Below are 72,089 nucleotides of genomic sequence, written 5' to 3' on the forward strand. Positions count from 1 at the left end.
CTTAATTAAGGAAAATATGAATGGATAAGAAAACTTAAATGATTTATAGCCTAGCAGCATAAATTATTGCAGTAGGAGAGAGTTTTATTTACATACAGAACAAAAAAGTGAAATGTCTTAATTGAAGAAATAGGAATTAAGAAATACTAGGTATCTGGGTGGAACTGGGATGTATAGGAAGAAAATGGTTACATTCAAGAGAAAAGTCTTTCATGCAGATCTTAGGCTAGTTCACATTTTGCATCATTCTCATTTGTCAACTGCAATTACTGTATCACATTAAAGACAGGAAAGTGGGAAGGATCTAAGCTCAGTGCTAGAGAACCTGCTTGCATAAAGTCCCTGATTCAATCCCCAGCATTTTTTATATGACTAGGAAACAGGAGCCATTTCATGCAGCAGTTAGGGAGAGGCAATAGTGAAGCACTGGGGGAAAAAATCTGGTTCATGGCTCTCCCATAGCTTTTGATCAGCTACTGCTTCAATCACTGTCTGTATCTGGAATGACAAGATGCAACCTTCTTTTCAGTCCCCCAAATGTTTTGGACTGACCATGCTGAAGAAAATGCTGTTGTGACATTCTGGAATACTACTGACAAGAGTCCATTCACAGATTAATTATGTAATATTTTAATTTGTACTTCCTTTAATTTTCATGAAATACTAAGAGCTGAAGTGATTTATCGTTTGGTAATCCTACTCTTCATTGGCTTAATTTTCAAAATCCAAGAATGAAGAAAATACGTTATGAAAACTCATCAAGTACCTTGAAGTCAGCATAAATTAAATAAAAACAAGCATGGCAGTGTGGAATAAATGTACAATCTGCTGTCCCAGTTCATTCAATGAATGATAGCTGAACAAAATTAATTCATTACATTTGTGTCATCATAACATAAAAGAACTAGAATGGGAAAGATTCTATTTGCAGGTACAAACTGCAGAAAGCTTCAGGTTCCTTTATTTTCCTTCTCACTTCCTCAACCATAGCTAAGAGGAATACATCAGAAGCTTCTACTTACATTGTGGGTGAATTATAATTCACTATCATATCAAAATCTTTAACTATGGTTAATTATGGTTAGATTTGTTGTTGTTTATTCGTTCAGTCACTTCTGACTCTTTGTGACTTCATGGACCAGCCCACGCCAGAGCTTCCTGTTGGTTGTTGCCACCCCCAGCTCCCCCAGGGATGAGTCCGTCACCTCTAGAATATCATCCATCCACCTTGCCCTTAGTCGGCCCCTCTTCCTTTTGCCCTCCACTCTCCCTAGCACCAGCATCTTCTCCAGGGTGTCCTGTCTTCTCATTATGTGGCCAAAGTATTTCACTTTGGGCTCTAATATAATCCCCTCAAGTGAGCAGTCTGGCTTTCTTTCCTGGAGGATGGACTGGTTTGATCTTCTTGCAGTCCAAAGCACTCTCAGAATTTTCCTCCAACACCACAGTTCCAAAGCATCTATCTTCCTTCACTCAGCCTTCCTTATGGTCCAGCTCTCGCAGCCATGTGTTACTACTGGGAATACCATTGCTTTAACTATGCGGACCTTTGTTGTCAGTGTGAGGTCTCTGCTCTTGACTATTTTATCGAGATTTGTCATTGCTCTTCTCCCAAGGATTAAACGTCTTCTGATTTCCTGACTGCAGTCAGCATCTGCAGTAATCTTTGCACCTAGAAATACAAAGTCTTTCACTGCCTGTACGTTTTCTCCCTCTATTTGCCAGTTATCAATCAAGCTGGTTGCCATAATCTTGGTTTTTTTGAGGTTTAGCTGCAAGCCAGCTTTTGCACTTTCTTCTTTCACCTTCATCATAAGGCTCCTCAGTTCCTCTTCACTTTCAGCCATCGAAGTGGTATCATCTGCATATCTGAGATTGTTAATGTTTCTTCCAGCAATTTCAACTCCGGCCTTGGATTCCTCAAGCCCAGCATGTTGCATGATGTGTTCTGCGTAAAAGTTGAATAGGTAGGGTGAGAGTATACAGCCCTGCCGTACTCCTTTCCCAATCCTAAAGCAGTCTGTTGTTCCGTGGTCTGTTCTTACTGTTGCTACTTGGTCGTTATATAGATTCCTCAGGAGGCATACAAGTAACCCCATACCACTAAGAACTTGCCACAATTCGTTATGGTCCACACAGTCAAAGGCTTTAGAATAGTCAACAAAACAGAAATAGATGTTTTTCTGAAACTCCCTGGTTTTTTCCATTATCCAGCGGATATTGGCAATTTGGTCCCTAGTTCCTCTGCCTTTTCTAAACCCAGCTTGTACATCTGGCAATTCTCGCTCCACGAATTGCTGAAGTCTACCTTGCAGGATCTTGAGCATTACCCTACTGGCATGTGAAATGAGTGCCACTGTTTGATAGTTTGAACATTCTTTAGTGTTTCCCTTTTTTGGTATGGGGATATAAGTTGATTTTTTCCAGTCTGATGGCCATTCTTGTGTTTTCCAAATTTGCTGGCATATAGCATGCATTACCTTGACAGCATCATCTTGCAAGATTTTGAACAGTTCAGCTGGGATGCCATCATCTCCTGCTGCCTTGTTGTTAGCAATGCTTATTAAGCCCCATTCAATCTCACTCTTCAGGTGTCTGGCTCTAACTCACTGACCACTCCATCAAAGCTATCCCCGATATTGTTATCCTTCCTATACAGGTCTTCTGTATATTCTTGCCACCTTTTCTTGATCTCTTCTTCTTCTGTTAGGTCCTTGCCATCTTTGTTTTTGATCATACTCATTTTTGCCTGGAATTTACCTCCGATGTTTCTAATTTTCTGGAAGAGGTCTCTTGTCCTTCCTATTCTATTGTCTTCTTCCACTTCTGTGCATTGCTTGTTTAAAAATAATTCCTTATCTCTTCTGGCTAAGCTCTGGAATTCTGCATTTAATTGGGCATAACTCCCCTATCACTGTTGCCTTTTGCTTTCCTTCTTTCTTGGGCTACTTCTAGTGTCTTAGCAGACAGCCATTTTGCCTTCTAGATTTTCTCTTTCTTTGGGATGTATTTTGTTGCCACCTCCTGAACAATGTTGCGAACTTCTGTCCAGAGTTCTTCCGGGACCCTATCTACTAAGTCCAGTCCCTTAAATCTATTCTTCACCTCCACTGCATATTCCTTAGGAATATTAGTGAGCTCATATCTAGCTGATCTGTGGGTCTTCCCTAATCTCTTTAGTCTGATCCTAAATTGTGCAAGAAGAAGTTCGTGATCTGAGCTACAGTCAGCTCCAGGCCTTGTTTTTACCGACTGTATAGATGTCCGCCACCTTTGGCTGCAAAGATGTAGTCAATCTGATTTCGGTGTTGTCCATCTGGTGAAGTCCATGTATAAAGCCGTCTCTTAGGTTGTTGGAAGACAGTGTTTGTTATGCAGAGTGAGTTGTCTTGGCAAAATTCTATCAGCCTATGCCCTGCTTCATTTTGTTCTCCCAGACCATGCTTACCTGTAATTCCAGGTGTCATTTGACTGCCCACCTTAGCATTCCAGTCTCCTGTGATGAAAACAACATCTTTTTTAGGCGTATTGTCCAGTAGGTGCTGCAGATCCTCATAGAACTGCTCTACTTCAGCTTCTTCAGCATCTGTGGTTGGGGTGTATATTTGGATCACTGTGATGTTAGATGGCTTGCCCTGAATTCGAACTGAATTCATTCTATTGTTTTTTTGGATTGTATCCAAGCACTGCTTTGCCACTTGACTATTAATTATGAAGGCTACTCCATTTCTTCTGTGGTCCTCTTGTCCACAGTAGTAGATCTGGTGGTCATTTGATGTGAAGTGGCCCATTGCAGTCCATTTCAGTTCACTGACGCCCAAAATGTCTATCTTTAATCTTGACATCTCACCAATAACCACATCCCATTTGCCCTGGCTCATAGATCTTACATTCCAGGTTCCAATGGTGTGTTGATCCTTAGAACATCGGATTCGCCGTTCACCACCAGCACCATCGGCCGCTAGCCGTTCTTTCGGCTTTGAGCTAGCTGCGTCATCACATCTGGGGCTAGTTGGACTTATCCTCTGTTCCTCCCCAGTAGCATTTGGACCATCTTCCCACCTGGGAGTCTCATCTTCCGATGGTATACCAACATATCTCTGGTTGTACTGATCCATTTCGTTTTCACAGCAAAAATACTGGAGTGGGTTGCCATTACCTTCCCCAGGGATTGCATTTAGTCTGACCTCTCTGTCATGACCTTCCTGTCTTGGGTGGCCCCTCATGGTTAGTTCATGGCATCATTGAGGTGCTCAATCTCCAGCACCATGACAAGGTAGCGATCCTTTGCTGAAGATGGTTAGATTAAAAAAGCTAATTTCATAAACCCTAATTAAAAGTTGGCTTATTTCCATTTATCAAAACTTAACCACGGTTAGAATAGTATGCATGTTAAACTGCAGCTATTCTAAAATAAAAATAAACACTTCCAAACACGTCTTTGTAAACTCAGTTGTCCATGTATGAGTAACATGGTAGTCTAAGGCTGATTCATTTCTGTTCTCACATATAAAAATCTCTAGCATATACCTCAGTCAGCTCAGTGATTGCTTCGTCTTGCTCTTCATGATGGATTTTCCAGTAACTAACTGAATAAAATTATATCAAAAATATAGAAAATGTTTGCTTTCCTTTCACTTACCCATGCTTTAAACTACAACAGCAACCCACCCAGTGTCATCTTCCTTTTCTCTGTGATTGTCTTTAAAGAGCCCAGCATCCCTGATGTCCAATTGCTAGTTCAAAATTATCAGCCTTCAATTATCACCAAGGAAATTGTCAGCTCTTTTACTTGCGAATCTCCAGCATTTTAACTTCTCCAATCAGTAGTACATATACTGCTCCTATACTAGCTTAGCAAAGAAAGAGGAAGCTTTCAAATTAAGTCATACTTGTTGTTTATCAGTGTTTATAACTGAATTGTTCAGCTGGGATATTGTTGACACAAGCATTGGAGTGGATGGCTTCAAACTGTTTATATTACAAACAAATAACCTGTATCTTGGCTTTACAAATGAAAGCAAAAATTCATGGACCTGAATAGAATGAAAAAGCCATTCAAACGAATCCCTTGCATCAAGGCAGGACTTTCCATCCATAATATTTACAGACTAGTCCATAAAGAAAAGAGGGGTGAAAAAAAAACAGTTGAAGAAATCAGTTGCAATCAATTCCTCACTTTTATCTGTTCTTATGAGAGATGCATTTCATCCAGTTAATTTAACTTGTAAATCCCAATCCTTGCTGATTAGAGTAGATTTGTCTACCCTAATCCATGTGTTTGTAACTTCAAGGTTTACTAATGCCCTGTATATGGGGATGTCCTTGAAGGCACCTAGGTTCTTTAGCTGGTGCTGAGTGGAGCTGCCCATCAGTATACAAGAATTTATCTGATCTTTATCAATATAAATTTATTCATTAAAAGGAAAGCAGAGGATACAGTTTGACAGTTAGAATCTTACATACAAGCAGGATGGTTGGACTATTGTAATGCACTCTACATGGGGCTGCCCTGTCCAGAAACTTCAGCTGGTGCAAAATGCAGCAGTGTGAGGAGTTTTGTGTGCTTCTGGTAGAACACACATGACACCTCTGCTCCACAAGCTGCATTGGTTACCAGTTTGTTTCCGGGTGCAATTCAAGGTGCTGGTGTTGACCTTTAAAGCTCTACATGAAATGGGACCAGGTTACTTAAGGGGCCCCTCTTCCCACTTATATCTGCCTGTTCCATCAGATCCAGCAGAGGGCATGTGATGGGTTCTGTTGTCAAAGGAGCTACATTTGGCAGGCCTTTTCTGCTGTGGCCCCTGCGTTGTGGAATATTCTTCCCCTTGAGGTAAGGCTGGCTCCATCACTTCTTATCTTCTACAGGTCCGTCAAGACCTGGTTGTGCTATCAGGCCTGGGGACACCAGGGGACTGGTGAACTAGTGAGGTGGTTCCCTTGTTGTTAACATCCTTTTGCCTACTATTTCTTTGTCTTAGCTTTGTTTTTTATGGTTTTAATGCTTTTAATAATAGTAATGATAACTGTTTTTAGGTATTTATCATTTTAGCTTTGCTGTATGCCACCCGGAGTCACTTGTTGTGAGATGGGCGGCTATATAAATTGTACAAATAAAATAAATCAATAAACAGGAGTAACAGTTTGATGCAAACTGCTAGAAGTTTGTCAGGAAACATAGGCATACATAGAGCGGAAAGTATTAAAACTAGAATTATGACATCCTGTGATTTGGAAACTGTACCCCTACTGATGCACTTTAAAATGCACGTGAGGTGTTTTTGCAGCAAGCCCCACTATAGTCATATCCCCAGGAGTGATTATAGCAACCTAGAGTCAGGGATTCCTGCAGCAAAGCAGGACAAGTATGGCAAGACCTGCCCCACAATGATGTTGATGCGGAAGCCCCTCCTTCACTTGCTTGCATTGTGACATCACAATGGGTGGTGGGGCTAGAGTAGAGACACCAATGCACTTCTTGTTGTTTTTTTGTTCCAGCAGAAATTTGACCAGTCAGCCCAGCCAGTTTGTTTTCTGCAGATAATTGGGAATTACTATCTAAAAGCAGAGCAGCTGCAGCCTGGAGTTGCTGTCCTGTGTTTTGCCGCAAGGAATGATTAAAGTACATTTTTCATTTTCATTTTATTTTTACCACCTTCTGCTTGATTTTCTTTTTTAATTCCAGGAATAAAATTATGTCAATCACTGGCTAGAATGCCACCAACCCTGATAGGTCTTGTCCACCTGGCCCTGTTGTCCCATCATCAAAATGAAACAGCAAACATTTTGTGAAGGCAGAAACAGATGACATGAGCCTGCCACTTAAGAATTGAGGGTGAAACCCTTGTGTCTCAAGTGACTTGAGAAATGGTAGAACTACATTTATATTAAAAATGGGAGGAAAAAAGCAGGGAAAAGAAGCTGAGAAAATAACAACAACAACAATAAATGTTTCTGTGGGTTTTGAACCAGTAACTTTTGACTTACATGCAACAAACATATTAAAGTTGGGTCAAAAAGCAGTAGTAAAAAAGGCTTTTTTTTTAACAAAAATGTTTTGTTGAGTGTATACTGTATGTGGATTTTGATATTTTAATTGTATGTGTGAAGCAGATCTATCTAACTAGGAAGATCTGCCCACAGGAAGGAAAGTCACTGGCAATTGCTTTCTTGGAAGAGTAAGGGACCAGAGAATAGACCGATGGGACAATGTGGCAGCTTGAAGACTGGATGAAATACTTTGCAAGCATTTTCCAAAATATCTCTATCCAGACAGTCATTTTTTTAAAAAAAATCTGATTTAGTGTTAAGCTGACATGACATAGGACAGGAGCAGTTTAGACAGTAGGTGAAGATATGCCCTTACAGCCATGCAATCATATATGAAATGCAGAAAAAGAGTAAAACTTGTTAAGCAAAAGAAAGTAAAGGCAGGAGATAAAGAGAAAAGGAAATATTTCAGAATGGTCATTCATATTACTATTCAATCCACACTCCTTCATCACTTACTCATTCTTGTCCTTACGTCTTCTTATTTTACCCTATATATTCAGACCCTGATGTGGGTGATAGAACAAGTCTGTTCTTTTTTTTAAATCAGTGTTACTAAACACACTGTCACACACAAAGACACACAGAGATTTTTGCATGTGTCTTAAAGAATAAAACCCACTTTGAGATGGATTAATACTGACATTTCAAATACTTCTCTCCCTCCCTCCCCCCTCCCCCACCCCCCATCTCTTTCCAGCATTTTCCAATTCATCTCTCTATATCTTGCAAAGCATATTAAGGGAATAAAATCTCATTGTATGATGTTGTTTTGTTTTGTTTTTTCACTTTGTAACTGTTGAAGGAACACTCTCTTAGAAGCACTAAAGCAGATGATTTTTGCTTCCAGACCAAATTTCTTACAGGCTGCTTTTTCAGTGATATGCAGAACTATCTAAACTGCACACGCTCAATGTCTCTGAAGACTTATGCAGCAGATAAAGCAGTAGATCTGCTCTGGGGAATTAACAGAAAAATAAGGTAACACGTATTTGTGACACAGACACACATGCATACATCTTTAAAAATGATTTTATTCACCAATAGAGAATAAGACTGGTCATAAAACTCCTAAAGAAAGCAATTGGGAGACATAGTCCCAGAACTTCCGAAGTGATATTGAAGGCATGAATGCCCCTGGCACTAATATAGCTATATATTTCAGAATGCTACCAGATGTTCTCTTTTAGAGAAAGTAAGGATGCACCCAGTTTGGACAAAACTGTCCAATTTTTGTTTATTTTATCATGAAAGCCACTAAATAGCTAATGACCAATCTAGCCCAGGAGGTGCCAATCTGGTCATTTCATAATAATATTTACTGAGATAAGTTTTTTTTCAAGATTTCCTTGGAAAAGCATAATCATCAATACTGTATTGCAGCATCTTGTTGAGATTCAAGCTGCACTGAGTCAACAGACACAAAGTCTAAACAAAAACAAAACTATTAGGTTAATAGAGTAAAATAGCAATATTTAGCAAAGGCAACAAAAATCCAGGAAATTGGCCTTGTTCCACTTGTATTTGAGGGACCAGGGTCCCTTTCCCAAATCTCTACAACCTAAGACAGCTCATCTTAGTTGCCTGTTCCAAAAGAGAAGGACCTATGGTTTCATCTTAGGGATCTGGGCTGCAAAAATCCAAACAACTGTTAGAAGGCAGCAAACAATTCTCTGTACCTCTTTGCTGTCATCTAATAGTTCAGCTTTTTGAAGCCCAGACCTTGTAGCCCTAAACTTTCCAAATTAGTTGCATTATACTTTTCCCCTGCTCAGAATGGATAGAATTCCTAGTTGCAAGCTGCATTAAAGGAAACAAAAGAGATCTTTGAGATGTGAGAGACAGCTAGTTATAGCTTACCATACAATATATTATTAGGGATGCAAGATCTGAGCTGAAAACATCTACTGTAGATAATCACTGTTTTCTACCATCTAGTGGTCAACTAGATTCTTGCAGCCCAGATCTGGTAGCTCTCAATTATTGCTACTACTATTGCTACTATTATTATCACTTATTTTTATTTGTAAAGAAACTTTAAAAACTAGATCCTATTAAAAGTATATATTAAAAAAAAAAACTCAATTGCCCCAAGTTCTATAGAACCCAGTTTGCATGTAAATGAAATTTCATGTCAGAAATTAGAACAAATAACTACTGTATGTACTAACTAAATAAGGGTCTCAAGGTGTTTGCTATTTTTAAAAAGGAAGATAATCATTTGAGTGGCTGTAGTGTGTTAGAGTTTCATAGATAAGGAACAATAAAAGAAAAAAAATGAAGATGTGAAACAGAAGAAGAGATACTAAACAACAAAGGTCTTCTAAAATGTAATTTCTGAGGAGAAGGCAGAGAAAGATAAGCAGAAATGCATTTGGAAGTAAAGCTTAAATGAAAAGGAAACAATGAAAAGATAGCCAGAAAAAGAGAGAGAGACATAATCACATTCTCATGCAGAAAAATCAAACAACCAATAGAGTTTAAAACCCTAGGAAGAGGTTATTCTAGCTCTTTCAAGATGGCGCAGACTGTTTCTTCTCTGACTGTTGGTATCATCATGCCAAAAATGACTCATGCACAGTTCTCTAAAATGCAAGAGTCCATGAGTTCAGTTCCTAGTACAGGGTTTGAACCCCATAGAATAAGATCTGGCTGTATACAACTGACTATTCCCAATAAGGTTTGAACTTGGTCATGTGTCACCTTCTGGTGGTTTGGGTAACTGAAAACACCACACAGTATATACAGTATACTGTGTAAAAACATACATTTCTCTCCCCTCTAAGAGCAAGGGGTGGAAGTCATGTAAAGCCTTGTACATGGGGGCATGACAATGTAACATCTGTATATCTTTCTCTCCAAGTGCTTAATGGAAGGTAGACTCTATATGCCATTCTGACAGGAGTTGTCTCAATCTGCAACCAGAAAGAAGTGAAACAAATTTGAAAGCTTTGTTGAAAGAAATGGAATGGGACTGATGTTTGGACCTTTTGGTCCTCAATGTCACATTGATGGGTTTTTGCTTGCAAGAAAAAGTGCACTTCTCAATAATACATGGGAATCAATCATCAGTTCACTGTTTGTTGCCTATTGTATTCACAGCTTTAAACATTCCAGTGTATCTGTATTAAATGTGGTTAGAAAATGCTGAGAGCAATATTTGCTTCCTCCTCTGTTTCTATCTAGAATTTTCCAAAAAGCTTATACATGGCCTGTTGCTGAACTGTTCAAAGAATGCATCCTGGGGTATTTCTAGTTACTGTTTGAGGGTCACAGCTCATGCTTCTTACATACTTGCATTAAACTTGTCTCTAATTTAATGGATTGCATAGAAGTTGCAGTTGTAAACTTACACGTTTATTTAGGTACCAACCATCCTAAAAACAATTGACATGGGAAAATTATTTCATACATGTTCACAGTAATGAGATTTTTTAATGCAAAAAACTAGGGATGTTCAAAGTGACCACGCTTCCAAAGGCAATTTGCCATGGAGATGTGATTCACCTCACTGAGGCACTTTGTAACACTCCAAGGCGTCTTCTAGCCCATAAACAAGATTTCTATGTATGGTTTGTTTGTGTACAGAAGCTTCTTCTGGAACCTCCAGTAGTTGACTAGAATAATTGGAAAAGGTTTCTATACGTGCACCATACGTGCGCAGAAGCCTGTGCAGGAACTGCTAGGTGAGATGTCTCAGAGAAATGCAAAAGAAAGCAATATGTCTGGTTTGGATTCTGAAGCAGGAGTAGTTTTGTGAAGCACCTGAAAAGGTATGGCTTGCACAAAACTTCCCTTCAAAGCTTTGCCCAGGCTTACAAAATACTGCAGATATAGCTAAAAAAACTCGTATGAAAGGAATAGCCCTTTTTCATTGTTGCTTCTTAGCATTGGCATTTAGGATGTGCTGCCTTTGAATCTGGATATTCTACAAAGCTTTGGATATGGATATTATATAAAGCTTAGGGCTGGCATACATTATTCTTAAAGCTTTGATAGCCCTAACCACCGTGAATTTTCTTAAAATGTTAATTTCATCCATAATCAATATTCAAACATATAGGGATGGTTGATTTTAGATTATTTAGTTTTAAACTAGCTTCATTTAATATGCTAAAATATTTTCCAACTGAAATTCCTTGTGTGATTAAATAATTTAGACTCCCAGGTTTTCATCACTTCAGAGAGTTAGATGCCATTAAGATCAAGAAGAGCTGTTTTATCAAAGGTTGACTTTGTACAATTGAATTGCACTTCAGCAAAATACAACTTTCTCAACACATAGACAGATAATTACTATAAATGGAACATTTATCGGGACTAAATAAGTTTCTATTAGCATATCTTTATACAGATAAAGTAGATTTTTAGTGGATTTGTGATAAAATAATAGCACTTACCTCTCATCTCTGATACCCCGTACTGATTAGTTGTGTGGAAGCTATCATGGTGTTCCATCTTTTCATGCTTCTCTAGCAACTGAGAAATCTGAATTCATGAGGACTCAAGTTAAAATTGGATCTTTTAAAAGTTGCAAGAGCAATAGTTTCCCATGAAAGTGAGAAGAGTGAGGGCATGAAGAGGATACAAACTGAGGATACTTCACATATTGAAGATTTATCATTCTTGGAAATCTCCCCCTAAACATAACCCATTTGGGTTGGCCCCAGAAAGTAACTGCAGATTTCTAACTAAATGAGCAATAATTTGAAGTTTCCAGAAAAGTGACCAAATTTTGTGTTATAGGAATTGCTGTCAGAAGTTGCTCAGTTATGCTTAGCTTCTGTTATAAATGTTTTTGTTTTTTTTTATTTTGTTTTGCTTTATTTTGATTTAAATACAGGATGCTTTGTATATTAACTGATTTGGTGGTTTGTTTTTGTTTTTTTGGTGGGGAGTATTTTTGACTCTGTATGTGTGTATGTTCATGTGTGTGTCAAAGATTGAGTTCCTATCACTGACAGCCAGAACTACATCAGAAAAATAAATAATTAATAAGAATTCCAATTAGCTAGTAGTGTATTTGCAAGGAAAAGAAAGGTGCAAGGAAAAGAAAGGTGCAAGGAAAAGAAAGGTGCAAGGACAAGAAAGGGGTTAAGAAGCTTTTCAGCTGCAGCCAAGAAGCTGGTGTGACTGGTGTTGCTAACTAGACACACTATGATCTAGCTCTGCCTTTGGAGTCAATTACCTACACCCCTTTGTGTTCTGGGGGTGGGCTTAGAATCAGACCTATAAGAGGACAAGTTTTTAGTTAACAGAATGTTGGATGAAATAAACCTTTTCCCTGATTCAGTAGAGCTCTTTTTTAAAATGAGAAAGCAGGCTGCAGAGCATCTCTCCTCTGAAATACTTTGGCCTATGGATACAAGGAGGCCAGCCTTATTACTGTGGGCATTTGTATTATATTAACTTGAGGCCTCTGAACGTTGATGTTGCATTGTATTGACTATTTTATTATAATACCAATTTCATTGTGTTAGACAATTTTCAATGCCTTATTTGAACTTGTAAGAGATATCTTTTCTTCAAAAATAGCACATTTAATAAACTAATATTTCTGTGAGCTGCTACAAATAGTTTATTGCATGCAAACATAAACAAACTAATTAAACAAATAGTTCAATGAGAAACATTTCAATTAGTACATCCACTTAGCACACATTTATAGCTCCTTACCATACTATTAAAGAGTAGTAAAAGTTAGATAATTAAGGGGGAAGAGTTCCACACTGTTATTCTGAGAAGATGGCCTCACTTGGGATCTGATGAGTTTTTATAAAAAAAGGGTGGGGAGGATAAGTGAATGATACATCACAGTTGAGACACTGCCGGTTGCAATGGCTGAATGGATCCTCATATGGTGAATCATCTGCAATGGCTGATACCCTATTTGTTGGTACTGCAACTCCTGGGATGCTGATAGGGGAATTCTGAGAATTGAACTCATAATACAATTGGAAGGTGTTAGCTTGCAGAAAGTGTTTTATGGAATTTAACTTTACTAAATCTCGATACGTATTTTTACATATATGAAGATATAAGAACAAACTAAGTCTTGAAGACCCATGAAGTCATATGAGATACATAACTGTTAATACCCAAAATTAGACTTTCTATAATAGCATTTCTCCAAGTGAAAAATGTTTGTTCTTTTTATTGGGCTTATTCACTTGGCCCAGATGCTCTGTTGCTCAAACAGAAACATTATGGGAAGGTTGGATGATGTCCCTCTGTACTCATTCCTCTCTCATCACATATGCAACCTCTGTATACATTTTGCTGCTTCAGTTTGAAGGTACCCTTTTCTCCCTTATGTTATCTTAAGTGCTACTGCCCAGTTCTTTTCTGAGTGAAGTATTATTTTTATTTCCTGTTTTTTTAATGTCTAACAGTGCACCATTTCATCATTTTTCCAGTCATCCTTCTACCTCAAATAACTGGAAAATGGTGAAGCTGCATGTATTAAAAAAGGAAAGAGAAATACATTTTTAAAAATAAAAAAGAAAGCCCAGAGAAAAGTAGATACTAATAATAATACTCTTCTGTATATTGCAGCCAGCAACCTTCTATTTATAAGGCAAAATACTATAACCACTGTATTACTGTAGCATTGCTGGTAAAGATAGTATTAGAAGACAACAGGATAGCAAGGAAAAAAGTATTTTAAAGCTGGTTGTTTTGCCTACATGTGTGTGCACTTTGATATTTAACTTTGTATATATAAATTCAATTTAACTTTGTGTGGGTACATTTGGTATATCTGCATATATGTCCAGTGAGCCACCCACAGGAATCAAAGCAGTTGGCAGTTGCTTTCTTGGAATGGAAAGGTGGAAGGAAACAGCAGCAGGAGGATTTATTTTATTAAGAAATGTATAGGCAGCCCAACTCTACAATAATTCGGAGTGGCATAAAATAAAAGCAATCATAAATGTCAGCCCTACAAGGCAGACAAAATCAGAAAACTGACTCTGTGTAGAGAACCATGCTTCATTGACATATGCTATAGGAACACAATCTTGCAAGCATGGTTATGCTTTACCTCCCCTCCCTCTTATACCCCAGTGAATCAAGAAACAGTCTGCCAGAGTCTCTTCCAAACATTATCTTGCTTTCTAGGACTTAAAGAACGTTTCAGCCCTCTTTGTTTAAGCAATGATTCTTGCCTATTTTCCTCAAGGTTGTCTCCCTGATTCTCTACATAAAATAAAATTGAAAAACCAATCATTATAATAATCAAACACACAAAACCCACCACCTGCTCTACTACAAGTCCTGAGGAAAGAGCCAGGGCTGTTTTAAAGATGGCCAGGATGGGAACTGGATGTACCCTGGAGGGATGGGGTTCCAGAGGGGAGAAGCTATGAAAGAGAAGGCATACTTCCTAGGTCCAATCAGGAGACACTGTTTAATGGATGGGACCTTGAGAATGCCAACTCATATAGCACCCTGATCATATAGTATGAGCAGAAGCCCCAGAAGACAGGTGATCTTTTAGATAACCAGGCCTTATGCCATGAAGGGCTTTACAGGTTCAAGCAACTTGAACTGCATCTGGAAGCCAACTGGTAACCAGTGCAGCTCATGGAGCAAATGTGTCATGCCCACAATTGCCTGTTCTACTGCAATCTGCAGCTTCTGAGTAGTTTTCAAGGGTATCCCATGGATGTAATAGCTTGTTGGCTGGCTTGAATTCCAAAGTCAATTCCAATTCACAAAGTTTTTGTGAGATCGGTGGCCATAAAAATTTGATTGATTGATTGATTGATAGATAGATAGAGTCTCAGTCCAGACAGGATTTTCTTAAACTAGCTTAGAGTGATACCAGCAAGATCACAGGACAGGAACAGCTTAAGGGTGTATTGTATGGAGGAAATATCAGATCCAACAAAAATTGTTTAATGCTTATGTAATATTGGTGAAGACACCATAAATTTAAAACATGTTTTTTGATATATTGCTGAGTTTGTAAATGTTTTAAATTTCCTCTACATATTTCTAAATCACAGGATCAAGAAATCACAAAACATCTTACTTATAAAATGAAAGAAAGCAAACCCTTTATCTATGTTAAGTGTTTTGTATAAGCATTTTAAATCATCCTTTGCAGGAAAATTCAATAGCATTTGGATCTTTTAGTAACTCATCAATCATTTTAATAGAATTCACTGAGCCTTAAACAATAGTAACTAACATTGCTGTATAGAATCTAGGGAGTTTCAGTTGTGAATAATAATCTCCTCAATGTGTCCTTGCATATATATGAGTATTCTCCCATTTAGCTTCTCTGATTCACAGTAGAACAGACCACAATATATTTCAGCCCTACATCCAGACATTCATGTAATCCAGGACTAAACATAAATTAGTGTTTTTTTCAGGGTTACAGCATTGTTTCACCTAGAAATAGCTTTGTAAAGCTATTAATACAGCACTATGTTTAGAATCTTTTTCATACTTTCTCTTAAACATTAGATTTCAAAGAACCAAAATATTTATACTCTCTCTATATGTATAAGTTTGTATACATAGTTTGACTTTTGAAGAGCAAATGACATTGAATTCTGGAATGGACTGGAATGTCTGCTGTCTGTACATGTGGAATGTTTTCAGGAGACTCCACATAGTATTCTTGTAAGAGATAAGGTATTTCACATAACACAGAACTGAGATTCACATCTTCAGTTTTTCAGATAATTATTATGCGTACTTGTTAATGTTTTCCATCCCCCTTAGTCATTGTACCTTAAACTTGTTTAGGGAAGGACACTTACAGCCACAACTGACAATGGTCTAGAGCACACATTGCACATCACAGTTTCTTAAACTAAGTTTTGTAGAAAGTCCTTCAGCATTCTTTAACGCACTTCTTCCCTTACAATTCTCCTGCAAAAATACTACGCTTATATTCCTTTCCAAGCATATAACTATGGGAAATTCATGCTAATATGCATTATTATGATCAATCTTATATTTTGTACCAGGCCCAGAAATAGATTGGAGAAAGCCCTTGATCTAACCTCAAAAACCTCTTCCAACAGTTTATTTTAGATCTTTGATAACAGTAATCTTGCTCTTCTCTGACAGCCATCTGGATGGAGAGAAATACACACAGAGAAAGGAATCTCAGAAAGACAAAGACAGAATGGGAGAGGAGGGGAAAGGAAAGGGCAACCCTAGTTACTTTGGGCTCTAGCCTTATCCAGCATTATTCCTACTTTAACAGGTTCCCTACTCCTAATAAGCTAATTTATATTGATCAAAATAAAAGTGAATGTAAACTTCATTTTGCAAGGCCTCTTCAGGTGCTACAGTTTCTGCATTCTCTCTCCCAGATCATAGGCATTTATATTCAAAAGCAAGCTCTTAAATGCATTTAGGACTTCAGGCATAGTCTAATACTATGTATGTAAAAGTGATTCAGGAGCAAATGAAGGATGAAACCAGGACCTTTTGGATTTTCTCTTCATGCCATAAATATAATATCCAAGCTGTAACTTTGCATTTCTTTCACTGAGAAGTGGGTAGAAGAGTTGTTTTTTTCTGAATGGAAGATGAACTCATAATCACAGTGAAATTATACTAAAAAAAAAAAAAAGTAGGGGAGAGAAGAATTCACTCATGATAAATGATTACAAAGAAAGCTAACTAAATCCAGTCAGTCCAGGCTAAAGGAAATTAAAATCCTTATTTCTAAAGAAAGTTCATGCAAATGATTGTCTCAGTGTAAAGAACGTGCTGGAATCATCATCCTAGCCTTCCAGTCAGGCCAATAAACTTACATCTTTGGATCATGTCCAATATTATAAACACCTTTGTTATATGTGAAACTCCTTAATGATGAGGCTGGCAAGAGAGATTCCAGAGACAAACATTTTTGAATTGTAATAAAGTTTCATCTAATATTCAATTACCTATATGTCTTTCATGTGTTCCCTTTGGTGTGGCATCTAACTCAAATAGATTGCTCAATGTTCCCTAAATAAATTATGTGCACCTCCATCTGCCCTACAGCTCAGCACTTACATGAGCTGCGTGTTTATTTAGCAGTGCAGCCTGCTCAGAAGATATTCAGTGTCTGTGTTTTGGCCTCTTGTCTCACTCATTACCTTGAAAAGTAATTATGCAAATATATTACTGTGGGTTTTATTTATTTATAAACAGCTAAAATTTCAATTTCAGACATGCATTCAAAAAAACCATATGCGCCAACTATGAAGCCTCACCCCCACCTCCAGTGAAATGGAGTAGCTCGCAATAGATAAGAAAAATTGTTCCATGCTTTGCCTTGACTGTTTATTGAGGAAAGGAGTGCAATAAATTGGGCTGCAGACAACCAATCACCATGGGATTTAGCTGTGCTCGCAGAAGACAGTTGCTGAATGGTGTGCAAGGGATTTAATACTTTTTTTTAAAGGAGAAAGGCAAGCAGGAATGGAGATGGGACAGCTGAAGTGAAGGCAGACTAATATGAAAAGATGTGTTTTCTTCTGAATACCAATGCCACAAGACCAGAAGGAGGAGGCTGCTTAAATTCCTGAGAGCTCAGTGGATAGATTCATAAACTATGCTGATAGGTAGGGATCCCAATGGGTTGGCATGGAGTGATGAGAACTGCTTTTGCTCATCAGCTCTTAGCACATCAATTAGTGTCTGATTAGGGCTAAGGAAAGTCACATCTGCCACTTACTTTCTCATACACTTTTTTAAAATCTTAACATCTTTTCATTTTTTTAATGAAGAAATTTGCAAGTTTTGATAAAATTAGCATTGACTAAATTTAAAATCTGATCTTTTTTTCTGTCTAATGTTTGAAAAATATATACTGAGATGCATAAACATGGTCAATCTTTGCACTTTAAAAACCTTTCCAGATCTATACACTGAATAGGCTAAGTTCTCAACAGAAGCCCATGGGTGTAAGGATGTTGAGAATCAAGCTTGTGTGCATGATTCTGGTCCCTCTATTACTTTAGTCCACTCACCTTCACCAGAAAAAGTTGCATTTTGCAGATTCCAGTAAGAATCTATAATTCTTGTGTAAGGGATAGAGAATGTGTGTTTCAGCACAGCATCTTCACTCAGGACACAACTATAGCATAAATGTGAGCCAGTTTGGTCTAGTGGTTAAGGCTAAGGTGCTGGGCTAGAAACCAGGAGTCTGTGAGTTCTAGTCCTGCCTTAGACATGATAGCTGGCTGGGTGACCTTGGGCCAGTTGTTATGGGGAAAATAGGAGGAGGAAGGAATATTAGGTATGTTTGCCACCTTGAGTTATTTACAAAAATAATAAAGCGGGAAAATAACTAAATAAATAAATAATAGGAGTGTATGTTTGCACCTGATTTTACATTTGCTTAAATCTAACAATATAGTTCTCAACTAAGAAATTCAGAAAATATTTATTTGTGCATTTAGGTGGTTTTTTTTTTTGGTTTTTTTTTAAGAATTCTCAGATTAATTCAGAAAGGGGCATGAGTGAATTTCTGAGTGAACTGACATGGAATAGAAGCAGATTAATTCAACTACCCCATATCTTATGACAAACTCTTGGAGAATAAACCAATAGGACTGGTGAATGTGCACTCTCTAATGCTGTTTATGTCCTTCACCACCAACCACACTTTCAGCACAACTTCGTTCAAGCATCTACTGCAGCTGGCATTGTTAAAGATCCAAAAACCCACAGGGCTTCACTCAGTGGGCATACCAAAGGAACCTTTTCCCCGCATAATGCTCCTGAGTACCAGATCTCAAAAGGAATGGAGAATATGTCCTTTGACTTTCTCTTTATATGTTTATTTATAATTATAAATAATTATATTTCCTGGGCTGTTGACAGCCTCTCTATCTGCCAAGTGTCACTGAAAGGTATGGGTCCCTAATAGCTCAGAGTTGACAAACATGACAAAAAGGTATTAGTTTAATTAAGTCAATCAAATTTTAGGCTAGCAAGGGCAGGAAAAACAGTGCAATGAATTAGCAAGCCGGAGAGAACGAGATAAAGGTTTGACAAGTGTGCTTAGGGCAACTGATAAATGAAGATGAAGGTGTGCAGGTGAATTTTGCAGAAAACAAAAGGTTCATAGATAGTTTGCTACTGTTATTTTACATAAATTTCAACTGCTACACTAACATAGTCTTAAGCATATGCAGAAATCCTTTTAAAAGCAAAGTTTTTATTAAGTGATTGTCTCATTGTGCTATGGAATTTGGTGCCCTATTTGAGAGCCAGTTCTCACATGGTCACAAGCAAATAGCCTCGTATCAGACCTATCCATTATCAAAAGAAGAGACAGGTGGAAAGCATCTCTTTTGCACAGAAGAGAATGGCTTATTGCATGGGGGGGAGAAAGAGGATGATGGTTTAGTCCTTGATTTCACTATACATAGGGGTTTCAGACACAGAAGACACTGGAATTCTTTCATAATGGTTTCATTGGCTATTTAGAATAAATCTACTTATATCAGAACGTTTGTATCTTTGAAAGTCTATCCTTGCAATTTTATGACTAGCTAGTTGACAGGAGCTTGGCATTCATGACTTTGTCTTGATTTACATTTCTAGGTTGATAGTGATGTCAAAATGTGAGCTGGGGCAGCTTTGCCTAATATGCATGACTATGCTTACTAGGATTTATGTGAGCTGGTCCAATCCATCTGGAGGTATGTTAGGAAAGCTTCTTGAGTCAGTTAATGAAATCTCTTGACTGAAAAAAAAAAGCTTGATTTGGATAGTTTGGCCTTATTAACTCATCCATTAGTATCCTCAAACCTCCATTAGTATAATATCCTGTATGTGAGGATGCTCTTATGCCTGGTAAGAAAGATGCCAAATATGGTGGCAAGGCTGCACTGTGGTACATCTAGCTATTGCTAAGTAATATTTTTGAAAGAATTACACAGGCTCCCAATTTGCTATTAATATTCTTGTAGTGCAGAGACATCAAACTGGCAACAAAGGTATGTATTATCAATGCCATGCTTGGTCCAGTTGTAACATATGGCTGTGAAAGCTGGATCGTAAGAAAGCCTGCAGGAAAAAAAATAGCCTTTGAGAGGTGATGCTGGAGAAAATTGCTGAGTATACTTTGGACCACAAGAAGAATGAATAATTCTACATTAGATGAGGTAAAACCAGACTATTAACGGGACGTACTAATAATGAAACTAATGCTTAGATATTTTGGACACATAATGAAAAGGCAAGAGTCACTGAAGAAAACTCTGATGCTTGGAAACACTGAAGACAATCAATGAATGTTTATTGGGACTCATGTGGGACTGGATTCCATTTAATTTCTGTTCTTTTATTAGTTGCAGAGCTTTTTGTTATATATTTATCTATATACAACTTATTAAGTATAAAATGTATGGATGGTAATGAATGTTGTAGCAGGATTCTACTAAAGGTCAAAGGACAAGCAAATGAAGTCAAAGCAGCATATAAGATTCTTACAGATTTCAGGCATAATCTATAACGGGGACTGCTCAAGTATTTTATCTGGAAGGTAATTTCCAATATCCAGTTCAAATGAAACACAGAGTATGGATTGACAAGATGAAGAGTGAGCCCTTTTTTCCCACAATGAAAATACATGTATTATATTGCTTTGAAGGTTTGGTACACCACAAAATTGACTTAAGGGATTTTTCATCATGTATTTCCTAAACAGAGTAATTTTTTAACTACCTTCAATGGAAGGTTGGTAACAAAATACAAGAGCTGAGATTTTTATTTGATGGACATCTTTATTCTGGAAGGATTATTTTCAGATCTTAGCTCACAAGTTTAATTTAAAAATAGGGAAGGAAAGAAAAAATATAATAGCATTCTGTCTGATAGCTTACTTTCAGTTTCCTCCTTAAAATGATTTGTAGGTCTGTAGTTCAGGATTATCTGCGGAAAGCAGACTGAACATTTCTCAGCAGCCCCCATCTGGCTTTGACTTTGGAACGCAAATCTGGAGTCATCACCTACAATGGAAAGCAAAAATGCCATTTTTCAGAGGCTATAGTAATACTGGTAATATCCTTATATGGTGGATGCCTCAAGAGAAGAATCAGGAACTAAAGATACCTGCATGTTTAAATAAGATAATTTTAAATAAATAATTTTAAATAAATTAGTAAGATAAGATAAGTTTTTAAAAACAAATACAGTAACTTAAAAAAAATTATGTTTAAATAAATAATTATATACTTTGCACTAGAACTACTACTGAAACTAAGGTTTGTCAAAAACATGAAGCCTTGCTTTTTCTTCCTGCAATACCCTACCCCTTCTTATACCAATCTATAGAGTCTCGACATGCTTAGACAATGGACCTTCCACTTTATTTCTTTTCCCTGTCATTATTTGGGACAGTAGAAGTCTTTGAGATGAGGCATTTCATTTCAAGAAGAAACTCAAATAGTTCAGCTGAAGGATTCCATTTATCCTATATGATTTTGTTTTAATTTTAGCTATGAACTGCTAAGGCTGGAAGTTCTTTGCTCTTAAGATGTTAGAGACATTTTGATATCCCCCCTATCTGAAAGAGGCTGTTGCACATTTGGTCTTACCGAGCAAAGCATTAGTCTACATATGAAGTCACACTTTTCTGTTAAAGTAAGATATCTCTTTAACTACTTTTAACCCTGGTTCTGTAATTAAAGCTGCAATCTCATGAATGTATACAAGAAAGTAAGTCTCACTGAAATCTGAGGAACTTCATCCTCTTGCAACATCTACTGCATCAGGAAGAATAGGGATAGAGTAGGCACATGGTTCAGAGTGCAGAAGTAACTACATGTTTTAATGTTCCTCATTTCTCCCCTCTCTCTCAGGCATCCATTATGACTTAATATTAAACACAAACCAGGACACACTGACTTACCCATCTTTAAAAAAGGCCCTTGTTTCAAATAATGTTTGAACAAAGGCATTCTTTCCAATTCCCAAACTTATAAAAATAAAGTGGTATATCTACTCACAATCGTTTGCTCTGAATTCTTAAATTCTCTGAATTTAACCATATAGGAGAGAGGACTGATAGGAAATTAATAACCATAGAAGAATTACAGTAAATACAGTGATAACCTTGATAATGATCTCAAAATATTCATCATCTTCTTAGAGTAGAATAATAAATTATCCAGACTGCTTTCTGTAGCAGATCTCAGTGAATGAATAAGTGAAAAATCACAAGGTGAGTTTCCATCTGTCACCCAAATCTACCCTTGATATAGAACTTAGAGATGGGCAAGATTCTCCTTTCTCTCATGATCATATCAGATATAGAAGAAATCAGCCAAATGTTTTCTATAGCCTATTCTTTCTGATCTTCTGTCAGTACAGACAAAGCAAAAGTTTACATGTTGCATGGTAATTGTAAGTACCCCTTGGAAAAGCTGAGTCAATTTGTCCTGTCATGGCCCCTGAATGTTCCTGTGAGCAGAAATTAGGAGATGGTTCTACTGGCATATTTATGGATAATGTACAGTAAAATTGGGAGTAATTTTTAGATCCCAATTATTCAGCAGTAGCTGCAAAAAAGCAAAATACAAAACAACTTCTTCAATCACTCTGAGGTCAGGAAACACTTTGTGTGTGTGTGTGTGTGTGTGTGTAGTATGTGAGGTCTACTCAAAGCAGGCCAACAAGTTAAAAAATATACAGTATATAGAAAGACTTCAGTTGATACAGCACATGGAGGACAACTCTGAAGAACATACAATGTGATATGAGAAAACAGTTTCTACAAAAGCTGTCCCCAAAGCACAGACGTAATCTTAATGAAGCAATAGCACGTTGTGGAAAAGTACTAGGAGATGTAACCATAGGAATGGCCAAACTCTGATGGACTGCTCAAGCCCTGTTGGAAGATATAAAAAGTATGGGAGCTATTATCCTTCGGAGACTTCACATGAAATGAGGTATAGTATATGGAAGACATCTTACATTGATTCCTCTGAAACTCAAAACTAGCCTGGTCAGGTAAACTTTGAGTTAGGCAGGTACACCTAGGGGTATGTATGTGTGAATGAACTGAGATTTTATTTCAGAGAGTAAAAAGTTATAAACCACACTTGCTTCTATGTATCTGAGTCTCTGGATTAAAAAGGAGATTGTTTCAAGCCTTTAGTGTGACACTCCAACTTGCAGAGTTCAGCAGAATAGTGAAATTTTATTTGAGAATACTATTTCTACTTCTATTAAAACATGAATACAAATAGTTCTAGGGAAAATACAGTCTCACAATTTTTAAATTTTCCATTCTGCTTTAGTGAGGAGAGTAAAAACAACTATTGCCTTTCCATTTTCTAGCCGAGCATGCTACTACTGTTTATTTGTCCTAACAACTGTTTATAAACAGACAAAATCTAATTAACCCATGTTTTAACCCAGTCTAATGGAAAGGTACAAGGAAAAACCTGTGCATCCCTTAGCAATTCTCAGGTCTTAAAAAAGTCAGGAGCCTCATGGCACTTTTTCAGACTAATAAATTTTATTAAAAGTCATAATCTTTGATCAGCTGCTTTATCACTTTATTAGATGCACAGAGTGGCTAAACTGATATAGGATTAAAACTGGGCTGAGTTCAGGAGAAAGGGAAGGAAAGAATTTATGGACACAAGTTTGACATCAGGACTCAAATCAATGACAAAGTAATATCAGAGCATTTCAACTTCCCTGAATACTCTGTTGCAGGCCTCAGTGTGACCATCTTGGGAAAATGAGACTTTAACAGCACCACTGAGTGAGAGGCTGCTGAACTCACATACACCAAAAAATTACAGGTAACCTCAAAAGGCCTCCAAACACAATGGGTTTTTAACACTCTGCACTTGTTAATTGGTAAATTACTTGTGATCTGTCTCACATGTAACCTACTTCTGCCCAACTAACCTGTCTTCCCACTCTATGCTTCTGATGAAATGAGCTACAACTCATGAAAGTTTATGACTTTTAATAAAATGTATTTGTTGAAAAAGGCCCTACCAGAGTCCTTTTTGTGATTTTCTTATAAGCCACCCAGAGTTGGCCACTGTCTCTATCTATCTAGCTATCTGGCTATCTGGCTATCTGGCTATATAGCTATCATATTTCTTTACCGCCCATCTTGTATTGCAATGACTCTGGATGGTTCACAAATTAAATTAAATTAAATTAAATTAAATTAAATTATTAAATTAAATTAAATTATTAAATTAAATTAAATTAAATTAAATTAAATTAAATTAAATTAAATTAAATTAAATTAAATTAAATTGTTGGTTCCCATAGACTAATGCTGCTGTCCTTCAACGGACCTCCAGGTAAGCCTTATTCAATGAGCAGGACCTATATATCCTTTGGAAAGGTGCCACTATATTGTAGTTCATTGATTAAAGTGGATATCTATCTCCCTCCCTCCTCCCCCAACCAGAAAAATATTTTATTGATCTTCTGGATTTCTGAGCCAAAGTATTCAGACAAATAAACATTTTTGAAGTACAGTATATACATTCTATGTAAGGAAAGCTGTAAGGCTACAAATAAATAAATACATAATAATTTTAAAAAAACTTGAAAGCAGCCATTAGCTAATTACTCTTCCTGGATACAGATATGGGTCCATCTCTATCCTGCATCTGTTTAGTAAAAGTCTCCCCCACCCATCATTAGTAATTAGATGGCAATCAATTCAATGTAATCCCAGTAAAAAGTACAATTGGGATTGTACCACCTTGAACCAACACATTAAACCTTTTATCATTTTTTTCCTCCTTTTGGCACAGCAACTAACTAACTAACTAACTAACTAACTAACTAGGATTATTTACTGCTGTTGTTGAAGAAATGTTAAAAAATCAATAAATTTTAAAGATTTTAACTTTTTTAAAGATCAAATAAAGTGGCAAATATTCAAGCAAAAAAAGCAGTGGGAATTACAAATACTAAGCAGACACCTCAGAATGTTTTCAGATTAGAGGCATATGAATTATCCAAAAATAATGTATCTATTCAAGATTCATTTTAGAAGTATGTTCTCTGCTCTAAAGATTTAAGTAACAGCTTAGCATAATGTCTTCACTCATAAATTGTTTATCACAGTCTATGTGTAAAAATCCGTATTAGGACAACACTTGTGTTAAATTTTAATCTTAATGTGTATTCTTTTTTGAATTTTCATCTGACAGAATGGTAAACAAAGCAAAAAATACAGAGGAAAAATGAAGCCTCAAAAATGGTCAGACATATACATATGCCATATAAAAACCATTATGTTATGAAATGCTTTCAATGCTCTTGTGCCCTCTTTGATACATGAAATGGAATATTACAAAAATGTTTATTTAACATTTTGAACCCATGTCAACAAGAGAATTGTTATTGTTGCTACAGCAAAAACCAAGCAAAAACAAACCTTGAAAAACAATCCAAACAATATTTGAATTAAGTTCCACTGAACACAGTCATTTGAATAATCTGTGAATAAATGTGAGTTACATATCTAAAATCATGATACTGCATTTCTCTGTATGAGACTGATTTACCCAGAAGTTAAATGCAAGAGATTGTACCTTACAAATTTCACTCCATTCACCTGGGCCGTTCTCATTGACAGCTCGAACTTTAAAGAGATATTCTGTATTAGGTGACAGATTATGTATTTCCAGATTCTGTTGTACAATTCCAGTAAGTACTCCTATGAGTTGTGGCTGAATTAAATTCTCAGCTGCCTCTTCATCAACTACTTCATAATAAGCAACTTCAAAGCTATCTACTTCTTCTGTTGGACAGGTCCAGTAAATCTGTGGAGTGCAAAGAAAGAGCACTGAAAATATATTTATGTTTTTCTAACAAACTAATAGGGCTAGTAAGTAAGTAAGGCTGCTAGCATTTAATTTTTTGAGCAATAAATATTATAGAATAAAAAACCCAGCAACCCACAACCCCAGATTAAATATGAATATTAAATACATATCCACAATATAGGAATTTGTAACTGAGTAGCATTTTAGTACCACTTCCATGGATTTTAAATCTAATAAGTCTCCCACCCTCTAAAAACTGAAGTCCTATACCAGCCAATAAGTTACAATAACAGGGAATTAAGTCCAATCCATATGATAGGCATCAAATTAGGAAAGGCTAGACTACATTTTAAACTGTCATAAATGGAGCAGAACATTTCAGATGGGCTATCGTTTTATCTCTGACTAGACACAGTGGTTTTAGATCTAGTTCTCTGTAGATTATTTTCATACAGCTCAAATAAAATAAAGTAGAAGGAAATTACATGGTCTTTAGTAATTGGAATAAATCAGAATTTTTAATACATCTATATTTTTAAAACTCTTCTGTGTTGTTCTTCAAAAATCTGACTTGTTGGACTTAAAAGATCTTTAAAATACTGTAGCTTCTTTCTTACTGCAATAAGGATGAATTAATAATAAATTTTGCCAAGAACATGATTCTTACATTTTCTCAACATCTGAAAGAGCAAATTTGGCAGTTAGATGGACACACCATCAAAGGATCTTCAAAGATTGATTGATTGATTCAGTTTATAAAGCCACCCATCTCACATACATGACTTTGGGTGGCTTCTAATTGAAACATAAACATGGCTATTTATTCTGGTTTTATTGTAAACCACCCAGAGTCGCTTTTTGAGTGAGATGGGCAATGACAAAATTTGAAATATAAATATAAATAAATTTACTATATATTTTTCATGATAGTTTTATTTTTTGAAACACAACAAAATTCTGTTACATCATGTGTAAATGCTACTCACAGATGGTAAGTAACAGCTAATGATATAGCTTAAGTGCTTATTTTATGATGTATGGTCCACAAATGTTCAGATACAATTATCTTACCCATAATCTTTTGAGCCATCAGACTGATAAAGAGAATCCATATTATTTGCCATTTTAGCTCTTTAGTTTTTCAATTTTACTGCCATTCATTCTAATATAGAATTTTATTTTATACCACACTAATATAATTCTTACAGTTACAATATTAATATTAAATATAGTTTTACCTGTAGCTTTTATAGTGTAGGTATAGTGATTTTTCATTTTACATTAGCTATTTTTATTTAGCTATAGTTATCCAATAGTTTTACCAAAATTACATAAATCTCTACTATACTTATTTTTGTCTTTATAATCCTACTGTTACAATTTTAGTCTACACTAGTTATCTTTTTTCTTATAATATATAGAGCTGACCATTATCATAACAGCCATTCTGTTATGATAATGGTCAAATCTATATACTATAAGAAAAGATGAACATTGAAATCGCCAGTGAAGGCTATAAAACTGTGACATCAATACCATTAAAATTGTAACAGTAGGATTATAAAGACAAAAATAAGTATTATGTTGGTGAATGACAAAAATAAAGATACTCACTCAACCTACAATAGAAAGGACAAAAGGCCAATAACGACCAGAACAGAAATAAAATGTAAAATTAGAGTGATATTGTCCTAACAGCCAGGAACCACGCTGAGACAAGGAATAGGTCTCTAGTGTTTTATTACTGCTACATAACAGAAAATCCTAACAAACTGAAGAAGCGTGGGAAAAACCCAGACATATAAACCCCAAAGGCTAAGGCGGGCCCGATCTGTGTCTCTTTGAATGGCTACCTAATTCCTCAGTACTACGCATGCGCTTTACAGCCTGGATGGGAGCCCCCTGCTCACCATCCTTACTCATGACAGATATAGAAACAATTAGCATACAAAATGGGCTCATAAAAGATTAAACTTGCTCAGGTTTCTTCAAAAGCTATCATAAAAATTTAGAAGTTGACCTGTAAAGTGAAAAGATTGAAAAGAAGCCTGGCTTGATTTCTTGGAGAGGCCATTCCATGGTGTAGTCACCATGACTAACTCAATTCCTTTGTTTTTTTAAAATAAAATTCTACACTAAGTCCCATATAATACACTTCAAAGAAGTTACATTACAATTGTAAATAACAGTAATAAACATAGTATGTTAAAGTGATGTGAAAACAGAATCATTCAAAAAGTGGAAAGTAAAGGAGAACAAGATCAGACAAAACAAGTACTCAGCCAGTGGAACGATGCAACCACCAATTCCAAGAAGACAGCTGATGAAAACAAGTAGATGTTTAGTGAATTTTCTGGATACAAAATTAAAGTTTATATATATATATATATATATATATATATATATGTATGTATGTATGTATGTATATATATATATATATATATATATATATATATATATAATAACAAGATACTTAATTTAAGAAGAAGAAGATTTTGTGCAGAAAGATGCTAGTTGCCAGATCACAAAAAACTCAGTGAAATATCTGGGAATGTACCTGGCAAGTAGCAATAAAGACATATTTTTAAATAATTATAATAAATTATGGAGAGATATTAAAAACGATCTTGAAAGGTGGACAAAAGTTAAAATTTTCCGGTCTAGGATCAATGACGACCGTCAAAATGAACATACTACTTAAGATTTGTTTTTTAAAAAAATATTATTTCCAATAGTGCCAATTTTAATCCCAGACAAAATCTTCTAACATTGACAAAGAACAGTCAACAGATTTATATGAAGTGGGGAAAAAACAAGAGTAAAATTCAAAATTTTACCAGCCTTACAATCTGGATGGAGAAACTATGCAGGCAGACATATCAAATCTACTCCATCCAGCTTCTCCTTCCAGTCTCTGTAATATAGGGCAGATCAGGACTCTTATCTATGATTAAGTTGTAGATGAGTGAGGTCATTGGAAAGGAATCTTTCCAATGAAAGCAGTATCACCAGACCAAAAGCCAAGGTGCTTGATAAAGGAAGGAGGAATTATATCGGAGGCTAGTCCATGGCCATTTATGAAAGATTTTTCATTTGTGATAGAGTATCTTTGAGTCCAAAATTCATCAATATGATTTCACTCATACGTTGATTTATGGTGCAAAGCCACAAGAAAGAAATATTATTCTTCAACTGCATAGGAAAATACATACAAAATCCATATACAGAGAACTCCAGATTTTCCAGACACCTTTAAAAGAAATCACTTGGAAATTATTTGAAACAAAAAGTATGTGAGTACATACAGAACTAATGAAGATAAAATTTCTGTTAACTGCACATAACTATTATCCAGTATTATTTGAATTCACAGAAAAAGTGAATGCTCTTAATGAGTGCAAGGTCAGAGAATAAAAACATTTTACAAGAATTCATACCTTAGCAACAGTTGGATAGACAAGAGTTTGGTAAACCACAACAAGACCAGGAACTGAAGATTCTTCCTGTGGTTCTGGATTGTAATTGGCACCATAGTTTGGATAGTTTCTTGTATCTTTTGAAGTATCTGATGACACATTCCAAATAGAATACAACTGATTACCTTTCAGCTCCATTGGAGGTGATGATTTTGGTCTTATGGAGAGTTCATTGTTCATAACGGTTTGATCCGCCAGTGAATGAAATGATGATAAGGAGAAACTTCTGTTTAATCCTAGTGGGTTTGGAATCTGTGCATTTGAAACAGTTCTTGGGATCATGACATCAGAACTGCAAGGGTAAGGACATTTGTTGATTTTTTCATATCGTAATTTATTGTGGAGTGATGGGAAAATGCTTACTAGGTTTTCAGCAAGCTCCTCAAAGTTTACTTTAAGATACTTAATAGGGTCTTCCTTAAGGTATGGGTTGGGCTGATAAACACTTGCAATTATATCTTCTATTTCCTTTATTAAGCAACATGCAGACTGCAGGAATGCAATAGGACTCTCTTCTTTTAAAGCTTCCTTAGAATACTGCATGAGGCTGTCCATTTGATCAATTTTCCTTGTTGCATGGTTTGCAAATTCAAAAAGTGCCTTTTGTCTCTGAAGTTCAAGGTTTTCCACTGCCTCCATCAGTTCTTTCTCACGCTCTAGAAGTATCATCCGTAATCTTATAAAACCATTCCTGATCTGTCTTCTTTTGGATTCTTTGTAGGATTTAAAATTGTTTTTTAATACAAGGACTTCCATTAGGTCAGTATCAACTACATAACGGACTGTAACAGAAAAATCAAGGTAACAATTACAATTGTTATTATTTTGAAGTATACCATTCTTGTTCACAAGAGAAAACTGGTTAAATATTAGATTTAACATAGGCCAACCTATTTTGGAGATGAGAGAGTTTGAACTCCAAGTTACATTTATTTGAAAGCGTAATATTGTTCAGTTCAAGGAAATTTATGATGTGGTGGCACTATGTTAAGCCAAATTGTAAACTGGATTTGCAAGTCTCTCTTGAGGAAAAACAAAGCTTCAAATTAAGACTTAGGATCATCCAGAAGTTAACTGAACCGATGTGAATTTTTAAAGAAAACATGTTTTTTTTCCTGAAAAAAAGTTTCACAACAGTTCTTTTCCTTATTCTAGAACAAGGTTACTTTGCAATTTGCTGCTAACCTCCATTTCCAGTGAGATTATTTCCATTCGCAGGAAGAAGTGAAAACCTATATTGCTGCCATTACTGCGTAGTGAACCCAATTCCCCAAGAAATGTTGGATGATGTTTTCCCCTCAGTTTCAAGAGGGTTGGAGAAATTTAACAGGGCATTTTTTGTCCCTGAAGCTGTCATTTGCCCAGTAACTCAAAAGGTCATATCTGAATATTTATCTCCATGGGGGGTGGGAATCAACACCTTTGGTTAACTTAAATAAGTGGAGAAAAGGGATTAATTCTATATTAGCAGCATTGCAACAATTTGTTCCTCACAATAGCATTTCTTACATTTTCAAAAAGTAATGATAATTAATTATCCCCAGCATTTTGTCCAGCTCATATCTAGCTCATAAATAAACACAGAAAAATGTCTATATGGTTTACATTAAACTGTAATTAAATGAGATTTTACCCATTTAATCTCATAGCTGTACAATGTCTGACTGGCCTTAGTAGTCAAGCCTAATGCTATGGTCATCATAACTGCTGACCCTGCCATCTGCCTAATAGCCTGGAAAGCACAATAGGGAATAGGGTAAGCTTTGAGGCTTTACTTCTTCTTTATGACAAAAAACTAAGAAATTAAATCAGATATATCTGACTCAAGAGCATGGTATGGCTGCACCCTTAGCAAAACTATTCTGCTTCACTAGCAGCAATACTTTGCCTTTCTCAGGCACAGATTCAATTGCTTGCTATTGTTCTATACATTTTGCATGATGGAAGGTGAGGATTTTTAAAAAAAAACTGGAGCTCTTTGAGAGGAGTGAAGACAGCAGGGAAAAATGTCTTGATTGTAAATGAGTGAGGAAGAGGGCTAGACATTTGTGTGAGACAGAGAAAACTATGTTAGTGGTGGGTCTGTATATGTGTGTGCATGTATACATGCATGACTTTGTGTATGGCTTCATCACCTGTAGGGTGGGGTGGTGGGAGGAAGTGACATGTCACAATGCAACCTTCCACATTTTTGCTATCTGTCTGCCAAGTATGGAAGGCAGGATTTGCACTGTGACATCACAATGCATTTGGGGTTTTTTGGTTTGTTTTCATAATCATGGTTATAACAAATGCCTATGTGTGCCTTCCAACTAATTATGGAAGAACAACCATCATCGCAGTACATCTGAAAAATTCTTAATATGTTAGTATAAGGAAGTCAAAGGTACCCATAAATGGCCATTTAACAAGGGGTATTATAAATCATATTTCTTTGCTTTCAAGGTCTATATGTTTGTTTGTCAGGCATACGTTCTGCTAACCATCCAACTCTAAAATAGATTAAGCTGAGAAATAATAACTTTCCCCAAAACCACACAATAAGCTTCATGTATTATCTACATTGCTGAAGCCAGGTACCGTATTTCAAGGCCTTGCTGAAACTATTCTCCATTGGTCAGAATCCATTAACTTAGGAACTCGGGAAACTTGTAGCCTTAGAGAAATCTCTGATGGGTTTAGCATTCACACTGATTAGACATAATATAGCAACTAAGAAAATATCGTGCAGAAAGAAAATAATTTAAACAAACAGGAACCTTTTTTAAACTTTGCAATAGTCGCAAATAACGCAGCAGACATTTTTGAACATGCTACTTGAAAAGTAACTTTGTTATGATCGCTATGCTGTGCTTCAGCACAATATTCACATATTAGTTCGTGGTCATCAAGGCAGTATTTGGAGAGCAGTGAATCACCATGGATTAAGCAGTTTTTGTCTTCCCAGATTTCACCACCAAGTTTAGTATAGGCATGGTTTTGGAAGGTAATATCTTGATGGTAATTCCTCAGGCAAAGATTACAGTAGTTCATCTGACATGACATGCATCTCTTCTCTGCTTTGCGCTCATCACAAGCCTGGCAATAGATTGGCACATAGCTTTTGTCAAACCTCCACCTTAGGAAACCATATCGGCGCATATACTTTCTAGCCAATCTGGCCCTTAGATAATTAATCCTCAGATACATTTTCTTAGAAAATGGAAGGCAATGTGCTTTCTTGCAGATTGGGCATGTGACAATGTAGAAATTCTCTGTAATTTCAGCATTAAGTCTGCTCCGCATGATACATCTATCACAAATGCAGTGATTACATGGCAACATAAATGGGCGGACAAACATTCGTTCGCACAAAGGGCAAACAAGCTGGTCGATAAAAGCATGTCCAGAAGGTTCTTTATCCAATGAAATAACAGATGTATCACTTGCCCCTCGGCTTCTGAGTCTGAAAATAAAACCAATACAAAGATCTCTGAGTTATGCCTAAGGATGCCACTGATATTTATAATTACCAAGCTTAAAATAGTTGCACTGTTTTGGTGATATTATGAATTAAGTGGCGTCTGATTCAAAAATTCCTTTTTGGTTTACACCTAATTCAAACCAGAATGCCCCCATTTCTTTCCATATGTATCCTCTGTAAACCATTCTAATCATCCCTGTTTGCTTAACTTGTGATGATGATTGCAGCAAAGGATAGGACTTGCAGCTTCTGTAGGACATTTCTTTGCGTTTTTCTCACTGGGAATGCTGCCAGTGGCAAAACCCCAAGTCTTTAGTAAACTTCCTGACTCTTTAGTAACTCAGGAAATATAGGTTCCCTTACATGAAACTTGGGATTTATGGAAGACTTCTATAAAATACCACTATTTGAGGGACTACTTCCTCATTATTGGATCAACAGACTTAGATCAGTATATGCTGCTAACAGAGTGGTAGATCTTTCATTCTTTTGGCCTCCATATAAAAGTTAGCTAAAGCCATATCATGACTTTATACATATACACTTTATACACATTTATACACATATAAATATCACATTTATATTTGTGTTACAAATAGAATTAGGCATGAGAGATACAGCAACAGTACACTTAGTCAAAATGAATATATTTTGTGTATTATTGACTCTTGTGCTTCTAATTAATGATTACTGTTTGTAATTATTTACTATTGGACCACTAATGAGTACACTGGGGCCATCAAATTCTATGAATATTAGGATGTATCAGTATTGTTTACAGACAAATCAATAGTAGAAATTCTGAGGGCTCAGGTAGAAACTTTCCCCCATGATTAGGTAGAACGCAGGGATGGGCATTTTGGTGCTTAGCAATATGCACTTTGTTCAGTGTCCTTCCTAGGAAATATGGGTATCTTAAAAAACAGGGCTTTGATAGATATACCAAAAAAGATTCCATGTCATTCCTGGAAATGAGCTGCATATCCTTGGCAAAGATTACCCATACATTTTGCTGAAAAGAGTTAATGAATGTGCCTGTCTGTGGGTGATGCATACTCTTAGCTGAAGTCCTCAGGTCAAACACATTCCCAGCAAAAACTATTGAAGTCCTTCATACTCTGTTAACTCTTCATGAGTTAACCTGTTGAAATAGATTTAGAATTCAGAGGCAGGGAATCTGTAGACCTCTAGATATTCTTGAATTACAATTCCCAGCATCCCTCATGATTAGCCATGCTGCCTGAGGTAGTTATAACTGAACAACATCTGAAGGGCCACAAATCCCCCACCTCTGTTTTAGATAATGGCTTGCTACATTTCTGAGGACTTCCAAGCCTTTTTAGATTTTCTTGAGTTTTTTTATCTGTAATAGTTGCCAAGAATTTCTAGAATAATGGTAAATGATCAGAGCATCATATCATAAAAATATTATATGAATTGGAAAGAGACATCCAAACGGAAAACATAAGTACTAAACTGCTTCTTGTTTCTTCATATCACATATTACATGGATGTGAATCTCTTCCTTTTAATGAGTAATTATTTTTTTGGGTGTCTGTGTTCCCAAATATAAAATTCTATAATTAAATTTAAAATATTGTGAGTTAAAGGTTTCTGTACTTCCATGTTTATTCCTTTCCAGAAGAAAAGAACAGTTAGCATTTCAATTTTATTAGGATTTAACTTTTCCCTTACTCTTTATCAAGCAGATGTCTTTTTATTTGCACATTTATATCTTCCACCTGCAATTTACAGCCCTTTAAATTGTAAGCCTAAGGGTAGGGATTGCTTCATTTTTTATATTTACATGCCTCTTAAGGAGATTTTTGACTAAAAAGTCACAAGGGGATATTCTAAAAGAAATCGCAGAACCCTCATAATCTGTTGATATAAAATTTGATAAACTTGCTCCTTCATGGTCCCAACTAGCCTAACAACAATTCCACATTCAATCTCTAAGAGCTCCAGCTTTAAAAAATTATATAAAACACGGTAAACACAAACATTACCCGGGCTGATGGATCAACGTGTTCTGAGGAAGATTCCTAAAGGAAGCAGTGTTTGATACGCTTACCTTCTTCGTAATCTAGCTCCACGTCTGTATGGCAAATATGGAAAAGCGCAACATCTACTTTCATAGCACTGACATTCATTATTCTCCTCTGTACAGCACAAGCACTTGCAATTTCTATTATTAGCACAGGAGCAGCAACACCAGCGGCAATTGGGGCTCTGTGAGAATGCACAGTGACAGCACTGGCAGCTGCTATCATCATCATGTGGACAGTAGCAACAGTCACAGTTCCGTTCATCCGTAAACATGAACTCCCAGCATAAGCTGGACTGTTTTGGTCCACATATTTTTAGACATTTCTTACAGCAATTACACCCTGGACAGCAAGGACAAGTCATGCAACATGCGCAGGCTCTGCCAGGCATAATCTATAAAACAAAACAAAAAGGTTTTTTTTTCCTTCCCCTTCTCTCTTCTACTATCTTTTACTTGCTTCTTGTCTACTATCTTACAGTTTTTGTCCCTGTGTTGTGAAAATTTCTCTCTGATCACTTAGGAAGGAATAATGACATCACAATGGGTTTTACCAATGAGGATACTAGGGTTTTTTGTAGATGAAAACAGCATATTTGTTACATCATAAACTGTGTCACAATGACTTAACTTTTTTTTTTTTCTGGTATTGCTATGTTAATATGGATAAATAGAACAAGAAATCTGCCATGTAGTAAAGACCAGTAGAAGAGAATATCGGTAGCTCAGGGTTGAACTGTGGAATCCTTGGTGCTCTCTGAGTTTGGTTGTTTGCTTGCAGACATTTCATTAGATAACTAGATAACATCATCACTAGCACAATCAACCAAGCTCAGAGAGTACCAAGGACTCCACTATACAGTTAAGAATTTTCATGCAAGCCAGCTGCTCAGTACATTCTTACAGGCCATTAAGTGATAATATAATAAACTTGAATCCTAGGCAGATAATAGTTTTCTCTGTTGAGCTAGTTTTCTTTGTGTTCTCCTTTAAAGGTTTAATTCTGCAGACATTGGGAATAACTGTTATAAACACAATGAAACATTTCTAAGTAAACATACATAGGATTGTGCCATGGATTATTGAAATCAGCTTGCTTCTGGAGATTATATTAACCAATGCTATGTGCAAAAATTCCAGTGCCCACAGAACTGAATTGTCAAAACAGTGAGACAATGATTATCAAATCTCTAGTTTCTTCAGTAGAGGTGGTGAGTTTGCCTCTCAGATTACTATATGTCAGAACCCACAATCAAAGAATTGGTAAATCATTTGATTATGTTCTCTGCCATTGGATCAATGCATGTCAAGCTCCAGATGGGAGAGGGAGAGATGCTGAGAGTGAGAAAGAATTGAGTTTCGACTAATGGCGGAATCCAAGGTCGTATCAGGTGAAGATGGCCAGAACTGGAATGCTGAACTGTTGAAGGAAGGGGGGATGGAATGTGAAGGGGGGTTCTGACGTTTCTGTGTGCTTTTAATCAGGTAGTTTATTCAGGAAATTTTTAGTCATGGCTTCTTGCTCTAATCTGTCCACATCATCAATAAATGTGAAATCTGCATTTTACATGGATGCATGAGTCAGAACCTTATTGAGTCAATTGTGTTGGATCCTTACATAAAGCCATGACTATCATATAGCTTTACCCAGAGAATTTACCTCTCTGAGGAAAGCCAATGTTTTCCCATTCCATTTTACTGAAATGGAAGAAACTGAACAGCCCAAGTTGGAAAGTGTGATGGCAGAGGAAGAAGCAGTCACCAGGACCTCGATGACTATGAGAGCTCAAGGGAAAGCCAAGGAGAAGGGAGCTAAGCCAAAGACTCAAAAGCTCCTGGATACTCATCCTCCATCCCCAGATTCTGACAATAGCAAGGGAAAGGAGCTCCTGTGGAAGCTCAAACTGCTGGATGTTTGGGGTGGCAGATGGGATGGAGAGAATGCCAGTGAGGTGGAGGTCGATTCAACAGAAAGTGAGAAGCTGAGACCTAATGACTGATTGGTGGCACTGGAGCACGAAGTACAGTCTGTAGCCCATACAGTAGCCAGCTTGAAGGAGTTGGTGGATGGTCTAGTGAGTCATCTGACCCAGTCAACACCAACCCAGAAAGTGCTCTGTCAGCAGTGGGGTCAGGGGATGGTCAGAGCCTTCCAAGGAGGAGGGAGAGGCAGCGGCAGGGCCAGCTCAACCACAAGGTTGGCAGGCAAGGAGACAAGTTCGAAGTTAGCCAGCGCCGGGCCCGAGGCAACGTTCCAGGAGCCTGAAAGTGTTTTGTGACTGGAAGGTGAAGTTCAGAGGGGACACAAATGAGTTGGCATGCTTCCTGACGCATATGAGTGGGTTTATGGAGGAATTTGGGGACATTTTTTTGTTCTGACGAAGCAAAAGTCAGATATGTGTCCACACATCTGCAAGCAGAAGCCTCCAAATGGATGGTGGCTTTGCATGACACCAGGGCCCCAGAACTGAGGAATTTTGATGATTTTATGATGGCCCTGGGAGACCGATTTGAAGACCCCCTTGCCCGGTTGAAAGCTAAAACCAGTCTGCAGTTCCTGAGGCAAGGGAATTGTTCAGTGACAGAGTATGCTGTGTAATTTAAGAGCCTAGCATGGAGTCTAATTGACTGGCCAGAGTTGCTTAAGGTGGAAGTTTTCCAGATGGGATTACAGCCTGACATCCTAGACCAGTGCCTGGCCAGAGGCAACCCAGAGACCTTAAAGGAATGGATTTGTCTGGCCAAGATGGTAGAGAATCAGCAAATTCACCTGAAGAAGCAGCAACAGTGTCAAACACCTATCAAGAAACCAGACCCATGGGGGAGCAGAACCCCAAAGGTATCTTCAGAAGAACTTGGGACAAGGAAAAGGAACATTGGTTGAAGGAAGGACTATGTTTTAAATGTGGGCAAGGAGGCCATCAAGTTGCGGATTGTTCCAGCTGACCCCCACACACACACTCCATCGCCGAAGTCAAAGCCCAAGCCAACCAAAACTTCCATTGCTAAGGGAAAAGCAGCAGTGGCCAGTGAAGCATTGCAGCTGGCCATCAGTTCAGGGGCTTCCAAGGTAGATTCCTTGGACAAAACTCAGTCACTGGTGGGAAACGTGTGAAGCCTGCCTTGATGGGCGCCAGCAGGCAGGCTGGACAGAAGGGGCGCGACAAAGTGGTGGTGAGTGGAGATAATGGCATGGTGGGGGTGGGGGTGCAGTTAAGGACTCTAGGGAGAAATAAGAGCATGGATTTAAATGTACTGGTGGACTCAGGATGTGCCAAATATTTGATTCACCCTGCAATAGTAAATGGGCTGGGATTGAAGATCCAGAAATTGAAACAGCCTATAGTGTTTATTTTATTTTATTATTCAAATTTAATTACCACTTTAACCAATTGGATGGCTCTGAGGCTACTGGGGCCCCTGCGATGTTCTGTACTGAAGAGGTGGAAATCAGAGTGGGCACCCACCGAGAGACTCTCTGATTTATAATTGCAGCCATATCCAATTATTCAATAATATTGGGAGTGCCTTGGCTGAAGGCTCACAACCGCCAAGTGGATTGGGTGGCCAGAAGCATTCAATTTAAAGATGGACTGTACACAAGAGAACTGGAGGAAGAAGCAAGGGAGGCTGTTGGGAAATTAGCTGCAGTGTCAACAGAGGTGGGGCAGTTTGCAACAATTGATGAGGAATTGATTCCTGAACCCTATTGGGACTTGAAGGAGGTGTTTGGAGAGGCTGAATGTGAACAATTACTACCCCCATCGAAAGACAGACTGTGCGATAGAAATTGAGCCAGGAGCGAAGCTTCCCAAACCCAAAATGTATGCTATGTCTTTAAAGGAACAAAAAGTACTACAGGAGTCCTTAAACAAAAATCTGGCAAGGGGATTTATTCCCCAGCCAATTCTCCCTTGGCTATGCCGGTGCTATTCAGAACAAAGAAGGATGGGTCTTTAAGATTGTGCACCAATTACAGGGGCTTAAATGCCATTTGCAGTTCAAATCAGTACCCTCTGCCTCTGATGAAGGACTTATGGTCTCATTTGTTTGAAGGGGAAGATCTTCACAAAGCTGGACCTGAGGGAAGCATACTTTAGAGTTTGCATTCGAGAGGGGGATGAGTGGAAGACTGCTTTTAATTGCCCATTGGGGAGCTACAAGTACCTAGTTCTCCCATTTGGGTTGAAAGGTGGTCCTGGGATGTTCATGCAGTTAATAAATGAAGTGTTACATGAACACCTGTACAAGGCTGTTTGGGGTACCTTGATGATATTCTAATCTATATAGAAAATGAACAGGAGCACATCCAGCTGGTGTGCAAGGTGTTGAAAAAATTGAGGGATGCTAAATTGTATGCTAAACTGTCTAAATGTGAATTCCATAAGAAACAACAAGACTATTTGGGGTATAGAGTGTTTGAAAAGGGCATTGAGATGGATCCAGCTAAGGTCAGAGATGTGCTGGAATGGGAAGCCCCTAAAACTAAGAGACAATTACAGAGTTTCCTAGGGTCTGCAAATTTCTGCTCCAATTCATTCCACAATTTGTGCAGATTGCATTGCCGCTGACTGAGTTATTAAAGACAAAAGAGGGCGGAGAAGCAGAAAAGGCTAAAACAATTTGATCCTGTTGGAACTGAGGAAGTGGACAAGATTCTCCAGACTGTAAATGCCACCACCTGTCAATTAGACCCATGCCCCTCCTGGCTGGTGAAGACAACTCGGGAGGTGATGTTTGGTTGGGTCCAGTTGACGGTAAATACATCCTTGTGGGAGGGGGTGTTTCTGACGGCCTTTAAGGAGGTGCTGGTGTGCCCCCTCCTCAAGAAAGCATCACTGGAACCTACCGTGCTGGATAATTTTCATCCAGTCTCCCACCTCCCTTTTATGGGGAAGGTGGTTGAGAAGGTGGTGGCACTGCAGCTCCCAAGGATCCTGGAGGAAGTGGATTATCTAGACCACATTCAGTCAGGTTTCAGGCCTGGATATGGGACAGAAACAGCATTGGTTGCACTTATGGATTATCTCTGGTGGGAGCAGGATGGAGGCAGTGCATCCATCCTTGCTCTCCTTGACCTCTCAGTGACTTTTGATACCATCGACCATGGTATCTTTTGGGGGCAGCTCAGGGAGTTGGGGGTGGGTGGAGTAGTGTTGCGCTGGTTCACCTCCTTCCCCCAGGGCCAGTCCCAGTCAGTGTTAATAGGGGAGGACAGATCGGCCCCATGGCCCCTCCTTTGTGGGGTGCCGCAGGGATTGGTACTCTCCCCTCTCCTTTTTAACATCTACATGAAACCACTGGGTGAGATCATTTGTCTCCATGGGGTGAGATATCATCAATATGCTGATGATACTCAACTATACATCTCCATCCCAGTGAAAGTAAGTGATGCTCTGACTGCCCTTTCCAGGTGCCTGGGGGCTGTTGGGGTCTGGATGGGGAACAACAGGCTTCAGCTGAACCCTGGTAAGACCGAGTGGCTGTGGGTTAACAGCCCCTCAGCTCCTAGGAATTTGCCATCTTTAGTTCTGGATGGGCTTGCACTGTCCCAGACAGATCAAGGGCATAATTTTGGGGTCCTCTTGGACTCATGACTCCTGCTCAAAGAGCAGGTGGCAGTCGTGGCCAGAAGGGCCTTTGCACAACTTCATGTTGTGTGCCAGTTATACCCCTTCCTGGAGTGAGAGGCCCTTCGAACGGTCACTCACACCCTGGTCATCTCCCATATAGACTAGTGTAATGAGCTCTACATGGGGCTACCCTTAAAGAGTATCCAGAAGCTACAGCTGGTCCAAAATGCAGATGCACAGGTGATTTTGGGAGCTTCAAGATCAGCACATATTACCCCTTTGCTTTGCAATCTGCATTGGGTGCGAGTTTGCTTCTGGGTCCAATTAAAGCTGTTGGTTAATACCTTTAAGGCCCTACATGGCATGGGTCCAGGTTACCTAAGGGACCTTCTCATCCCTGTTACATCAACCTGTCCCACCCACTCATGCAGAGAGGGCATGCTGCATACCCCGTCTGCAAGAGAATTCCATCTGAGAGAATTCCTTCTGTGCAGCAGCTCCCACCCTTTGGAACATCCTTCCTCTGGAAGTGAGATTGGCCTCCTCTCTTCTGGACTTCAGGAAATGGCTGAAGACCTGGTTTTGTCACCATGCCGGAAGAGCCACTCTTGGGGCTGGTTGGTTCCCTAGTCCTGCCAGAACTGGTTCCAGTCCCCTTTGGGTGGAATGAGATCTGCCATCACTTGGATTTTATTATATTTTATATGTATATTTACTGATATTATTCTGATTTTATTGTATTTTATACTGTTTTATTATGAACCGCCCAGGGTCCCCCAAGTGGGGAGATGGGCAGTAATAAAAATATAATTAATGAATGAATGAATGAATGAATGAATGAATGAATGAATGAATGAATAAATAAATAAATAAAAGCCCTGGAGCTCTGCCAAATTGGACTCCCGAGTGCCAGGCAGCATTTGACAATTTAAAGTGGTTGTTCACTGCTAAACCAATCTTGTGTCACCCTGATCCCACTAAACCTTTTGTCATTCAGGCTGATTCCTCAGATGTAGCAACTGGGGCAGTATTGTTGCAAAAGAATGAGAAGGGAAAGTTGCAGCTGTTGCTTATTTGTCAAAAAAGTTTAATGAGACAGAATGCAGGTGGCATGTTTGGGAGAAAGAAGCATTTGCTGTGTGCTGGGCTTTGTTAACCTGGAGACATCTGTTGGAAGGGGCTGTAGAGCCTTTTGAAGTGTGGACTGATCATAAGAACCTGGAAGCTTTAAATACAAGGTGGCGGCTAACTGCCAAGCAAATATAGTGGGCACAGTTTTTTAGCAGATTCATTTCACTTTAAAATATCTGCCTGGGGAAAAAAATATTTCTGGCAGATGCTCTTTCACACCTTCCTCAACATAATAGCCAAAAGGAAGAAGTGGTAGATACTGCGTTTCCTAAGCAGCAATTGGGCAAGGTAGTTACAAGGAGGCAAGTGAAGGAGAGAGCAGTGAAAACAAAATTGCTTTGTGACTTAAAACAGAAACTAGTTAAGCAGTTTCAGAGTGATCCCTGGCTGCATGAAAACAAAGCTTACCTTACAGAAAGAGAGGAATTATGATGGTTGGAGAATAAGATTTATGTGCCTAAAACCTTATGAAGGGAGATGTTGTTGTGCAGTCACAATGCCAAGTCAGCTGGGCATTTTGGACTGGTAAAGACTTTGCACTTAATTCGCAGACAATTTTGGTGGCCTAACATGAGGCAAGATGTAAAGGACTGTGTGGCTAGCTGCCCAACTTGTGCAGCCTCTAAAAGGAAGGGAGGAAAGCCCCAAGGGTTACTGCAACTAGTGGCTAATCTCACTGCACCCTGGAAGGAGATTGCAATGGATTTTGTGGGGGAGTTGCCAGAGTCAGAAAGAAAACTGTGATCTGGGTTGTAACTGATCTTTTCTCTAAGCAAGTTCATTTTATTCCATGTGCAGGCATACCAACTGCTAAACAGCTAGCAAAGTTCTTTATTCAGCATGTATACTGCCTTCACGGCATACCGAATAGGATTGTAAGTGATCTTGGCCCTCAGTACACCTCACAATTCTGGAGATCATTTTTAAAATGGCTGGGGGCCATGCAAGCCTTATCATCTTCGCATCATCCAGAATTAGATGAGGCTGTGAACAACTGAACTCTACTCTAGAACAATTTCTGAGATGTTACATTAGTTATCAACAAGATGGCTGGGTGGATTTGTTGTCCTTTGCTGAGATTTCATATAATAATTCTGTCCACCAAAATACAGGATTGTCTCCCTTTCAAGTAGTATATGGCCAAGAATTTGTTCCCATTCCTGAATTACCACAACAACCATGCAAATCCCATTCTGCCAGTGAGTGGATGGAGCAATTAAGTGCCCAATGGCCAGTAATTCAAAAAACGCTCGCCAAGGCCAAAGAAAGTTACAAAAAATATGCTGACAACAAAAGGTCTCTAGAATGGGAATTTAAAGTGGGAGATAAAATATATTTGTCTACAAAAAAATTATGATCATTGCAGCAGTCTAAAAAACTAGGTCTGAAGTTTGTAGGACCCTTTGAAATTAAAAAAATCATCAACCCAGTAACTGTGAAATTAAAACTCCCCAAAAAATTGAATAGGATCCATCCTGTCTTTCATTGCAGCTTTCTGAAACATCTGCACAAAGCTCCTAAATGGCATCCTGAACAACCAGCACCAACTCCCACCATGATCAATGTAGAACAACATTTTGAAGTGAAAGAAATTTTAGATTGCAGAAAACATTGTGGCAAACTCCAATATTTAATCCAATGGAAACATTTTCAAGACCATAAGGGCACTGAATTTTAAACTTTGTTTTTGTTGTAAACCACCCAGAGTCCCCCCTTTTGGGGGGAGATGGGCGGTGATAAAATTCGATAAATAAATAAATAAATATTACATAAGTCTGACTACAATGCTGCTTCTGTTCTGTAGCTCTCTACGTCACAAAAATTTGTGGCCAAAGGCTTTCACAGGTACAAGCATCAGTCCACAATGTTTTTATCTGCTTTGTTAAGTACACAGGTTCTTTATTTACACCTTCAGACTCTGAGCTCTCCACTGATTCTAAAGTGGAGTAAGGTGAATTTCCCCTTACTTTGCATTGTTCAAAGGAACCGTAATGTACATTATCATTATGAAACAATGTGTTTTTTGTTACCTTTAGTAGATGGTGATGTGTACTGTGCTTTCAGGCAATAGATTTTTATAATACAAAATTAATGAAATATGTTTTCATTTCTTTCCCAAATGTTACAGATATCAAGAGCAATGCATGATGGGGTAGTCGAAAAGTAAACTGAAAGAAATTAAAGCAGTGATGCGGCTATGAGGGAGACAGTGATTTCATTAATGTTTAATGTGGATGTGCAGTTAGACAAACAAAGGGAGAAAATAGAAATGTTCAAATACAGAGGAAGTCAGCTACATCCACTAATAAGAATCTACTCAATTTCCCATGTTCCTTCATGATAAAGAATTACCATTACTATTTGTACTATCTTCCTAATCCACTCTTGCATTCTTTTCAATGTCCTACCACAACGAGTATGGACAAAAAATGATATAAACTTCAGTTGTTTAACATTTCTGTTCTTCCTTAACTGTTACTGAAATATTAAATTAATGCCTGGTATTTAACATTACTCTCTGTCAGCCATTCAAAGTAGGCCAGGCCAGAAAACCCATATCTTAAGGAGTTCAGGAATGTATTTCATTGTCATAAAGCAATTTTTTTTTTAACTTTGACAACTTTAAGATATGTGGACTTCAACTCCCATACTAGGGAAAACCTGACAGTATTTCTCTCTGCCCCCTCTTATACCAAACAGAATCAAGGCAGAGTTATTCTCATGCCCCCTCCTTTCCTACAGCTGAGTTGTCATTTCTTATAATGGCTCTTCTGACAGCTCTTGCATACCCTTGCCACTTTTTATCATTGTTCTGGCAGTTCTTTAATGAGTTTTTGTGGATATTATTGCTCTTGATAGGGATTATCTCTGAAATTAAAACATATGCTGTTGTATACTGAGGACTTTTAAAATAACATCTCTATTATGGAGAATTTGATTTTAAAGAAAGTTTTATGAAGAACATTGGAGAAGGTATGTTTCTGCTAAAATGTTACAGGTTACACTACAATCAGATGCTTAACTTATATGCATAGCTGTAACACCACAGTTCTTCAGTATATCAGGGTTGAATTCTGCTGCAACAATTGAAGCATGCACAAAATTAGGAAATTAGAAACAGAAACATAAAATCATTCTAAAGAACCATAATAATTGCAAACCCATATACTTTTGACTAAATAGAGTTGTGCCCTTTAAGGCAACTTACTCACCTACCCACATGCAAAAAAAAAAAAAAAAGACTTTTAAAGTTTCAACATTCTATTACTTCTAAAAATTAACCTGTTCAGTTAATCATTTAAATCTTAATATCCATCATCTCTCCACTTGTTGAATGTTACAAATTTTCCAGAATTCAACTCAAAGCAATAAAAATGGTCACAGATAAAGCCAGTTAATAAGTTGTTTTATGTCCCTGCTAAATTATGGGGATGCTACTGATATATTTTATATCAGATTGTTGAGAAGGCCAATTATTTGGGTTGGAAAATCTCTGAGCATTGTATAAAAGGTTATTAGGTTTTCTGCACAATTAAAGCCTATAGTAGTAATTGCTGGCAAAGTAATATCATGCATGCTATGTTTCATTTTGAACTTAGAATGCTGCTAGGACTCCAGTTCTCTCTTGAACAAGAAATCTAGCCTATTCTACCCATTGCCTGTTCCTTTTGTTGTGGACTGCAGCTTTACAGACTGGTATCCTAGCATGTGTATGCTAGCATGTATTCCTTGTGTCACTCCATGGGAGTGAATGTTGGACTTTAAAGAAACAGAAGAGTATTGATGCCTTTCAACTCTGGTGATGGAGAAAACTCCAGAGAATACATGGACAGCCACAGACTAATGAATCATCAAACAAATTAATCCAGAGTTCTCACTGAAAGCACAAATGACCAGGCTCAAATTATCTTACTTCAGACACATGATGCGAAGACCCAGCTCTCTGGAGAAGGCTCTAATGCTGGGGAAGGGGGAAGGAAAGAGAAGAAGAGGACAACCAGCAGCAGGGTGGATGGACTCAGTTACAGTGGCGATGGGAGCACCATTGGAAGATCTGAAAGGCCACATTAGGGATAGATCGTCATGAAGAAAATCTATCTGTGTGGTCTCTAGGAGTCAAAAATGACTTGATGGCACATAATCAATCAATCAATCAATCCTAGCATGAGGGAATAAGAGGCTTTAAGCTTTTGCATTCCCTTTGCAGGATACATGGAATACAACTCCTTTCAAACTGGGAAGCTTCCAGAGAGATTTCAAGGTGTTTTCTACTCAGCAGAGTAAATGAATATGGAAGAGAGGCCTGTACCAGAAGTCCTCATTCAACCGTAATGCAGCAGCAGTTTTGTGGCAAGAAAATGAGAGACAACCTCAAATTGGCAGTAGTAGAAAACTCAGAATGAGAGATCCTATGCACTGGTATACGGAATGTAAGCTGCATTTTATCTAACAGAACTTACTATCTAGTAAATCAGTATAAAATAATTTAATATAATAATCCATACCCTTTATTAACCTCAGTAGGAACATTCCAATAAACAGCAACATAAAGAAAACTCTGATACTTTCTCCCTTGTGTGTGACTTCTGGTTATTTCCAATATATTATACTATTACTATTACTATTACTATTATGCCCACTTAATCAATATGGTTACCTAATATTCATTTTGCATTAGAATATATTTAAATAAAAAGGATATATACAGTGTAATTAAATTAATATTATTAACTTTGTCTCATTAAGTAATCCCTGGAAGATTAATTTATGAGGAACTCATGTTGGCGCAAGCTCCAGAAAAACAGAAGCCAAGGCTGACACCTTAACAAAGGCATCCCATGGGTAGTTATGATGCTGTGGAATATTACAAATCATCCTTGATTGGTACTTATTTTCCTTGGCCTTTCAGGCCACTGGTGAGGAGAAAGGTATCCCATGTTGACCTGGTCCTGATTAGACTTACAAATTATTGAGATGTTTGTGAAATTATTTGTGAAAAAGTAAATTTTTTTATCATGGAACATATCTGCTAAAGAATTTTACTTTAGAGCAGCAGCAAGCTGGATGGGCTCAGTTACAGTGGCTATGGCTGCACCATTGGAAGACCTGAAGAACCAAGTTAGGGTCAGATCATCATGGAGAAAATCTACCTATGTGGTTGCAAAGAGTTGACATCAACTTGATGGCACTTAATCAATCAATCGATCAATCTACTTTAGCTACAATTCTTCTGGCATTTGAATGTCATCTGCTATAAGATACCCTTAAAAAGGCATGTTTTAAATTTTATTTTAGTAATTTACTTTATTTTCTCCAGTGGCACAACAGATGTGCTATTTTGTATTTAAAGTTAATAGGGTATTTTCTCAGTCAAAGATGTGTCAATTCCAATGTTTTCAAAACCAGCTTTTGAGGCATTTCAATCTGAAAATCTTTTGGTAGTGCATGATATAATGTTTTTCAAGGGTCTGCAGAAGCTTCTTCAGAGTGCCATCATCTCCACCCCTGGCTGAGCAGGTGATCCTGCCATAGTACTGACTGAGTGCCTGGAAGCTGTGAGGGTCTGGATGGGGAGGAACCAATTTTGACTCAACACTCGCAAGATGGAGTAACTTTGGGTTTTTGGCTCCTCAGAGTCCCCATGCCATCTTTAACTCTGGATGGGGTGGCACTCCTTCAGACAGAGCTAGTGCACAATTTGGGATTCCTCATAGACTCAGAGCTACTGCTCAATGAGGAGGTGGCAGCTGTGGCTAGCGGGCCATTGCACAGATTTGTTTTGTGCACCAATTGCACCCTTTCCTGGACTGAGAAGACTTGCTCACTGTCATTAATGCCTTGGTCGCTTCCAGTTTGGGTTACTGTAGTGCACTCTACATGGGGCTGCCCTTGAAGACCACTCAGAAATTACAACTGGTCCAGAATGTAGTGGCACATGCAGTGTTGGGTGCTCCTAGGTTTGTCCCTGTTACACCCCTGCAGCACAAGCTGCATTGGCTCCCAGTTTCCTTCTGGGTGCAATTCAAGATGCTGGTTATCACCTTTAATGTGTTCATGGCATACGACCGCCTCTCCCTGAGGGATCTGCCTGTCCCACTGGAACAGTTAGGGTAGGCATGCTCCAGGTCCCTTCCCTTAAACATTGTCACCTTGCAGCACCTGCCTTATGGAATACCCTCCTCCTGGAGGTCCAACAGGCCCCCACCCTTGTAACCTTCTGAAGGAGACTTAAGACTTGGCTCTTCCTCCAGGCCCTGGGATAGGGTGAGTTCAGAGCAGGATGAGAATGCAATGGGTTGCACCAGGAATGTATGGCTGCAGCACTAGGTTTTTCTGTTTTTGGTTTTATTGCTTTTTGTTTTTAGCTGAAGATGTTGCTTTCATGGTTGGGTTGTAAGCTGCCCAGAGTTTGGTTTTAACAGGGGCAGCTATACAAATGCTTTTAAATGAATGAATGAATGAGTGAGTGAGTGAATGCAAGTAAAGATGTATATTTTAATCAAAGAACAAGAAGATTAGCTGGAAAAGACTTGAAAATGTAACAGCCAATTGCTTTATAAGGCAATGACAATTCAGATAGATGATAGATGATAGATAAAGAGATAGAGATATAGATAGTTTCCATTCAGTCATGTCTGATTCTTAGAGACTGCCTGGACAAGTCCCTGCAGTTTTCTTAGCAAGGTTTTTCAGAAGTGGTTTGCCATTGCCTCTTTCCTAGGGCTGAGAGAGAGTGACTGGCCCAAGATCACCTAGCTGGCTTTGGGCCTAAGGTGGGACTAGAACTCACAGTCTCCCAGTTTCTAGCCTTAACCTCTACACCAAACTGGCTTTTGTCAGTTTGTATATATCAGTATAGTGATATTCAATTATCTGAAATATTCATTGGCTGTTCTGAACAGATCTACCACTTCATTCTATAGAAGTGCTGAAATGCTTTGATGTGGTTGTCACAGAATTCATATAGTTGCTTTCAAGAATAAATCACCCTGAATAATAACACTAACATTTGATTTGTTAAGCAAAATGCAAGGATATGTTAGCACTTTCTTCTCATACCTCTTTTTTTTAACCATAGTAAAGCTTGCACTTCTAAATAAAGATACATAACTGAATGATTTACAGTGGGGAAGCTGCTGTGCAATCCAGGAAAAAGCTCTCAAAATGTTAAATGAACAGACGAACATATTATTAAAAGAAAAGGTGAATGAATGAGATAAGGTGTAGCAGAGAGGGAAACCATGCAGGAGAGAGAAGGATTGCAAAAAGAAAAGAAGACTGTTGACTGGTAGTATCTTCAGAATCACTCACAGTCCTGAACTGACTTTTCCATTAGACAGTGGTCTTCCATATTTTTTTTTAAAATGATGTACAGAGAAGAAGGATATAAATAATAACAGTTATTTTAAAATTCATAATAATGCATAATGTCCCAGAAAGATCCTTGAAAATAAGGAACTTATTATCTATTTAATTTTAGCAGCTAAAATAATGATTGCCTGACATTGGAAAACTCTAGATAATATAACAATTGAGATGTGAATTGACAAGGCCTCTTCAATTGCTACATTAGAAAAAAAATCACACAGTGAAAATAATGAAATATCATAGGAAGGAATCACAATTCTATCAAATTTGGATGGATTTTATAGTTTATCTCAATAGCAATAAATTATAATATGGTAATATTCTACATATACTATATAGTAAATATGTATGTGTACAGTACCTGTCTCTTTACTTACTTTTAGTAGATATTTGTATGTATGTGTGTGTGTTTTCTATATCTTTTTTCTCAATGCATCTTGGATGTATGTTGTTCAGTTACTTGATAATGTTTGTTAATCATAGTTCAGTAAAAAATATAGATCTTATAAAAAGAGCTTTTGATTTTCCAATTTGTGTTCATTGTGCCTTCTTAGAAAGCCCTGATTTAGCCTAGAGTGAAATTTTGAAAACAAATACATTTTTGCTATGTGAACATATGTGGGATGGAATGTCTAGCAAGCCCAGAAAACACAGGAAAAGAAAAGGGACTGTTACAAAAGAGACACCTCAGCCCAGGGATGGAGGAAGTGTGAGAAAGAGACTCAGAACAACCTGGCCTTAATGTAATCAAGCCAGTCAAAGCAATTCTCAGATCATCTATACTTTTGTATAGATGATCTGAGAACTGCTTTGACTGGCTTTCCAGATTCTCATACATTACGCAACTAGTAATAAAAATAATAAAAATCTTTTCAGAAAACTTTTCAGAAATCTAAATGGTTCTTGTGTCTCACAGGGCTGTATAGATTGTATTTAAATATTTTAAAATTCCCCCAGTTTATAACTGGTGCAAGTTAACAACCTGTCTTCATATCTGCAAAGCAGATGTAAAAGCTATGGTTGTTGCACGTACAAATTAATAAAAATTTAGAGATAACAACAACAACAACAACAACAAGACTGCCTATATTGTCAGACTACCACATCTATGATCAGGGAGGCTGTTAGGCATCCTGAATTGTGAGGCATTCATTTTTAGCTCAATAATGAGTTTCTAAGCAACCTCCTCTATAAGTAAAATGAAACTATCTTTTATGAATTACATAATACTGCTAAATATGTTGTCTGTCTGTTGGTTTACACTAGAAATAAACTTCTGAAAGCCATTCTGGATTAAAACTATCATCTACAGGTTGGGACTGGTTAAAGTTCCTCCTCTAGTTGATGTTTAGAAAGGTACCCTTCTTCCCAGTGCATGAATTCACAGTGGAAGGGAAACAGTTTGTCTTTGTGTGTACTCTTATTAACCCAAATTAGGAGGAAATCCTCTTCATGGACTAATCTACCATGCTAGTCTAGCGTGGATTGGTCGATAGATGTTGTTCATGATCCCTATCTAGGGCTGAGAGAATGACGAGCCCAAGGTCACCAATCTGGCTTCCATGACTAGAGGATGACTAGAATCTGAGTCTCACTGCTCCTAGTCCAGTATTGCAACCACTACATCACACTAGCTCGTGTGTGTGTGTGTGTGTTTATTTTCATTCTTTTTAGCTTTTTAGCTTCTGTATGGGAAGAGATTCACTAACTGAATTGAGTTGGGAGGGGATGAAGAAGTTTTACCCTTTACAACCTAAAATGCAGTATCTTCATCCAGACCAAGAATCTGTGAAGCACATGCACACTTACTCTGGACTAATAAGAGGAAATAATTTAATCCTTAAAAATAACTGTGTCTTCATCTCCACTGAGTTGGGAATCAGATGAGCTAAGAAATGTAATCACCGTCTTTTATATAATATAAATGTTTGCTGAAATTCTTCATTAGTGAGAAGAATCACCAGATGTCTTCTGTAATTCCAGGCTTGGTTTCTGCCTCCTTGTTGTTACAATATCTCTGCCCTTTTTTCTAAGTTGTTATACCCTCAGTGCTGGGAATTGTAGCACTGACATCTGGTCTAAACTATGTCCCTATTTTTTAAGCCCAAGTTCCTTCTAGTCTATTTCTTCAATTATTTGGGAATTTATTATAAATGTCTGCAGTGAAAATTTATCTGGGAAATACAGGTAATATGCAGACTAAACAAATTCTCTCTCCTCTTACAGTTAAGAACTAGTTTATATTCTTTATTGTTTCTCATCATCATTCTCATCACCATCATCATCAACAACATGATCATCGTGGAAGGAAGCTTGAATAGAAGAGGCTGGAGAATATTATTTTTTCCTTCACTCTGTATGCATACAAAGAAGCACAACTATAATAGACTGAAAAAGTGCAGTCTTTTCTCCCAGTCTGGTGTTTTAGACCTAAGCAAATTGTCTTGAAGTAGTTTTTCCCTACATGGTAGATTCAAAACTCTTTTAGAAGAAACAAGAAAATCTGTATGTTCTTGGATTATTTACAGCTGCTAACTGACAGATAGAACTGAGACAGAAGCAGAGAGGATGGATGACTGTGGGCAAGATTGCAAATATTTAGATTGCTGAGTCTCTGGTGGTGCTGGAGTATGGAGTGTCTAGAGAAGCAGCTGGTGAATCTGAGCTTAGAACATATCAGTTCATCTAGAGAAGACAGAAGATATAAGTCTGGGAAGAGAATTATATAGGGCAGCCAGAAAGAGAGCTGAATCATCATGGACTGACAGAAAGAAGCATAGTCCATTGAGAGCTACATGCAAGCAAAGGAGAAACAGTCTACAGTCTGAGATAGAAGGTGAAGTTTACATCTAAGTGAATATCCCATCTGGAATCTCCAAGAGTAGTAGTATCCCCAGAGGTTGTTGAATGGGTCATTCTGATGAAAGCAACATCATACTGTCATGTTGCAGGCCCTGCTCCTTTTGTACTTGCATTGTGATGTTGCATGCTTGTCTAAAATGGGTGGAGCTTGCAGTGCAATGGCCCAGCTTCCATTATTTTGACAAAAGCATCAGTAGTCTGAGATTCCCATGTCTAAGACACAAAGAAAGAACTCATACACCATGAGCTGGTCAGCTAAGAAAATACTTTATAAAATGTTTGTGAAAACTGTCTAACATCATGATCAGTAGCAAGGCCCCTTCTGCTTTTCCTTTCATCCTTTCTTACCACCATTTTATAACACAGAATGCTCTCAGCATAGTATTAACCTGGGGTACAGTGTAAAGTCTATGGGCAATCAATCAATCAATCAATCAATCAATCAATGGTAGAGTACATTCAGAATAAATTCTGCAGAGTGGACTTCTTTCCTAGGGAAGAATGATAAAAGTGGCAGAAATTTTCTCAGAAACAGCTTATATTTTTTTTATCTCAGCTATAAATTCTGTAAAGTCACAGCAGCTATGGAATAGAGCATTATTATGACTTCAGCAACTCAGTTTTCCAGATCAGTACACAGAGAATCAGCAGAAATTATGGAGCAAGTCTTGTCTTGTTCTGTAAAATATTGAATAATAGACTAGTCTGCATACTTGTGGCAATTCTTGCAATTTCTCTCCACTGTATTCCTAGAGCAGCACTATCTAGATGAATAACTTCAGAACTTATCTTAATATTCTGTAAATATAGATGCGTACTCACTTTTTTCCTTAACTAACATTTCTTTTTTCTACCATATATTAATGTACTTTATTTTTCTGGTCTCCATTAATTATATGCAAAGTTCACATCTTGTAAAATATTTAGTTTTACCTTGAAGGCTTGAACAGCTGTTACTTGTTCATCAGGGTAGAGATTTATTTTATTTCCCAGATCACATCTTCATAACTACCCATATCCATCTCATGTTTCCAGAATTCTCCTTGATATTCAACTAAGTCTGTGGAAGGAAGAACATTATGGCAAATAAGAGTTACAATACCACAGAGCTACAAAACATCATTCTGAAAGCAAATATAAATACCTTTTAGTTCCAGGAAGAAATAGATCTCTTCTGTATATTTTAAGTTCACTATATAGCACATTTTCACTGTATATATACTTTTCATTGTATACCTACCTAATCACTTGAAATAAAATGTTCATTTAAAAAGGGAGCATCTGTAAGGTCATATCGATGATAACAGCTGCATTAAATTATAACCTTGCTATAGTCCATATGCGAAAATTGGATAGTGCATTTTAAAAAAAACCTAATTACTTATGTTTTGATGTTCTTTAACAGTCTATGATCTTATTTAATTCACTTCTCATCCTGCCTTTTTAATGCTTTGGTATAGTCTTTTGAACACCTTTTTTCATTTTTCATTTTCTGTTTTAAATGAGAATTGTTGCACTGTAACACATTTTTGGGGTAAACATTCCTTCCATAAATCTCAATTGTGTGTCACTCTGTTTAGCTGTAAAACTAAACAAGTAAACAAATCCATATGAACCATGAAAAGTTTTCTGTGCAGAACGTGTGCAAGATCCTGAATAAGAATGTAACTTTTCAATATTATTTGCTTCTTTCTGTGACCACTGAAGGCATGAATTATAGCTACATTAAAAAAAGAAAGAAAAGGAAAGGGGAAAAAAAACCTTCTGTATTTGTATTGTCCTTGACTAATTATAAGACAAATATGTTTAAATATACAGCATATACTGTAGGTGTGAGTTTCTATTTCTATATACTGGATCCAAGACAAGACCAGAAAACCTAGAGCTTGTGTGGGCAGCACAAGGACTCTACCAGGTTCCACTGAAGCCTCTGGCCTCACTTGCAACAGTCCTCTGGCCTGTCATGACTTGATGTCAAAATTAAAAGAGTGCAATTGCTTTTCTAAGCAAACACAAAGGTCTTCCTCAGTCAAAAAAGAAAATAAATACATACCAGAGAGGGGTCTTTTTGGTTTGATTTTATCTTCTTTTATTTATACTTCAGAGTATAAATTTTGAAGTTGGGGAGGGGAAATGAAGGCAGTGGGAGAAAGTTGTTCCCACCCTTTTGGATCATTTTAGCAGGTTGCCATGAGGGCTTCCTCCACTGAAGAGGAAAATAATGGTAGCCTTCTGTAGACTAAACACTCACATATATACAGTATATTCAGCAGTCTTTTTTCAATTATATGTAGATGCTGTTGTGACTAATAAACTGCAAATTCATTTAAAAATGTTACTTGTGATTACTGAATTCATAGTTGCTTTTTGTCACACTATTTCTGCCAACAGATACTACTGTCATATGGGGTTTTGCAAATTTTTTTTTAAGGTATGGGTCCCATCAGTTTGAGATCACTGATCTAAAGGATTATGAAATTGACTAAGACTGCAAAATGATAAAAAGCATACTTTTTCTTATGAAAATATGTAAGCATAGTCAAAAGATACTAAAATGTTCTTGAATAGGCACGTATTCTTTAAAAAGACAATTTAAAACAGGTCATCCAATGATAAGCTATTAAAAACAAAGTGCTCAGTAAACAATCTGGATAACTTTTCTGATAGTTAAAGATTTCATTTTATAGCTTTGCAGCTTAGAAGGGAATATTTGCTGACACCGACAGATTTTAAGATCTCTTGGCTGTATTTATATTTAATTGTCTGTATTGTTTTAATTGTTCGGTTGTTTTTTATTATTGTTAGCTGCCCAGAGTCACTGATCTGAGATAGCTGGCTATTAATAAAATAAAATAAAATAAAATAAAATAAAATTAAAATAAAATAAAATAAAATAAAATAAAATAAAATAAAATAAAATAAAATAAAATAAAATAAAATGTTTAGAATGTTATGGAAGCCAACATACAAATTCTTACATATAAAATAATTCCCCAAAAATTATTTTTTTAAAACCTGCAAATGAACATGTTATAAACATATGCTATTCAGTATATAAATGAACATAGTCAATCATTTTATCCCTATTAATATTTTCTGTATTCACTAGCACAGTAAATGAAATTGTTTTAATCCTATAGAATTGCATTGCATTCCTTAATGTAATTATCATGTTAATATTATAAAATAAATTTGCAAAGAGATAGAAGTTAAAAGGGAAATAGAGAGGAAGAAAACATTATATTATCCTTTAGCTACATAATGCTGAGAATATTGTGGTTTGAAAATTCATATGATTTTTCCCTCCCAGTACAATAAAATAAACAGTGTTTATAATTATTTGCTTGAGATTTATTAACTTGAGCAGAGAAGGGATTGCTTATACTTATTCAAAAGAATGTAATGTGACTCTCTTTATAATAGTAGCAACATGTGTCATGCACTGCCTACCGACTAAGTCGGGATGGATGAGGTTTTTCGAGCACCCCGAGTCCACTAGTGCCGCGGCCGTGGTGACTCCGTTGCCGGCAGAGAGTTTGATTGCCGCCATTTTAACGGAGCTTTCGCCGTTCCGTCGAGGTGGTCCGCGCTGCTGTCCCACCGCCTGCCTCGCAACGCGTTTCAGGGCAGGCGGGGAGCGTTTCCCGCTGGCTGGTCTGGGTCTACGGCGTCCTCTCCCTCCCAGTAGGCGTCCCAGCCTTCCTCTGGTGTCGCTGTGGCTCCGGTCATTCGGCGGTGAGGGGGCGGCGGCGGGTTAGGTGGTTTGAGGCTAGTTTTCGGGGCGGGTTTAGGCACACTAGCCGGCGGTCGGTTGGCGAAGCAATCTGCCGTCTTGTGCCCCAGTTTTCCACACCTCCCGCAGGGCCCGCGATTAAATTTCTTCCTTGGGTATGTGGGACCGGCCGTCCCCACGTGTGGCACGGGTACCTTTTGGCAGGTGTTGGTCGTGTCTTCCGTCGTTGCCATGAGGAAGGTGTGGTGCGCGTGTTCTGCTTTCCCCGCGAGGTGGATCCAACCGTGTAGAGTCTCTGGGTCATCGCGGTAGAGGGCCCATTGGAATACGCCGCGGTTGAGCCCCCTTTTGAACATTTCCAGCAGGGTGGTCTCGGACCAGTCGTTGATCTTCCCTGCAAGGGCTTTGAACTCGAGGGCGTAGTCCGGGACAGTGCGTGCGCCCTGTTTGAGTCTTTGGAGAGCGCTTTTCGCCCTCACTTTGGCTAGTGGGTCCTCAAAGTAGCTCTTCATCTCGTTGATGAAGGCGTGGAAGTTGGCGAGGGCAGGGGAGCTGGACTCGTACAGTTGGACGTACCAGTCCGCCGCCCGGTCTTGTAGTTTGATCGCCACGGCTGCGATCTTGTCCGCTTCGGAGTCATAGGAGCGTCCGTGCCTCCCCATGAACTCCCTGGCGTTCGTAATGAAGAACGACAGTTTTGCAGGGTTCCCATCAAAGAAGATGGGGAAGTCCTTTGGGGCCTGGGCGTTTTGTGAGCCCCCTCCTCTCACTTCCCGGCCTGTGGCGTCGTCCGCCTGGGCCGTTTGTTGACCATCATCTGGCCCGTGGGAGTTCAGCGCCTCGCTCGGGGTGTGGACCTGTGCGGGGACGTCGTTGGGCGGCGCAGGGGACATCAACGATTGAAGCATGGTCCGGAGTTCCTTCAGTTGGGTCTCCATGGCCGCGAGTCTAGCTTGTGCGTCCCCATCCGCGATCCGCGCCGCCGCTGGGGCCGGTTCCATCGGTGTGTCGGCGGGGGTGGGTCGCCGGTGGGGTTCAGGCACTCCCGTCCGTTGGCCCGCTTCCTCCGCCATCGGCTGGGTTGCTTCTTCGTCCTCCCCGTGCTTACCGCCGTTGGGCTGCCGCTCCACGCCCGTGGCTGGGGTGCGATGTGGGGCGCGGGGTTCTCCGCTGGTCTCGGGAGGTATGTTGCTCCCTCCCGTGGCCGGGTTGCCTCCGTCGCCATCTCCCCTTGGGGTTGGAGCTGAGGCTCGGGTTGGGCCGGGTGGGCGTCCATGGCTCCGGGAGTCCGCGGTGCCTCTGGCCTCGATCGGTCCTCCTCTGCTTCTTGCCGTGCGGCTCGCCCCCCTTGTCCGCATCGCGCCGGCCTCATCGTTCCTGGTCTTTTCGCCGTCTACTCCTCCCGCGGCTCGTTGTCGTCCGGTGGGGCTCGGCGAGGCTGAGTTTGTGACTCTCAGCTTTATGTCATGCACTGCCTACCGCTGAGTAATGCACAGACACTGGTTCAGATGAAGCAGGCTCTGGTTTATTCATCGGGTAGTGCCAGTAGTAGAAAAAAGCTGAGAGTGACAGGAGCGCGCCGGTGCGGGGTTTAAATACCCCGTGCCGGTCAGCGCCCCCTCACTCGAGGTTACGTCACCCCCCCTTTGTCCCACATGCTGTCTTGCCGGTAGGTGAGGGGTTGCGAGGCCCTGCTGGCGCTCCGGGATCGCCCATCATCGGTTTCCCTATTCATCCGGTGATTGCTGTCAGCTGGGCGATCTCCGTTGCGCTAGCGCTAACAGCTTGGGTGTGCCTCACGATCCGCTTAGCCATTGTATCTTCTTCTTTCGTCTTTGTGAGTTGATGGCTGCTTATCTTGAGCCCTTTCCCCTGTTTCCTCGTATTTGTCATGTGTGCCATTGCGCTGATGTCTTCAGCTCAACGGCACTCATGACAACATGTTTGACAAATACTATATGAAAAAGTTGCAGATCGGTGTTGCTCATATTAAGAATAAAGTTAAGCTGGTTAAATTAGATCATGGATAGGTAACTTTTTTGTGATCCCCAGAGCCCCAGATTCAACTCTGTGACTTGCTGTCAAAATTCAGCAAAATTACCAGGGCTTTTTTAAGTGTTTGGTAAAATGATAATGCCTTGAAAGTACTAGGTACAGGTAATCTCTTTCTCTTAGGTATACCTGCCACAACCACCAGATACTTGGTGGATTATATTAATTCAAAACAAAACAAGCATTTAGAAGAAAACATCACAGTAGGACTAAGACAAAACATCAGTAAAACAAACAAATTAGGCATTCCTTTGTTCCTCACAGCGCCCCCCAGAATAATTCAGTTTTTAAGTTTTGGAAGGCCAAAATAATTTCTAAGGAGTGACTGTTCCACAATATTGGGCCTGCTACTGAAAAGCAGGACCCAGAACCTTAGCATATCTACAATTAGAGATGAGACTAAAGGGTTTGATGGAATTTATTTAGGTATATTGCACCACCACCACCCAAAAAAAATGTGCACAGGAGAAGGTATAACATCTGCTTTGCATGCAGAAATGTCCCATTTCACTCTCTGGAAGCTTAATGCGGTAGGAAATTCCCTTGCCTGAAATTACAGAATCAATCCAGTCAGGAAAGTGAGCCACAAACTAGCTAGTGGAGAGGGTAGAATTAGCATTCATGAACCTGTGCCCTTCCCATGGCTCTCAAAAATGAGACTGAATGGGGCTTACCTTTAACTACAAAGCAACTAAAAAGGAAATATCTGGCAAAGATATGTCCCATAGCCCTACATCTAAAAATAAATGCTCAGTTTCAAAGATTCCCAGAAAGATGAGCTCCAGCAATTATTCAAAATTCCTCTATACCTTAGGACACCAAATACAGTATTCTGGGATACTGTAGGAAATGATGGGCAGTTCTCAGTTCTAGCTGGCTATTATAAGAAGTACAATGACAGCAGAGGGATGACAGATACTAAAAACCTTCCTATAGTAATAGACAGTATAAAGCTTTCTATTTTCAGATGGAGATGTTTAAAAAATGGTATCCACTTGAATTCTGTTTCTCTCTCTCATCATTATCTATATATCATAATTATTTCTATCTCTCTATCTCTCTATCTATCTATCACTATCTTTATTATTATTAATAATAATAATAATCATCATCATCTATCTAGGTATCTCTTCAGCAAAGGATCATTACCTTGTCGTGGTGCTGGAGCTTCAACACCTCAATGATGCCATGAGCTAAACCGTGAAGGGCCACCCAAGACGGGAAGGTCATGACAGAGAGGTCAGACTAAATGCGATCCCTGGGGAAGGTAATGGCAACCCACCCCAGTATTCTTGCCGTGAAAACTAAATGGATCAGTACAACCAGAGATATGTCGGTATACCATCGGAAGATGAGACCCCCCAGGTTGGAAGATGGTCAAAATGCTACTGGGGAGGAACAGAGGATGAGTTCAACTAGCCCCAGACGTGATGACGCAGCTAGCTCAAAGCCAAAAGGATGGCTAGCGGCCGACGGTGCTGGTGGTGAACGGTGAATCCGATGTTCTAAGGATCAACACACCATTGGAACCTGGAATGTAAGATCTATGAGCCAGGGCAAATTGGATGTGGTTACTGGTGAGATGTCAAGATTAAAGATAGACATTTTGGGCATCAGTGAACTGAAATGGACTGGAATGGGCCACTTTACATCAGATGACGACCAGATCTACTACTGTGGACAAGAGGACCACAGAAGAAATGGAGTAGCCTTCATAATTAATAGTCAAGTGGCTAAAGCAGTGCTTGGATACAATTCAAAATGCGATAGAATGATCTCAATTTGAATTCAGGGCAAGCCATCTAACATCACAGTGATCCAAATATATGCCCCAACCACAGATGCTGAAGAAGCTGAAGTAGAGCAGTTCTATGAGGATCTGCAGCACCTACTGGAGAACACGCCTAAAAGAGATGTTATTTTCAAAACAGGAGACTGGAATGCTAAGGTGGGCAGTCAGATGACACCTGGAATTACAGGTAAGCATGGCCTGGGAGAACAAAACGAAGCAGGACATAGGCTGATAGAATTTTGCCAAGACAACTCACTCTGCATAACAAACACTCTCTTCCAACAACCTAAGAGACGGCTTTATACATGGACTTCACCAGATGGACAACACTGAAATCAGATTGACTACATCCTTTGCAGCCAAAGGTGGCAGACATCTATACAGTTGGTAAAAACAAGACCTGGAGCTGACTGTAGTTCAGATCACAAACTTCTTATTGCACAATTTAGGATCAGACTAAGGAGATTAGGGAAGACCCACAGATCAGCTAGATATGAGGTCACTAATATTCCTAAGGAAGATGCAGTGGAGGTGAAGAATAGATTGAAGGGGCTGGACTTAGTAGATAGGGTCCCGGAAGAACTCTGGACAGAAGCCTGCAACATTGTTCAGGAGGCGGCAACAAAATACATCCCAAAGAAAGAGAAAACCAAGAAGGCCAAATGGCTGTGTGCTGAGACACTAGAAGTAGCCCAAGAAAGAAGGAAAGCAAAAGGCAACAGTGATAGGGGGAGATATGCCCAATTAAATGCAAAATTCCAGAGGTTAGCCAGAAGAGATAAGGAATTATTTTTAAACAAGCAATGCGTGGAAGTGGAAGAAGACAATAGAATAGGAAGGACAAGAGACCTCTTCCAGAAAATTAGAAACATTGGAGGTAAATTCCAGGCAAAAATGGGTATGATCAAAAACAAAGATGGCAAGGACCTAACAGAAGACGAAGAGATCAAGAAAAGGTGGCAAGAATATATGGAAGACCTGTATAGGAAGGATAACAATATTGGGGATAGCTTTGACGGTGTGGTCAGTGAGCTAGAGCCAGACATCCTGAAGAGTGAGGTTGAATGGGCCTTAAGAAGCATTGCTAATAACAAGGCAGCAGGAGACGATGGCATCCCAGCTGAACTGTTCAAAATCTTGCAAGACGATGCTGTCAAGGTAATGCATGCTATATGCCAGCAAATTTGGAAAACACAAGAATGGCCATCAGACTGGAAAAAATCAACTTATATCCCCAAACCAAAAAAGGGAAACACGAAAGAATGTTCAAACTATCGAACAGTGGCATTCATTTCACATGCCAGTAAGGTAATGCTCAAGATCCTGCAAGGTAGACTTCAGCAACTCATGGAGCAAGAATTGCCAGATGTACAAGCTGGGTTTAGAAAAGCAGAGGAACTAGGGACCAAATTGCCAATATCTGCTGGATAATGGAAAAAGCCAGGGAGTTTCAGAAAAACATCTATTTCTGTTTTATTGACTCTTCTAAAGCCTTTGACTGTGTGGACCATAACAAATTGTGGCAAGATCTTAGTGGTATGGGGATACCAAGTCATCTTGGCTGCCTCCTGAAGAATCTGTATAATGCCCAAGTAGCAACAGTAAGAACAGACCACGGAACAACAGACTGGTTTAAGATTGGGAAAGGAGTACGGCAGGGCTGTATACTCTCACCCTACCTATTCAACTTGTACGCAGAACACATCATGCGACATGCTGGGCTTGAGGAATCCAAGGCTGGAGTTAAAATCTCTGGAAGAAACATTAACAATCTCAGATATGCAGATGATACCACTTTGATGGCTGAAAGCGAAGAGGAAATGAGGAGCCTTATGATGAAGGTGAAAGAAGAAAGTGCAAAAGCTGGCTTGCAGCTAAACCTCAAAAAAACCAAGATTATGGCAACCAGCTTGATTGATAACTGGCAAATAGAGGGAGAAAATGTAGAAGCAGTGAGAGACTGTATTTCTAGGTGTGAAGATTACTGCAGATGCTGACTGCAGTCAGGAAATCAGAAGACGCTTAATCCTTGGGAGAAGAGCAACGACCAATCTCGATAAACTAGTTAAGAGCAGAGACATCACACTGACAACAGAGGTCCGCATAGTTAAAGCAATGGTGTTCCCTGTAGTAAGATATGGCTGCGAGAGCTGGACCATAAGGAAGGCTGAGAGAAGGAAGATCGATGCTTTTGAACTGTGGTGTTGGAGGAAAATTCTGAGAGTGCCTTGGACTGCAAGAAGATCAAACCAGTCCATCCTCCAGGAAATAAAGTCAGACTGCTCACTTGAGGGAATGATATTAAAGGCCAAACTGAAATACTTTGGCCACATCATGAGAAGACAGGACACCCTGGAGAAGATGCTGATGCTAGGGAGAGTGGAGGGCAAAAGGAAGAGGGGCTGACCAAGGGCAAGGTGGATGGATGATATTCTAGAGGTGACGGACTTGTCCCTGGGGGAGCTGGGGTTGTTGATGACCGACAGGAAGCTCTGGCGTGGGCGTCCATGAAGTCACGAAGAGTCGGATGCGACTAAACGAATAAACAACAACATCTAGGTATCTATCATCATTCTATCTATATCTAGCTAGCTAGCTAGCTAGCTAGCTATCATCTCTTGCCTCTTATTCCATTTTCTCCCTTCTCCCATAGAGATGACCTACAGACCTGGCAAGTTTCTTTTCTGGGCAGGTACTATGGCAATGATAATTTAACCCAGGTTTCCCACTTAATGTGATGGTTAAGGAAACCATTGTTTGTTGAATAAGTTATAATTGATTGGGTTTATAAACACAATAATAGCTGGCTTCACAATACAAACTAAGGAAAAATCCATGTTATGGTTAGCACAAAAGTGGCCAACTTGCAATCTCAGAGCCACATATTGCCCCTGAGACTCACTGTGGCCCTGGGAATCTTCTTTGAAAACTGGTGGCACAATTTTGCACCATTTTGAGGCAGAAGATACATTAAAATTGTAAAGCAAATCCTACAATCAGCTTAACAAATTAAAATAACAATAATAAAAGCTCCACTTACTATGCATCATTGCCTTGTCCACTGTGGCTCTTAGGCTCTCAAAGAATATTGAGTACATTTTCTTGCTGCCCAAAGATTGCTTAATCTTGGTTTTCTGCAATGAGCCATTTCCAGCAAGAAAGTTACCAAGTGTCAATTTTCTGTAGGAGTTATTGGACTGTAACTCATACACAGGTGCCTGGTGAGAAAAAATGGATCTCATGTGCTACAGGAGTACGTATTATCTACAAGTCCTGATGCTTTCATATTTCTGTTTCACAAGATATATTTCGAAAGGGTTGAGGAATGTTGGCAGGAATTACTGAATCAAAACTCAAAAAGCCTGAGGGTTGTGCTTGTGTGTGCGTATGTTTCCATGTGTTAAGTTAGAACATTTTGGACCATTCAGGTCTCCTTCTCTGACCTCCCCCTTGAAGCTGAGAAACTCCATTAATTACACATGGACCTTTTTAAATTGTATTTTCTCATCTCTTTGGCAGAAACCTCCTCACTCTTTGTCCCCTGAAAAATGCACTAATTTTAATAAAATTATTTAGCTTCCCTTAAAGCTGATACAGGTACTTTACATTAGTTTCTAGTGACATTCCAGTGAATTCCAAAATCCTTTTGAATTGACTGTAGCTATAGGTGTGTGAATCTTTATGTGAGAGTTTTATAAAATGAAGAAATGTTCTCAACATAGAATAATAAGATACAAGAGCTCTATGGAGAGGATGATTGATTCAATGGAAAAAATATATAAAGACAGAAAAATATAGCATTCTGAGGAGATACAAAAGCAAAAAGAGAAAGAGAGAGAGAGAAAAGAGAATATATTATAGTCAGGAACAGCACAATTTAGAATACCATATTGAGAAAAATGTTAAAAATTATTTTCTATGCAGAACTTCTCATAAGAAGCCAATCACTCGCTGCTGGAATTCAGTCACCTCTAGCAGTAACTGATAGAAAATGTTACAGATTCTGATGGAGGATTAAGAAAAAGTTGCAATATACCAAGAAAACGAAAGCAAACACATGATACTGAACTAGTGCCCTGAAGAAAAGTTCAAGCTCTTCATTCTTATAGCATAGTTTAATTAGCGATGGGATAAAAGAGTAACATGTTAGAGTCTGCTAGATGAAAGAACATATCGTGATTCTGAGAAGAATACACTAACTTTTAAAATTAAACTCTGCAATCAAAGAAACATTTTTCCTGCATGTGTGCCTCTTTTCCTCATTAATTTTATTTATAGACCCTCTAGACAGATTTTAGATTTATACCTATAATTTGCTTATTGCACAATATCCTACTATCTTCTTGCCTCTGAATTTGTTGCAGTGGAAACATTGGAATGGAACACTTATTAGGAGGCAATGTAGATTTAAGTGAGAAGTAAGTCCTTGTCTTCAGCCTGATGGAAGAAAACAAGCTGGGTAAGCCTTACTCGCCTCCAACCTGTAGACATTTCCTCTTCTTCTTTTCCTTCTTCTAGTTATGTTGAGACACAAGAAGGAAACAAATTGTAATAGAGACCCTGGGAGAGCTTGTTTCCCTATCAGAGAAGGAATGAGGACAACTCAGAAGGAAACCTAACTTGTTGATAGAAGTTTCTTTCAAGGCATTTATACAAGGTTGAAACGACAGAAATAGCAATTTCCCACTGAGAATAATAGGCTTGGTAATACAACTTCCATTTCCAGAAGCCATCTGTATTCATGCCAGAAAATTCAATGCTTAGAGAAAGGAGAAAGGGTACCAAAGGGAGCTGAATGCATTTTCTATATGCACCTCCTATAACTTTTGTGGAGGATCAGATGAAGCACTTTCAAAAATGTAATACCTTTTCAGGCAAACAATGGGAGGTTTGTGTGTCCCTAGACTCTCGTCCCCATATACTTTGGAAGCCATCACAGTTTCTCAGCATGGTCCAAGAAAGTTTATCAGAAAAATTATTTACTGATTCATAAATTTACGGTCAAAGCCTGATTAAAAGGAAAAATTATGTGTGTGTGTGTGTGTGTATATTTCTTTTAATCAAAGAACAAGTAAGATAAAGTAATAGGTGAAACTGGTTAAAATCAGATAAGAGAGAATAAAGCAACCAAGTTAATTTAGTATGTAAACAGCAATAATAAGAGAATAAAGAGCATTATTTTTATTATCATTTTTTAAAAATCTTTATAGTCTCCAACACAACCAGGTGTTCCAACAGATTTAAACCCATAGGTTTCTGAAGGCAATTGCGATAGAGCAAAATTTAGCAAATTTCTTAGAAATTTCAGTTGTACTGTCTTGGACTCAGGCCAGCCCATATGCAAGAAGATGGCATACCAGAACTGATCACCAGGCATGATAATAGGCAGTGCAATAGAATGTGTGTTATTGCTGCAGTGGCTACTTCCAAGCATATCCAGTGGCAGTCTAAATAAGGAATGTTATTAACCTACCCTTTCACAAGTATTGACAGTACAATATTCAATCTTGCAGGCATGAATGTCTTCCTAAGTGAAAGGGAAAATATATTTTAAAAATTAGTTGGGAATAGCAAAATGATCAAGGTAAACATTCCCTAAAACACAATTTGGGATTTTTGAACTATCACTTTGTAAATCAAGATCCAAAGTGCTTTGCTTTGCCTTGGAAATTTCATGCTTCATACTGGTCACTATTAACATTTAAGCTGAAAGGCCATCACAAGCAATATCATTAGCTATGTGTTTCTTCCAAGGAGAGTTGAATTTGTCTACAAGCACAACTTGGACTAAATAATTGTTCCCAAAATTAATTTCAAGTGGCAAATTCAGATGTGAACTATTATAAAAAGAGATCTTAGTTCAAGTCTCAATAATGTATTAGGAATGAATCAAACACAAAAGATTCTTAAAATAATATTATAAATCTGCTTAGGTCAATATGGTTTGCAAAAGCATACTCCTTTCATTATCCATTCCTTTGTGGTGTTGATACCTCTAAGAACATGTCATAACTATTGATCCCCATCCAATAACCAGTAAGAGTAGAATTTATCCAAAACACCACCTACTAGCAATAGTGACATATTTGCAAATAACAAATTGGGGAAAGGGGCTATGATGGCCGAAGCAATAAATCATTTTTACTTCTCTCAAAAAACACACCTTTTTCCTATTAAGGAAATCACAATACGGTAGCAGTAAATATAGGAGAACTTCGGAACTTTCCTTCTTGGAATGCTTCTGGAATACTGTGATACTGTTAGTTTCATTCTAGGGAAGAAATGATAGCTGGACTCATTCATCACCAAAAATAGCATTTTAAGGGGTAAATGAAGCTAAAAGTTCCACTGCCATGGTAAAATTCTCTAGGTGAATTTTTCTATCCCTTAAATATGTCCTCCTTCTACCCCTCCAACTTTCCCTTTTTTATTAATAAAATGTTCATACTGTAGTTTTGATGGGATAACAGTTTTGAGTAGTAGTAGCAGTAGTTTATTAATTGATTAGTCCTGTGACCTTATCAGTAAAATAAAATTGAATTAAATAAAATACAATATATTGTCTAATTCCAAAAAATAAAAAGAGAGAAAATACAATACTACAATACATATTCTGTAATATGAGAAGTCAGTAATCAGATGTATGAATCTCCCTTGCTTTATACAATTAACATATAATAGGAATCTATTTTCATGTTATGTCTTTTTAGTAAGAAACAGAAGGTCTAGACTAGATTGCTAGACTTAGTCTCACATAGGTAACAAGTAGCATGCCCGACTAATAGTAATTACAGCAGTGGTTAGTCCTGGCACATTTTGGCCTATATGCCACAAGCACAACCAAATCCTTGTGTTATCCCACGTATGTTCACACTACATATGGAAGCTAATAATTGTAATCCAGGGGTCTCCAAACTCTTCAGCTCATCAAGCCCTTCATGAAGTTTCTGATTGTTCATCGACCCCCCAACATTTATTATATGAAAGTAATTTAATAAATCCTACTTTAACAGTACCACCAATAATAATAATAATAATAATAATAATAATAATAATAATAATAATAGAAAATGAAGAAGCTAAAGTGCTCTGGGACGTTAGAATTCAAACAGACAACCATCTGCTATACAACACCCCATGCTTAACAATTGTTGATAAGAAAGACAAAAAAAGTCTGTATAGTGGACATTATAATACCTGGAGACAGCAGAATAGAAGAAAAGGAACTGGAGAAAATCACAAAATATAAAGACCTGAAAATGGAACAACTGTAGCAAAAAAAAGCAAAGATAATACCAATAGTAATAGGTGCCTTGGGTGCAATTTCAAAACATCTGGAGCACCACTTAAATGCCATTGGCATTGACAAAATCACCATCAGTCAATTTCAGAAGGCAGATTTACTTGGAACAGCTTACATCCTGCGACAATACTGTTAATATTATTAAACAACATCTGCCTATCCCAGGTCCTTTGGAAGGACTCAATAGGTGGACAAAAATGCCAAATCCAGTCTAAACATCTGGCTGACTGTGTAATCAACCATAACAACAACAACAACAAAAACAATGGATAGCCTCATCAACCTTTGAGGGTCAATATTGACAAATTTGGGGAACCCTGCTGTGATCTAGAGAGCTCCTTGGAAGCCACCCTATTGTATGTTGTATGCCAATCCACTAATGCAGAAGTATATGCAGTCCAAACGCATACTCTGAACACAATGTCTGAAGAAGGTTATGGATGTGGTGGATGCAAGAATTGTTTGCAAGAATGGAAAGGTATTGTATGGAGAGGTATAGTGAATAACGTTGGTGTGAAATAGTTTTATCTATGTTTTCTTCTTCTTATCTCATGCCTTTAATATATCTGGCTTACTATTTCTAACTCCTTTTCTGTACTCTGCATATAGAATATGATTGTGCCATATAGATAAATGATGCAATTTAGTATCTACACAGGAGCACCATTCCCATATAGTGCTAAATAACTGTGAGCAGAAATTATTCTCAGTGAATTCTGGGGGGATAATAATTGATACTCCTTTGCCAGAAGGAATGATATTTCATTTATTTGGAATTATTTCATCTGTAGAAATAGCTATTTATTATTGCACTGAGCAAACCTATTATTTTTGCATTTGTTCATCATTTTTTTTAAAATGAAAATTACCATGGTATCTAATATTCCAAAAATATTCTTTACCAAGTGCTATGTTGCTGATTTGAGGGAGAAATAGAAAATATTTGCAATAGTGTATTGGTCTGTATGTCAGGCTCTGCCTGCTACCCAGTAAAAACGCAGACACTAGTGTAGGCTTAGGTTCTGGTTTTATTTGAGTAACAGTATGCGTGCCCTTTAAGAAAAGCTGAGAGTGAGTGGAGCGTGCTGGAACGGGATTTAAATAGCCCGCGCCAGTCAGCGCTCCACCCCTTCTTACTTCAGGTGCGCCCCGGGCCCCGTCGGTTCCATCGTCGGTAGGTGAGGGGTCGTGGAGCCCCTCCTGTGCCCCGGGCATTTCCTTAATTGCTTCCCTGGCCGGTGATGGTTCATTGCTGGGCGATCAGGTTCATAATCTCTTTGACAGCTCAGGCGCGCCTTGTGGTCTGGTCTTGTCAATTACCTTCTTTGCAACATTGTATCTCTCTCTTCCACACCTCCAGCTAGAGTCGATACTTTGTTGCCAGCACCTGTTGCTCTCTTTTGTTAGCTAGTTGCCTTTTCCCTTAATCCACCTGGTACCCATTTCCCTGCATTGTCATGCGAGCCGTTGCGATGTCACAAGCATCGCAACAGTGATCATGACATACTGCCCCCCTTCAGGAAGGTTAAGCCACGGGTTTGGAGGGGTAGGTGGTATGGAAGGTGCGGATCAGGTTGGGAGCCTGGACATCACGGGCAGCGACCCACTCAGGGTGTGGAAAGTGTTTCCACTTTATGAGATATTGGAGGGAGCCCCGCCGCTTGTGGGAGTCAAGTACCTCCTTTACTTCGAAGTGTTGCTGCCCGTCTATCATCACTGGTGGAGGGGGGGGCGTGCGTGGGTGCCACCGGGAGGGATCACTTGCCGGCTTGAGTAAGCTGCAGTGAAATACCGGGTGCAGTCTCTTTAGATTATGGGGCAGCTCCAAGCGCACCGTGACTGGGTTCACGATTTGTGTCACCTGGAATGGTCCAATGAACTTGGGGGCCAGCTTCTTCGATGGTTGTGGCAATTTTATGAATTTGGTGGATAGATAGACCATGTCCCCCACCTGAAATGTTGGTTGCTGGTGCCGGTGTTTGTCCGCTTGTAATTTGTATGCCGTTTGTGCCTCTTTAAGCACGCCCTTGATGACCGGCCAGGAATCTGTGAGTTTCTCACCCCAATCACAGGCGACCACTGTTGGGGATGGAGGCTGAGGTAGTTCAGGGATGGGGACGAACTCCCGACCCGACACTACCCCAAAGGGGTTTTTTCCCGTGCTTTGGTGTATCGCGTTGTTGTTGCGACCTCTGCAAATGGGAGGAGGTCCACCCAGTCGTCTTGGTGATAGTTTATGTAGGAGCAGAGGAATTGCTCCAGTGTGGCATTAAGGATCTCTGTGGATCTGTCCATCTGGGGATGCCAGGAGGTTGACAGTGCTTGCTGGGTACCTATCAGTTTCAAAAAAGCCCGCCAAAACCTTGAGGTAAATTGTGTGCCCCTATCGGTCACCAAGTGGGAGGGGCAGCCGTGTAGGTGGTACACATGAACTAGGAACAGTTTCGCCAGCTGTTGGGCTGACGGGATCGAGGCGCAGGGGATAAAATGTGCTTGTTTTGAAAAGTAGTCTTTTACCACCCAAATGACCATTTTCTTTTGGCTGGGCGGTGTAATGGTTGCCCAGTTCAAATACTCAGACTCACAAGAGGTTGCTAAATGAAATCTGATTTATTAAGGAACTTATGACAAGTACAGAGAAAGCTGAGAATGACAGAAAGCGCGCCAAATACAAACTTAAAACCCTCGTTGCAAACGTAACCCCGCCTCCCTACCAGCAGAGCCGCCCATCCCAGGTGCTGGCAACCGTCCGTTCTCCTAGCCTGGGAAAGCAACCTTGAACACAGGAGATAACCCAAATACATTCCGAGCTCACAGCCAAGAGATAAACCTACTCCCAACAGGAACCGTCCTCCCTGCAAAGATGAAACACGCATCCAGCTAATGACATGCGAAACGTTACAATGTATCAAACACATTGAAACGGCGAACATGACATACCGCCCCCCCCAAAAAACTTAAGGATCCGGTTTAGATGGGTAGGCGGAATGAAACCGGGCAACAAGGGTAGGAGAAGCCACGTCATAGGCAGCAACCCATTCAGGATGAGGGAAATGCTTCCAGTGAACTAAATATTGTAGAGTATTGCGAAGGCGTCTAGAGTCTAAAATTTCTTTAACTTCAAAGTGTTGTTGACCGTCAATCATGATGGGGGTTGGAGGTGGAGGTTGATCATGCCATCGGTCAGAACGGGTAACGGGTTTGAGTAAACTGCAATGAAAAACAGGATGTAAGCGTTTAAGGTTATGTGGCAAATCAAGTTTAAAAGTCACAGGATTTATCTGAGCAGTAATGGGGAAAGGACCCACAAATTAAGGTGCCAATTTCTTTGAGGGTTGAGAGGACTTGATAAACTTAGTAGACAAATAGACCATGTCCCCCACTTGAAAGGCAGGATGAGGTGCACATTTCTGGTCAGCATAGTGTTTGTAATCCGATTGTGCTTCAGCTAATGCTTTCTGAATGACCGGCCAGGACTCCGCCAGTTGTGTCGACCAATCACCCGGCAAGGTCGGTCCGACGGAGGGTTGTGGCAGATCCGGGATGGGAACAAAGTCCCTGCCATGTGCAATACGAAAAGGGGTCTGGCCGGTGCTTTGATGAACTGCATTGTTGTAGGCAACCTCAGCAAAAGGGAGGAGGTCAACCCAGTTGTCTTGCTGGTAATTCACAAAAGCCCGTAGGTATTGCTCCAATGTGGAGTTTAGCGCCTCCGTGGCTCCGTCCGTCTGTGGATGCCACGCCGTGGACAGGGCTTGCTTAGTCCCTAAAAGTTTGAGGAACGCCCGCCAGAATTGCGAGGTGAACTGTGTGCCCCTGTCCAAAATCAAGCGAGAAGGACATCCGTGTAGCCGGTACACGTGTACCAGGAAAAGGCGGGCCAACTGGCGTGCGGAAGGAACTGACACGCATGGAATGAAATGGCCTTGTTTAGAAAAATAGTCTTTTACAACCCAAATCACTGTTTTGCGCTGGCTGGGCGGTAACTCCACAATAAAGTCCATGGAAATCTCATCCCAAGGGCAAGCTGGGCTAGCCACGGGTTGCAAGAGTCCCTGAGGTTTACCTCCTTTATGCTTTGACATAGCGCACACAGGACAGGAGGTGACATACTCCTTTACATCTTTGCGCAAGGTGGGCCACCAGAACTGCCTCCAGACTAGGTGCAAAGTCTTTACAAAACCAAAGTGTCCCGCAACCTTGTCATCATGTGAACGGAGCAAAACGTCTTTTCGCAAATTCTCAGGGACATAGAGACGGTTAGATTTCCAAGCAAAACCCCGGTCAAAAGTAACATTGTCTCTGTTGGCCAGCAACCAAGTATCAGTTTTTAGCTCTTTTAGAAACTTTTGTTGCAACTGGGAAGGAATTGACAAAGCGCTCGGCGGTCCGGGGTCCCCAGCGGCTGGCTGCTGCGCCCGAGTTTGGCTGTGCGTCACAGCCTGCATTCCCAGTTGTGGCGTTGTCCACAGGGTGCTGACCACTTCGGGTGCTGCGCAGGAGTCCTGAGGTTGCCGTGACAACGCGTCTGCCAAGAAATTCTTTTTCCCCGGAATAAACTTCAATTGAAAATTAAATTGATTGAAGAACTGAGCCCAACGTACTTGTTTCGGGCTCAGTTTGCGGGGGGTGCTGAGGGCTTCTAGGTTTTTATGGTCTGTCCACACCTCGGAAGGGTGATTCGCCCCCTCTAATAAGTGTCACCACGATTCTAAAGCAGATTTCACTGTGAATGCCTCCTTCTCCCACACATGCCAACGCCTTTCAGTCTCAGAGAATTTACGGGACAGGTAGGCACATGGTTTTAGGCACCCTGCCCCATCAGCCTGCATAAATAATGCACCAATGGAATAATCAGAGGCATCAGCCTGAACCACAAGAGGTTTGGAGGGGTCAGGGTGTTGTAATATTGGCTCTTTGGTAAAAGACGCCTTTAGCTGATCGAACGCCGCCTGACAAGCCAGCGTCCACCGCAGCAGCGCACCTGGATTCTTTACTCTTCGAGTATCCCCCAGTCCCTTTGTGCGAAGTAATTCCGTTAGTGGCAAGGCAATTTCAGCGAACCCCCTGATGAACAATCTGTAGTAATTGCTGAACCCCAGGAAACTTTGAAGTTGCCTGCGGGTACGGGGTCTTTCCCAATCCACGATAGCCTGGACCTTGGCAGGATCCATTTCAATGCCCTTATCCGAAATTCTATACCCCAAATAATCAATTTGTGTTTGGTGGAAGGCACATTTAGACAGTTTGGCATACAATTCAGCTTTTCTGAGCTTGCGAAGTACCTGTTTAACCAAAGATACATGTTCCTCCATAGTTTCAGTATAAATCAATACATCATCCAAATACACCAATACGCCTTTAAACAGATGTTCATGGAGTACCTCATGGATCAATTGCATAAACACCCCAGGGGCCCCAGCCAGACCAAAAGGCAAAAACTTATACTGAAAT

At 39.1% G+C, this 72,089-nt stretch overlaps 1 protein-coding gene across 1 annotated transcript; it reads right to left on the reverse strand.

Moving 5' to 3' along the window:
- Positions 1–20,875: 20,875 nt before the first annotated feature.
- Positions 20,876–35,213, reverse strand: TRIM42 (tripartite motif containing 42). Its single transcript, XM_063306112.1, has 5 exons — positions 34,849–35,213; positions 32,071–32,747; positions 29,273–30,093; positions 25,602–25,832; positions 20,876–21,029 (listed from the first exon to the last, which is right to left on the reverse strand). The coding sequence occupies exons 1-5, from the start codon at positions 35,211–35,213 to the stop codon at positions 20,949–20,951; spliced, it is 2,175 nt and encodes a 724-aa protein (XP_063162182.1). The 3' UTR covers positions 20,876–20,948.
- Positions 35,214–72,089: the final 36,876 nt, after the last annotated feature.

The sequence above is a fragment of the Candoia aspera genome, chromosome 6, assembly GCF_035149785.1.
Source record: "Candoia aspera isolate rCanAsp1 chromosome 6, rCanAsp1.hap2, whole genome shotgun sequence".
NCBI classification, from domain to species: Eukaryota; Metazoa; Chordata; class Lepidosauria; order Squamata; family Boidae; genus Candoia; species Candoia aspera.

Excerpts from the sequence above, each read along its gene's own strand:
- TRIM42 (XM_063306112.1), bottom strand. The coding sequence starts at position 35,213 with ATGCCTGGCAGAGCCTGCGCATGTTGCATGACTTGTCCTTGCTGTCCA. Across the intron at positions 25,833-29,272 it reads TCTATCCAACTGTTGCTAAG|ATTTACTGGACCTGTCCAAC; the intron begins GTATGAATTCTT and ends TGCACTCCACAG. Across the intron at positions 21,030-25,601 it reads AATGGAGTGAAATTTGTAAG|GTGATGACTCCAGATTTGCG; the intron begins GTACAATCTCTT and ends TTTCCATTGTAG.